This window comes from Eptatretus burgeri, chromosome 13 (genome assembly GCF_056783735.1).
Source record: "Eptatretus burgeri isolate ZD-2024b chromosome 13, Ebu_testis_v1, whole genome shotgun sequence".
Taxonomy (NCBI): domain Eukaryota; kingdom Metazoa; phylum Chordata; class Myxini; order Myxiniformes; family Myxinidae; genus Eptatretus; species Eptatretus burgeri.
The window spans coordinates 6,357,322-6,429,410 of NC_140973.1; the positions used below are offsets into that span (position 1 = coordinate 6,357,322).

General features: G+C 40.8%; 4 protein-coding genes across 18 annotated transcripts in view; 1 reads left to right on the forward strand and 3 right to left on the reverse strand.

Annotated features, from left to right (window-relative positions):
• Positions 1–11,897, reverse strand: part of SIL1 (SIL1 nucleotide exchange factor) — a 34,691-nt gene extending 22,794 nt beyond the window's left edge. For 2 of the 9 annotated variants that reach the window (XM_085850943.1, XM_085850936.1), the window contains exons 1-3: positions 11,683–11,892; positions 9,070–9,160; positions 8,694–8,778 (exon numbers count right to left, since the gene is read on the reverse strand). In XM_085850943.1, the coding sequence (XP_085707069.1) occupies positions 8,694–8,777 (84 nt within the window). In that variant the 5' untranslated portion in view covers position 8,778; positions 9,070–9,160; positions 11,683–11,892. Of the gene's footprint in view, positions 1–8,682; positions 8,785–9,069; positions 9,161–11,128; positions 11,181–11,244; positions 11,455–11,682 lie in introns of those variants that run through there. The other 7 variants (XM_085850940.1, XM_085850938.1, XM_085850939.1 and 4 more) reach the window with 7 other exon arrangements.
• An 8,367-nt stretch (positions 11,898–20,264) lies between these two features.
• Positions 20,265–55,622, reverse strand: LOC147013751 (ATP-binding cassette sub-family C member 2-like). Of its 5 annotated transcripts, none has more exons than XM_085850931.1 (33): positions 55,160–55,622; positions 54,747–54,871; positions 52,411–52,587; positions 51,766–51,894; positions 48,932–49,069; positions 46,065–46,193; positions 45,081–45,142; positions 44,742–44,910; positions 44,507–44,640; positions 44,213–44,390; positions 43,112–43,366; positions 42,691–42,756; positions 42,136–42,273; positions 41,675–41,821; positions 40,648–40,732; positions 39,445–39,511; positions 37,650–37,776; positions 36,338–36,514; positions 35,962–36,129; positions 28,429–28,612; positions 28,108–28,183; positions 27,896–28,013; positions 27,450–27,648; positions 27,082–27,236; positions 26,799–26,954; positions 26,256–26,455; positions 25,997–26,123; positions 25,684–25,785; positions 25,356–25,499; positions 24,839–24,997; positions 24,328–24,494; positions 23,883–24,077; positions 20,265–20,891 (listed from the first exon to the last, which is right to left on the reverse strand). In XM_085850931.1, exons 2-33 carry the CDS (start codon positions 54,774–54,776, stop codon positions 20,774–20,776), a joined length of 4,476 nt encoding a protein of 1,491 aa, XP_085707057.1. In that variant the 5' UTR covers positions 54,777–54,871; positions 55,160–55,622; the 3' UTR covers positions 20,265–20,773. The 5 variants fall into 5 exon arrangements, with proteins under 5 accessions (XP_085707057.1, XP_085707061.1, XP_085707059.1 ...); XM_085850935.1 differs by lacking the exon at positions 55,160–55,622 and adding an exon at positions 55,059–55,114; XM_085850933.1 differs by lacking the exon at positions 55,160–55,622 and adding an exon at positions 55,056–55,112.
• A 3,548-nt stretch (positions 55,623–59,170) lies between these two features.
• Positions 59,171–71,284, reverse strand: LHPP (phospholysine phosphohistidine inorganic pyrophosphate phosphatase). 2 transcript variants are annotated; one of them, XM_085850946.1, is made up of 7 exons: positions 71,089–71,284; positions 61,981–62,168; positions 61,584–61,737; positions 61,426–61,489; positions 59,663–59,755; positions 59,465–59,556; positions 59,171–59,326 (listed from the first exon to the last, which is right to left on the reverse strand). In XM_085850946.1, exons 1-7 carry the CDS (start codon positions 71,274–71,276, stop codon positions 59,239–59,241), a joined length of 867 nt encoding a protein of 288 aa, XP_085707072.1. In that variant the 5' UTR covers positions 71,277–71,284; the 3' UTR covers positions 59,171–59,238. The 2 variants fall into 2 exon arrangements, with proteins under 2 accessions (XP_085707072.1, XP_085707071.1); XM_085850945.1 differs by having other exon boundaries at positions 59,465–59,571.
• Positions 71,285–71,636: 352 nt separating this feature from the next.
• LOC147013753 (uncharacterized) overlaps positions 71,637–72,089 on the forward strand; it is a 6,105-nt gene continuing 5,652 nt past the window's right edge. Inside the window, exon 1 of one of the 2 annotated variants that reach the window (XM_085850948.1) lies at positions 71,637–71,819. In XM_085850948.1, the coding sequence (XP_085707074.1) occupies positions 71,735–71,819 (85 nt within the window). In that variant the 5' untranslated portion in view covers positions 71,637–71,734. The remainder of the gene's footprint in view (positions 71,820–72,089) is intronic. The other variant, XM_085850947.1, reaches the window with a different exon arrangement.

Consider the following 72,089-nt stretch of genomic DNA (forward strand, 5'->3'; position numbering starts at 1 on the left):
TTCTACTGTGGGAACTGTGGAAACATCTTTCATTTTTTCTTGGGAAGTTTTTAAAAGTGGTTTAAAAAAATTTCTCTTGTTTTCTTTCAAATACTTCTTCGCCTGTTAGTTTCTGTCTGCGTTTCTTCTTTATGTCTTCCTGCTGTTTTACAACTTTTGAAACCAACTCTTGATGTTCCTTAAATCTTCTTGCTCTTTCTTTTGTATCCATTTATTTATTGTAAAATATCATTGAATGAATTGTAAAGATTAACAGGGAAATTTTCCTTTTCTTCATCATTCAAGTAGATGTGTTCAAATAAATCCTTTTCTTTAAATATTTCATCAAATTCTTTATTAACATTAATGCGAGTTGTAATTTCTTCTTCACTAATCCTTGCATCTCTGCTTTTCATACGTTTGCGTTGAATTTCTTCATCAACATCAAAACCGAATGATAAAATCTTCACCCCGCTCAGATATTTAATAATTTGTCTCGTTCCTTCTGGATTAGTTTCTAATATCCCAACACCACCAGATTTTAGTTTCCTTAACTCACTCTTACAATGTGAATATTTTGTTGTACCAAGAGAAACCTCCTCAAATATTTGTCCTTCATTCCTCAATCGCATATGTTCCTCCACTGAAATATAGTGATAATCTTCACCTTTTATTTCTCCAGGTCTTATTGCTCTAGTTGTTGTTGATACAATGCGTATCACGGGGTGTTTTTTAAGTAAATTTACAATATTCTCATTTGTACTACACAAGAACCTTGATTTATGAAAGTTTTTTCCAGAAGCAGATTTACCCACAAGATTTATAATAATAGTTGTCATTTATATATGTAATTGTTTATAAAACAAAAAATATATCCCTTAATATCTCATCTTGTTTCACAACAATATATTTATATTTTTCAGTCGTGTGCTTCATGTAATCCTCAAATTTCTTTTTACTACATAATGTAGAACAATTATCTCTCCAAAAATTATTGATATCTATTGAATTTAACTTGAATAAAATAAAAGTATTAGCATTGTTTCTGATGGAACGACGAGGAAGTTGAAAGTACGATTGACTAAGATAAATACAATTACAAGAAGAATGTCTCCCTCTTGTGTAGTAGCTGTCCATTACCGTTTGGTTTCTCTCATTAACACAATCATCAAAGATAACGAGGTTCTCTTTTGATTTATCCAAATCTTGGGGAGACGGTATAATCATCAGTATTATCACTAAGAATACAAGTTATAGGATTTGATTTCTTTTTACATCTCTGTGTATCACAAAATAGTTGAATTATATCTTCAATGTTATAATCATTTAGGTTTTTTTGACGTTTAAATAAACCGATTATATCTTCTTTTTGAAGACCAGCATTAAAACCTTGTGATAGTTGATACTCTGGTTGAAAACTCGACTTTGTGAAAATTATTAAATTATCATAATCTAAAAAGTTGGGAGTGAGGAGCATTTTTAAAAGTAAGCAGGTTTTTCCACATCCACTTGAACCAACTATGAGACATCTTAATGAATTTGGGAGATTTTTATGGTTGTTAAATTTTATCTTATTTTCCCAAATAGGTAAAAAATCATTCATTTATATATTTAGAAAACAAGTTATTTAATTTATTATTGGCTTTTTTAGAAACTCTATATTTTATCCTAAGTTCAGGTTTAATTTCAAGATAATCCATTATTTTATTTATACAATATCTTGTGTTGATATTTCCCTGAAAATTACATCCATGAATAATATATAACAACAATCCTTTGAACATTTCTCTTATACGTTCAGTTTCTTCCCTTGTAAGGAAAGGTGTGTTATCACCCTCATACTTTACATTCATTTCTCTAATCAATCTTGTAAAGTAATTCATTTTTGGTGTAAATCTAAAAGAATTATTTTCCTTTTTATATTTTTTATTATCATTAATTAGAAGATAATCACAGAATATACATTGTTTATAGGCTTTTGACTCTGTGTTTAATCCCCCTCTTTCACACGCAGGACAATTCTCAAATTTGTCATATGAAGAATCAGGAAAGTCTAGCATATTTATAAAGTAAAACTTTACTTAAACTGAAATTCATCTATACTTTCAGTTGTATATTACCATCGATATCGATATACTTTTTTCATTATCAGATTCAACGACAACATTTTTTATATTAAAGGTAATTTTAAAATTATCGTTAACTACTATTGAACGAAATGTCATTTCACCTGATATATTAACATCCTTTATTTCATCAGGATTTACATCTTTAGGGTTGTTGAAAAAAATACAAATTTCTCCTTGCATATTACAGATGGTCTTATCTTTTCTTTCTAAAGCTTCATCCATAAGGTTTTTGTTCTTTGATACTTTTTCTTGTTTCATTGCTTTTTCTAGTTTTGAATATATTACTAGAAGGAGAGGAGAAACTTTTGTTAGAGATACTTTAATTGATGTTCTACCAGGTATACTAAAAGCCCTTCCACTGAAGGAAATTGAAGAACTCATATTATTTACCATAATAGTTTTTATCCAATAGTTGTTATATTTATCTTTGTTCAATTTTACATCCTTGACATATTTCTCAGTATCTTTAACAGATGAAGAGATTGATTGAAACTTGTCTTTTGTGTCTTGAAACATTGTATTTATTAAGTGAAAAAGTTGGAGGATAAAATGTTTTTAAGCACAGATTCACCTATAAATTAAACGAAATTTTCATCAAGAAAATTTTAGTTTAAGCAAAGTTTTATTCTATAAATATGGTGAATACAACGTACTGCGATGTTTGTAATCACGAATATAAACATTATAGAAAACACCTCCGAACCAACAAACACACATTTAATCTATTTCATCAAATATCTCCTCTTGAGTTGGAAAGAAAACATTGTGATATCTGTTCAAAGGATGTTTTGAAGAGTAGTTATAATAAACATCTTCAATCACAAAAACACAAGAAAAATGAGTTTAAAGTAAAGGGAGACTATTATATTAAAAACACTGATGGGGCATTTAAAGGGCATATAAAAATAAGGATTTTTCAATTTGGAGAACCCGGTCCATCATCAATAGCTGAATCAATTGAAATAGTGAAACCCGATGTTGAAAAATTTATTAAAAAGACATTAAAAGAAATGAAAACTTTAAAGTTTTATATGGGAGTGAAAATGAATATGAAAAGACAAGATGAAGAACATACTCCTTATATGAGAACAGGTCTTCATTTTATAACATCATTTCAAGATTTTTTGAATAGTGGGGTTTATGAAGAACTATCAAGACAAGAGGAGGATGTTGATAATACAGTGGTAGGAAGTGGATTCAATATTAAAAAAATCATCTTTTTAGATATACACATTCTAAAATCAAACCCTCTTAAAGCTTCTTCTTATATTGAATTACCAAAAGAAATAAAACTAAAGAAGGCAGTTGTTAATATTAAGAACAATGATAATAAATGTTTTCTCTGGTCTGTTCTTGCTCACTTTCATCCACCAAAATGTAATTCAGAAAGAGTAAAACAATATATGAAATATGAGAATACCTTGGACATTAAAGATTTTAAATTCCCAATGCCACTAACAGATATTCCTAAATTTGAGAAAAAGAATAATCTTTCTATTAATGTATATGGATTAACGGATACAAACAAAGTTCAAATATTAAAAATTTCAAACAACTATAAAAATGAAGAAACACACATTGACCTTTTATATTTTAGTGTTGGAAAGAATTCACATTACACATACATCAATAATTTATCAAGATTAATCTCTTCTCAGGTATTCAGAACAGCAAACAAAATATATCCTTGTAAGCGATGTCTTAATTCATTTCATACAAAAGAACGATTAGAACAACATTCAAAATATTGTAGTAATCATAAATCAGCTGTAATTACAATGCTTAAACCTGGTGAAAAGATTTCTTTTGAAGATTATAATAAATCTATCATGCACCCATTTGTGATATACGCTGATTTTGAATGTATCCTTAAAAAGATAAATACTGCTTCTCCTAATCCAAAAGAACCATATACAAATAAATATCAAAAACATATTCCTTGTGGTTTCTGTTATTATATCAAATCATCTGTTGGAGAAAAGTATAACAAACTTGAACATTATCGTGGAAAAAATGCTTCACAAGAGTTTGTAAAACGATTAGAAAAGGATTGTATAAGACTCACTAAATTAATGAAAGAAACAAATGAACCGATGAAATTAACCAAAGAAGAAAAATTAGAATTTAGAATGAACAATATCTGTCATATTTGTGAGGGGGAAATTAAGGAGTCTAAAGTTAGAGACCATTGTCATCTTACTGGTAAATATAGAGGTCCCGCTCATTCCTGTTGTAATCTTAATTATAAATTACCTTCTTTTATTCCAGTCTTTCTTCACAACAGCGCCAACTATGATACACATCTATTTATAAATGAACTTTCAAAAACACCAGGGAATATTTCTGCCATAACAAACACAAGTCAAAAGTATATTTCATTTTCAAAAATGATATTCACAAAACCTTTAACTCGTATTAGGTTTCTAGATTCTTACAAGTTTATGGGAACACCACTAGCCTACCTCGCATCAAATCTAAGCTCCACGGACTCTTTTCCAAATCTTAATTCATTCTTTCCAAAAGAGGAAATTCTCACTAAAAAGGAAATTCAGATTAAAGAGAGAATTCAAAGTAAAGAGGAAACTCTAATTAATGAAGAAATTCTAACTGAAGATGAAATTCTAATTATAAAGAAAATTCGAACAATGAATGAAATTCTAACTAAAGAGGAAATTCAGATTAAAGATGAAATTCTGATTAAAGAAGGAATTCTTACGAGAGAGGAAATTCAAACAAGGAATGAAATTCAAAGTAAAGAGAAAATTCTTACAAGTAAGGGAATTTATCCTTATGATTATATGGATTCATTTATGAGATTTAAAGAAACACAACTTCCTTCAAAAGAAAGTTTCTATAATAACCTTTATGAAGAAGAGATAAGTGATAAGGAATATAAACACGCACAAGAAATATGGAAAATATTTAAGATAAAGAACCTTGGAGAATATCATGATTTATATCTAAAAACAGATGTTTTATTGTTAGCTGATGTGTTTGAGGCTTTTAGAACACTCTGTCATAATAAAAATTGTTATGGATTAGATCCTGCCCACTATTTCACAGCTCCTGGTTTAGCTTGGAGTGCAATGTTGAAAATGACAAAACAAGATATAGATTTAATCAGTGATGTTGATATGCTTTTGATGATTGAGAAGTCCAAGAGAGGTGGAATATCACAAGTATGTTCAAAAAGATATGCGAAAGCAAATAATAAATATCTCCCAAATTATGATAGTGAAAAAGATAGTAATTATTTGATGTATTTTGATGCTAATAATTTGTATGGATGGGCAATGTCTCAATCTCTGCCTTATGGTAAATTAGAGTGGGTGGAAGAAAAGGATTATGAAAAGGCTTTGATGAATATTGTTATTTCTTCTCAAGAGGAATTGAATGACGAAGAAGAAGGTTATTATTTTGAAGTTGATTTGAGGTACCCGAGTGTTCTTCATAATAAGCATAAAGACCTTCCTTTTGCATGTGAGAAAGAAACCCCAAAGAAAGAATGGTTCAGTGGTTATCATAAAAGTTTTAATATTAAAGGCAAATCAACAGAAAAGTTATTAACAACATTCTATGATAAAGAGGGATATGTTTTACATCAGAGAAGCTTAAAACAGTTTTTGAGAGAAGGATTGAGAGTAGCTAAAATTCATAGAGTTTTAAAATTTAAACAAAGTCCTTGGGTGAAAAAGTATATTCAATTCAATACAGATATGAGAGCAAATACAAAAGTAAAATTTGAAGGGGACTTTTATAAATTAATGAATAATGCTGTATTTGGAAAGACTATGGAAAATGTTAGAAACAGGCAAAACATTAGATTTGCAACATCTTGGAAAGAAGCTTCGAGATTGATAAATAAACCAAGTTTTGAGAGAGAAGAGGTTTTTTCAGAGAAATTTTCTGCAATTCATATGAAAAAGGAAAGTATTGTAATGGATAAACCAATTTATATTGGAACAGCAGTTCTTGATTTATCAAAGATATTGATGTATGATTATTTGTATAATGACTTAAAGAAAGAGTATGGTGAAAATGTTTCATTGTTGTATATGGACACTGATAGTTTTATCCTAGATATAAAAACTGATGATGTTTATGAAGATATGAAGAAAAATATTGGAGTATATGATACAAGTAATTTCAGCAAGAAGAGTGAGTTATTTTCCAAAAAGAATGAAAAGGTTATTGGTAAGTTTAAGGATGAGTTGGGTGGAAAAGTAATGAGTGAGTTTATTGGATTGAGAGCAAAGGCATATGCTTATAAGTATGGTGAACAGATTGATAAGAGGTTAAAGGGAATAAAGAAATATGTAATAAAGAAATCAATAACTTTTAGAAATTATTATAATTGTTTGATGAATAAGAAAGAAGAATATAGGAAAATGAATACAATAAGAAGTTATAAACATAACATATATATATAGTGAAGAAGTAAATAAAAAGGCATTAGGAGCCTTTGATGATAAGAGATTTATTTTAGATAATGGAATAGATTGTGTTCCATATGGATATTGTATGATAGAGTAAATAGAATAGATTGTGTTTTAACGATGGGAAGATGGGTTAGGGTTTTTTAAGGGCTACCGCCGCGTTTTTTCACAATATATAAATGGTTAAACCAAGTATTAATCAAACTAAAGAGTGGAGAAAATCTCAGTCTTGGTATATAAATGGAAAACATAATGAATGTGAAAAATATCAAATAAGTCTTATTGAAAAAATAACTAAAACAAAGGTAAATAAAACAAATAAGCGAATCAATTTAAAAACTAGTAAGTTAGAGGATGTAAAGAAAAAATGAATATCCTTGAATGGACTGAAAACTTTGATGGTTATCAATTGAACAATGAAAAAACAATTTACTATAATCTCAAAATGATATGTGGCTCAGGAGGTGGCCAGATGAGAGCATTAAGAGAAGTTTATCATTTCGTAATGGCACAAAAGGGGTATCTTCAAAAATATAAAGATTCAAATGTTTTGTTTGTCAATATTTTAGATGGGGATTATTGTGCAAAGAAAATTAAACTATTGAAGGAATTTGAGAATGAACAAATCTTTATAGGTTCAATGAGTGAGCTGTTCAACCCCCAGGTGTTCAATTCAATGAGGTTCAACCTCCAGGTTAAAAGGGGAGACAAATAAATATACCTTGGGATAAAAAGGGGGTTTATTTTTAGGGAAAAAAAAGGGAATCGCTGAAAATCCCCCATTCATTTACATGGGGAAAAGTGAGCCAGAATCAGTATTCTTACCCTACTCACCCCCATCTAATGTCATTCAGTTTTTACAAGTTTATCGTCTGTTGTGGTTCGCAACGTCACCCGGATTGCATAACAAGCCAAGGTCTGGATGCACTTAGAGTGGTGATAAAGCAGCAAACATAGTGCGTTTACTTGACCTTTATATCCCTTGTACTAGACACAAATGTTGATCTGAATTGTAGTCCCATGGAATACCGTAGCATCATGGAGTATTCCATCCATCTATCCATTGGGACCATACTCTGTGCAGAGTGTTGGTGCTGCCAAAGCAGTCTCCTGGGCTATTGGACACAATCCTGGACGGGTCGCCATTCCGACGCAGGATACCAGCAAGCTGGCACTCGTTTTGCTGACCTCGGAAAAATGACGGGCAGAGTCAACCCCACCTGGTATTAATTCAACAGAAAAGTGGGATTTGAACTCAGGATCCTTGGATCCCAAGCCCACCACCCTAACCATTAAGCCAACACCAGGCATATGGAGTATTACTATACTCCATATTATGCATATCAAAGTTAATAAAACAGGACACCTTTTATTACTTACAAAAAATTGCAGAAAGAAGAAAAGAAAACATTTTTTAAAAATGTAAAAACACAGAGGAATGAAATCTCAAAAAAAAAAAAAAAATAACAACGTATGAATGCCACCACATTACGACGCCACAATACGACACCACAATCCTATTTTGGATTACCATCATGACATCTTTTGACATTTTACTTTTGTTGTGGGATTGTGATGGATGAAGAAGAATGAAGGATAATAATAAGCGGCTGGGTCTGGGAAGTCTGGGGGTGGATGGTGGTCTGGGAGAGTGGGGGTCTCGGTGCGGGGTGATGGTTCGGGACAGGGTGAATGTTCTGCTAGCCATTTGTAACCCAATATGAACAGAGGATCGGTACTTTAATTGTGTACAATGAACGAAGGTACTAATATGAACCGAGGATCAGTACTTTCTCTGTGTAAAATGAACCAATATACAAATATGAACTGAGGACGTGCTGCAATATCTTTGCTGTTAAGAAATACGATTTAGTTTTTTTCAATTTTTGAGGTCTTTCAGCTCATGAAAAAATAAGAGGCTTCTTTTAAAAAAATTTTTTTCCCCTTTCTGTCATGGTATTTTTTTACCATGGGCTTCCAGCTTGTAGTGTATTAAATGCAATGGTGACACTCGGAAATACGAGCAGGCAATGAAATTAAATTCCACACAAGAAAGGATAATGAGAAATGATGTTCAAAATAACGATGACCCCGAGTACAATGTACTGCAAACGGTCAGCCTTTCCCTGCCACCTTACCCCAGGTGTACCTGTGAATGGTCCACAGCTTCAAGCTTCGTACTGCAGACACACAGCCCCAGTGCGAGGGCCATAAACAACCTCATTGATCTCATCCTTTCAGGGAAATGAAAATAAATAAAAACTTCAACAAACGAAGCAAAATAAAGTACAAAAGGATTAAAAAAAACCAAAAAAAAAACCACTTTTGCATGCAAAGTTACATGACTGAAAACAATTCATTCCATCAACCAATAAGTCCTGTTAAATGGAAGATAGGACTAGAACGACTTTGTTATTTCCTGTACTGAACCAGTAAAAGAGCCTTTTAAATATTTGGTTGTTATAACGTTTAAGTAATAAAATTAGTAATTCAACAAAAACTATCGAGTTCATAGAACACCTCACCCCACAGCCTTGAGAAAAAGGACTTGAGATTTTATTGGAACTTGGACATTGGCCTCGATTGGAAGAAGATGAATCTCAAAGTTCCCCAGCCCTGAGAGTACAATTAGTGGCAAAATTGATTGGTTGAAATGGCAGACAATTTATCCCAAGAACAGCACTATTAAACAGAAGGTTTTTTGGAAGTGCCAACAAGGCTGTTTGTGTTCTACAGTGTTAAAATGTTTATTGAAACTTAAATAAAATAAATATTTTAAAGGCTGTAGAAAACAAACTGGAGAGTTCATAGAACACCTTATCCCGTGCAGTCTTGAGCAACAAGGACATGCTCAGGGTCTACGGGCAGCGAATTTGATTGGTCGTGATGACGATTATAAAATGCCGGAATATTTTGTTCAAGTACTGCTAACGGGAAGGGTTTTGAAAGTGCCAAAAAGGCGATTTGTGTTCTACAATGTTAAAATATGTAATTCAATTGAAATAAAATAAAGATTTTAAAGGTTGGAGGAAAAAAAAAAAAACTTCGGACGTTTACCGCAGTTTGTGTAGTGTCTTTTACACCACCTTTTCTAACACGTTACTTGAGTTATCCATGCCTGTATGTGTCCTTTATGACATCCTTAAAACCAGCAAGTTTTCTGTTTGTAATGATTTTAAATTTTGTTTCACTGCAAGACAGGCAGAGCCAAACATTATCTCACTTCTGTGTGCGTATGTGCGTTCCGGACAATATTCCAGAAAATTTGCCAAATTCACAGCCAAAGTACTGCTAAAGTGCAGGTTCATGTTCCGATTCGTATTCAGAATAAGAAATTATATTGGAACTAAGTGGTTCCCAGATCATAGACCGACGTCTGTCAGACAGATCAAGTGAACCTATTGCTCTCCCTCGCTTTGTACGTGCCGCGGGGTAACCAAGTAAATGAGCGATGGGAAGAAGAATCAGCTCGGATTGAAAGCACCTCACGTTCAATTTGCTCTTAAACACGAAAGGAATGACATTGATAACAATGGTTTACCATTTTCCCCATTTAATAGGTTATATTGTAATAGGATAATCCATCCATCCATTGGGACCATACTCTGTGTAGAGCGTTGGTGCTCCCTAAACAGTCTCCTTGGCTATGGGGCACAATCTTGGACGGGTCACCACTCAGACACAAGATACCAGCAAGCTGGCACTCATTTTGCAGACCTCGGAAAGATGACAGGCAGAGTCAACCCCACCTGGTATTAATTTAACAACCAAGTGGGATTTGAACTCGGGATCCTGGGATCCCAAGCCCACCACCCTAAAACCATTAAGCCAACACCAGGCATAATAGTATAATGGCGTTACCGAATTTCCCATTAATTACCAAATAACGTTAATCACACTTGATGGAACTACGATTATTACCTCCGTCACCCCAGGGGTACGAGGTCATGTTTTCACCCGTTTGTTACTTGGCGATAAAAAATTTCACCAAGGATATCGGTCTGTCGTGTTTGTCTGACCGTCACACAATTTTTTTCCCACATTTTTCAAGCAATGGTTCTGAATTTTTTTGTGAATATAGATGGCCGGCAAAGGACAACAACATATAGTTTTGATAAAGATCCGAATCCAGATCTGGATGCGAGAATTTTTAACCGTCTCTTCACCATTGAGAGACGGGGGCTAAAAACGATATTACACGTCATCTCAAAAAAGTTGTGGACGGATTCGGATGAAATTTTGTGGATACGTTGGGTGCGTGAAAAGGACTATTCGATTCCATTTTGGTGAAGATCTGAATCTGGATTCGAGATTTTTTTTAAAAGAGTACGGGCCCGTACGTGCGTGGCTTGCATGCAAAAAAAACAAACAAAAAAAACCTTTCAAACCGCGTGCCAGAAACAACCACACTCTCGCGTGTCCGTACGTGCAAAAAAAAAGAAAAAGAATTGTGATGTCAATTGTGACGTCATAGCACCGTGTCCTGTCATTGGTTTGGTAAATAAATGGCTATAACTTGGGAACCACTTGTCCGATTAATATCAAACCTAGAAAAGGCACATCCACAGGGCCCCAGCAATATACCTGGCAAGTTTCAATTAGATCGGACCAGTGGTTGTCGAGAAACAGCAGTCGCAGACAGACAGACAGACAGACAGACAGACAGACACTGCTGGAATTATAGATAGAAGATTCTTCACCATTGAGAGATAGGGTGAAAAAACGATATCCAGCACAATACTACAAAAGTTGGGGACACGTTATGGTAAAACGTGGTGGACGAGTCGGTTGAGTGACGAGAACAAGCCGATTCGATTTAGGTTCAGGTCCGAGTCCAGATCCGAGTATCCAGTGGGATACGAAACGTGAACTGTTTATCCTGGCGGAAGGAGATAGGCCGCACGAACGAGTGTGCCGTTCCTAATAATATTGCTTACGTCTTTTTTGCTTTTTCTATTTTTAACGTTCTTGCGACTTCCGAAATTGATGTTTTAACAGCAAAAACCGATTTTAATGGAAATCGACCCCCCAAAAAAAAAAACCTCTCGCGAAATTTCAATTAAAACAACAACAGCGAATCGAATCGAATAAGTCACGTGACTTCGTTTCCAGGGCCAACAGGGAACATGTTCACTCACCGCCACAGACGCACGGACTTTCGAACCAGTTTCCTTGTTATTCGTCTGAGGTACACGACGATTCAATCCGAAACGTTTTAATCAAACACCGATAACCCAAGTCAACAGCGTGTGCACAAACGAACACGAAGAAAATCTGGTGAAACAACACAATATAATTTAAAAAATAAAAAACACACACACACAAACAGGCGTTTCTAAACTTGCGCTTCGTTGCAAGCTTCTGATTGGCTGGCAAAGTGACTTCCGCCTCGTTGCAAGCTTCTGATTGGCTTGCGAAGGGACTTCCGCCTCTTCCAATCCCAAGAATATAAATTATTCAAACGTAGTACGTAATTATGGGTTATCGAGCTTGTTGCCGTATGCACCACATGTACGGATAAAGCATCTTCACACGTATACAAAAATCGAGTCAGCGTCACTGCCACCGATTACTGTGCCATGGCCATCAAACATTGGACAAGACAGGAAGGAATCTCTCGTGGTTGGGAAAACGAATGCGGGACGGATTAATCGGCGCAAAAACCGAGAATATAATAATATGCTTTTTAAAAGTTTTTTTTTTTTTTTACAAGTTAGTAATGGTGTCTTCAATATGCCTCCAAGTTTTAAATCGGAGGAGACACGTCGATCCAAGGTGATTAAATCTAAGACAACAATTTTTTTTTCTTTTTTGATAAATAACCCTGCACTTTTCAATGCTTTATAAGGTACAAACTGTTGATGAGCAATAAATTTTAAACGAGCAGAAAACAAGTGAATAATTATTATATACTGGCAAATACAACCCGTCGAGAGGAGGAAAGAGCGAGGGTGGAGGAGAACTATTTTTTATTCCAAACCAAAGCAGAATTCCGAGTCTCGCGAGATCAACGCGATTCAGATCAAGCCGCAGGAACTACTTCACGTGACGCCTCTCCTTCAGAATGAAAATAAATAAATGAAAATAAATTTTAAAGATTGGATTTCTCTTACAATCAACAAATGACCAATTTATATTATGAACACACATAGTAGTAATAATAATAATAATAATAATAATAATAACAAGCTCAAATGAGCTAAGATCCTCGTCCTCGTTAATGATGACGTCATAAAAACGAATATGACGTCATTGTGATGTATCAGGTTTGCGTTAAATTTTGTGCGCTAATGCCCGGCTTGATTCCCGCAAACAACATTCAAACAGCTTGCCTAGTTTCGGAGATCATGGTATAGGCCATTGTAATGAATGCGAGGGAAGAACCTTCAGAGTGTAGGCTTTATTTCACTTGATTGAAGCCGCTTCTACAGACACATCAGGGAATACATGTGCAGCAAGGAGTACATGTGCAGCAAGGAGTACATGTGCAGCAAGGTATACACGTGCAGTAGATCACCGCAAAATAAATCAGCAATTAGCACGGAGTCCGGTATACTCTCAATTCTGACCATTGAACGAGCACCAAGTGAACCACCGCCGTAAATGACAATGCCCCAGGGACAATCCCACCGACCGCGCGGAATCTCAGTTTTATCTGTCCCGTGCGCGAGCCGCGCGACATGTGATCACGCGTCACGTCCTTCAATTCATCACAGCCATTTCCATTAGCGGCGATATTTTGACGTCATAACTTTTTTTCTTGGAGGAATGTTCAAAATCGGAGATCGTTACTGTCTGCACGGGGTATTTTTACATATATATGCCAAGTTTCAGGAAGTTTAGATAAAAACTGGAGGTTGTGAAACAAAAAAGTCCACAAGAACAACAACGTGAGTTAGACTTAGAGATCCTCCATGAAGATCTAAAACTAAGAACAAACCCACAAGCACACAAACACACACAAACAATCAAACATTCAGTTTGTCCGCCATAGGAACAGGCTCGCAGAGCTGTTCATCCAGCACAAGAGTGGGGGAGGGGGCAAAAGAGATGTATGAGAAGGGGAAGGGGAAAAGGAGAAACATTGCAGTGATCACCATTGCTGGTACGAGAAGGGGAGGAAGTATCATTGTGTTCATCATCGTCCGAGTTTCCCATCTCTGGCTCGTACACGTAGCCAGTGTGGATCAGGTCCAACAGAAGTTGTAACTCTTGTCAAGTCTGTTCCTGCAGCTGGACATCCCTCTCCTTGGTGATGGAGATCAAGTCTGACATGGAAACCTGCTCCACATTGACTTTGTGTCCCGACAACTGGTGAGTCTGATAAGCACGAGATGGTGTATCTGGTCGCTGCACGTCTTTGACACTTTCATACACGACCTCGAGATCATACCACTGCAGACAGAAGAGGTTTTTTTGAAAACTTCTTGAAGTGGCTTGTGATCTGTAAATACAGTCACTGCCTTGCCAAATATGTAGCAGTGGAATTTCATTCAGGCATGGAGGATCGCAAGCATTTCTTTTTCAATCTGAGCATACCGTTGTTCCACCTCCGAGAGGGATCGCGAAGTGTATGCAACCGGCTTCCCCTCCTGCCACAACTCTCGGACCTTTCCGCACACGGCGCAGGTCGGCTCTGAAGTATCGGCGTTAACAGACATCTCAACACGACCGTCCAAACAAACGTTGTACTTCCCTCCGACAGCCACAATGGAGTGCTTGACCGTCTTTGCGACGCAATCGATGCCGTGCCTGGTGTATTGTCGAGGAGCACGGCCCCTTCCAGTTGGTGGTGGTTGCTGAATCCCAACTCTACCTGAACTGGCCAGACAAGGTAGTTGAGTTCGCCGAGAAAGTTTTCGGAAGTAATTAGAATTTGATGGAACTCATCCTGAATGACAAGGCATCCTCTTTCTCCGGTGATGGAGATGACTGGTGCATAGGATATACCTCAGGTGAATATACCTTAGGATATACCTTTTTTAGCTTGGCGAAAGCAAAGCGTTGGCTTGGCTGCTGTCTCCAATTTCTTTAGCTTCGCTATTAAATCGGGCCGCAAGATTGAATTTCCGAGCAATGGTAATGCCTTGTGTCTTCCATTGCTGCTGCGATGTAACCAACTCGGATAGCTCGAATTGTATGTTTCAGTGGTACAAGTCAGACCGCTATTGTCTCACGATGCCTACATTCATCTCAAAATGGTGTTCTGTATGTACACTGGGGCACCTGGCTCGCTCTGCAATAGCCATGGAATGCCATACTCTGTTGCACCCTAAAGTGTAACAAAGTAGCATAGGAGGGGTCTAGTCCAGAGGAGGTTTATCTGGTGTTTGGTCCAGAACCCCCATCATTGATGGAGGAGATGAAGAGAGAGCGTGTCGGATGGTGCTGCTCTGTGTTAGCCAGAGGCAGAGCGAGGATGGGACAGAGAGAGGCGGGTGGAGGGGAGTTAGCAGAGAGAAAATGTTATGTTTTATGAACAACACACAGAGTTGGTGCTTGGCTGATATTGGCAGAGAGAGAGAGAGTCAGTATAAAATCCAAAAACCTCGAGTAACTTTCACCCTTGTTTTGGGGGAATTTCAATCAACAAATTACAAAAACAACGTTGCATCATAGATGTTTCAGGGAGATGTGCATAAACATTAATCTTTATAAACAGCTGCCAATCATGCAACAGGTGGGAAAAAAAAATTGGCTCAGCAATTTAGAAAACACGTCAATACCAGTGTGACCACTCCTCATTTTCATAAATGCCAAGGTGAGCCAATGAAAAAAAGCCAAGAATTCACAAGGTTTCGGAAAAAGCGATGATAGAAAACCAAGACGCCAAAGTGAACAACGAATAGCCAAGATCTTGTGAAAAAAGCCAAGGAGTGGTCACACTTTCAATATGGCAAATGGCTGGGAAATCAGGGGGGGTTATCAAAAATATATTTTGCTTTGAAACTCACAAAGAAAAACCATATAAAACCTTTGTAAATCATGTACCTTTACCTTGTAGCAACTGTACATGATGATCGGAACACAAACTGTACCGCGATGGACTGTAGAGCGCTTGGCAACTGGCTTGAACACTCCAATTAAATCATATCAGGATCCCTCTAACTTTATAGTCAGTCTTTACCCTGCCTGCGGCAATAAAATGAATTTGTTCAAATCATGACTTTATCCACAAAAGAGTGGCTATTTAACGTCGAACAACCCTGGAGACGTCGAAAAGTTTAAATCACCTGTGAAATAAACACTGCAGATAATTCAGCACGTATCACGTGGTCCGTGCAAACATTATAACCATTTCTAAACGTCCGTTTTTCAGCAGATTTGCCTCGATTCCTTGCAGAGCACCTCACAAAACCTCCGAAAAATAGATCTGACAGACGCTATGGATAATAAAGCAGTCCCTCAGGGGGGACAGGGGTGATGTCAAGCAGTGAACGCATTAAATCATTTTGCTCAATGAAGTTGGTTAATTTTGGCACATTCTTAAATCTTTTGTTTACTCGATATAATTCTCCAGAGTAGAAAAAGATAAGTTGAATGCTTTGGACATTTTACATTTTCTTGTGTATATATGGAGAAGGGACCATGGCCTTGTTTGCTTGAAGTAAATAAGCATTATCTTACTATAATTCACCGTCTGTGTCTGTCTGTTCCCAAGTACCGCAAAAAACGGCTCAACTGATCGCAACCATTTTTGGGGTGTGTAATCCTGGGAGCCCTTGGAGTAAGACATCAGTATAATAACATGACCCCTTTGACGGCTTCCGTAATGAGCGGGTGCTTCTAGTAGGCTTAATTACAAGACTCATTTGTTTAAGTTATCAGATTTCAACACTTATTTAATCCAGACAATATCCAATCCTCAAAACTAAAATATGTTGATGACATACTTCAATGGCTGCTTCAGACCCCAGTGAGGTGACTTGGGATATAATGTCTTAATTAAAACATCCCTTTTGAAGATAATTAAGCCAAACACTCAATCTTCAACCATGCATTCCTTGGAGTTTTCTTAATATGCATGCAAAGTTTCAGGCTGCAAGGTTTCATGGTTTTGGAGTTATAGAGACACTGACACAATTAGTAAAGATAAATTGAACACTGTAGACCACAAAGGCTTTTTGGCACTTTCAAAAGCCTGGAGTATAGCAGGACTTGGACGAAATATTACAGCATTTTACATGAGTTTGTGGTTTGTGGACAGCACCTCTGTCCGTTTCTCAAGACAGCATGGGGTAAGGTGTTCTATGAACTCGATAAGCAGAGTCAGGCCCCCAAATTTTGGCCACTGGTTCCATCTTATGGAAATAATGCTGTAACTTGGCAAAGCACAGACTCCGATTGCAGTGTTGCCACTTTTTATTTTTCCAATATCCTTTTGGAACCCCATCTCAAAATAAACCTCACACAGACCAAGAAAACCTCAAACCAGTGGTTCTCATTATAGACTGGAGATACATTTTTATCATGATGGGTTTGAAGGTGATGAAATAAATAAATTGATAGTTAAAACTTGGTATTAAAATGAAATATTAAACCTGAAATAAAATGTTCTCAAATATGATACAATTCTTTAAGTATGTATCCATGTGGAATTAACATAATTATATTTCTCCTTTGTATGGAAAGATCACCTGTCCAGTATGTTAAAAGTGTAAATCGGTCGAACTTTACCAGGAAGTTGAATGTAAGAATTGCCTATCATTTCATAATTATCTGAAGGAATTTCTTAGAAAAGACACAAACAAGTTGGAACGTGGATTTAAGGTATCCAGACGGATTTACTAAGCTCGAGTTGCTTCAAGATAATATATCTTCCCAGTTTCTGGATGGAAACTGTTTAATGACCATGAGTTGGCATTTGACATCATTCGAGCATTCTGTGCGTTTTTGTATTAAGAAAGGCTTAACATGTCTGGATTTGAAATATATGCTACAACCATTCAACCAGGTCAAGCTGGGCTGCATGGAGACCCAAGGATGAGCTTCGCCTGGAAGATGTCAAGACCAGACAGGCTGGCACCAGTGCCAGAGATTAAAAAACTAAAATGAAAGACCAAGATTTTCCATTTGTATTTGAGAGATCTGGAATGTATTTGTCCGTTCAGAACTTCCTATGCAAGCAAATTAAATGTCTTGTATGTGAATAAATGTTCTAAATTGTACTGAAGTTGTGCAACTATTTACAAGGCCATATCCTTGACAATCATTAAGCATGTAGTTGAGAAAACAAAAGCCTCTCATTCATTTCAGGCACTGAGCACAGTAGCTATACAAGGCAGGGGGAAAATAATAAAAAACAAAAACAAACCTAACAAGAAGTTTCATGAATGCTGTAAAAGTTTTGTGCATCTCAACAAATGGTTACCATGGATTTGAAACTTAAGATTTTATACAGGAATTATAAAAAAAAGTGTGAAACCGTTAGCTCTACCCCATACTGGAAAACTAAAACTCAAGTGTTTGTTTTTCTTGCTTGTTCTACACAGTACTTCGATGAAAAACAAATTTAGGGAGTATGGTTAATGCAGATGAGAACATTTATTTCAAATTGCAAGATGTTAAATGAGTTGAAAAATTTATCCAGAAATACATTTTTTGGAAAATGTCCAGCAAAATTATACTCTTTTTAGTAAATATGAAGTTGAAGATCTCACAAGATTACTCAATGAAAAAAAAATTCATAACAGTAGCTCAGAGGCCAATTATTTCTGATATGGGAAGCACCCTGCAACCCATGCAGACAGACTTTGGAATGTTGGCTGCATTTTTCATCCAATAATAATGATGCAACGGTTTACAAATTCTCCAATGTCAAGTTGTCAATCGCTCAAGTGGTTGTGGAGAAAATGATTAAAGGTGAAAAAAAAATAAAAAAAAATAAAGAGGACAGGGGTAAGAAAAAAGGCCTTCACCAATGTTCCATATGGTTGTGGATACATAGTATGGTTATGAAAAATGACTGAAAGTCAAATGCGAGAGATTATATCACCTCCATTCAAAATCTTGGGTGAGGAAGACATCGAGGGGAGAAATGTAACAAAAATGCCATTTAAAGTAATTTCAGGATTTTGGCTGGCCAACGATGAATGAGGAACAGCACCACGAGCAATACAAAATTAAAGGGATGCAAGGAAAACCAAGTATAACGCAAGGGTTAAAAAAAACGAAGGCAACACGTCACCAACTCGGAATGCAAAGCTGCCCTGCAGGGCAAGGCAGGTTCAGATAGTCCTTGCTGAAATCAACCAGGCCTGCATCCGAGAATCGAACCGTGCATCGATGAACTCTACTTGGACAAAGCATTAGTGCTGCTGAAGCAATATCTTGGCATGCATTAGTTATGCTGGGTGGTTTGACATTGCCTTCCAGCAGTCAGGACAGGAATTTCGATTTTGTTCAGGGCATCTGCAATAACTCACCTACTCTTGAAAGACATGGTGGGATCCTCGATGGCCAATTAATGCTGGAAGACATCACTTAATAGCCATTCGAGGGACGGTACACGATGCCTCGCCCTGCCTGTGAAACACTAAGGTGACAGTTTATAGCTGCTTCTAAATTCAAACTCAAGCTGGAGAACTGCATACCTCGACGTTATCCTGCTTATGGTGCCCTTCACCTCGACATCTGTTCAGATTAGTCACCTTTGCTTATTTTACAAAATTATGCAAAGCAATAAAAATTGTTTTGTTTTTGCATCTAAAAGCAATTGCCTCAATTTTCAGGAAAAAAATAAGCCATTTCAAGTATTTTTGTTGGTTATTGAATGTTATCAGGGAATTATTCGCAAAGTTTTATTTTTGCCAATGATATATTGAGAAAAACCTACCTATGGGATTACATAGTTGCCCCAACATACCATTCCATACAGAGCTACAAGCTTCTTGTTGTACTTCTGAAAACATGAGCAGACCAAGATGAGTTATCCATTCTACGTTGGTTGATTACACCCTCGGTTAATGTATCAGATATTGGAAGGTTATCTAATTGAATGGGGTATGCCAACCACTCCCAATCTAATGTAGCCGATCCAAGGACAAATCTTCCACATTGCTCAAACTCCATGAAATGTCAGTTCGAGTGCCATTCCAATCAAGGGGGGGGGGGGGTCTTGTCAGAGAGTTTAGTTCAAGCATGTCAATCTACTCAAAGACAAAAGAATAGTTTGTACATGGATCAATTTTTTTCACATTTCCAAAACGATTTCAGTGCTCAATTCATGCACAAATTTCATCCTGCCATTTTTGATGCAAAGAATCCAGGCCATTATAAAAAGGGTGGGGGGATTGAAAACTAAAGGAACACCTTTAGTCTGAAACAATGGTACCTATTATTATATGGGATCATGTGAATGGTTTAAACAGAACAGGTCAGATGTGAGATTATTTATATAATATATATATATATATATATATATCTTACTATAATTCACCGTCTCCCCATCTGTTCCCAGGTATCGCAAAAATGGCTGAACCGATCACAACCATTTTTTGGGTGTGTAATCCTGGGACCCCTTGGAGAAAAATAGGCATAAATACAACATGACCCCCCTTGTATATCCAAACTGTTTCCCCATTTTCAGGTCACTCACCTGCATTTGATTTTATTTACATTTTCATTTATGGATGTTGTCCGACAATTGTGTTTTTTTTTCCCAGGTGAATCTGCTTCGATGTCCATCGGCACACAGAATTTCAGCTTTCTAAATCACCCAGAAGGTACCGATCTTTAATATTCGTCAGAGTGACCCAGTAGTTGGAAAGCTTTATACATGTATGAAAATAACCACGATAAAATGTTTGTGAAAAATTATTTACTTTCACAAAGTGCAACAAGAGAAGCAGCACAGCTTGCAACTCAATTGTGGATCAAACCAGAATGGTTTTTTTTTTTGGACCTCGATATAATTTACTAAGAAATATAAACATTCAAAAAGGCATTTTTAAACCTCAGTGGATAATACATTTTATATACACAGACCATATCCCCCCTTCACCGACCAATGGTGAAAGCTTTGCAAGAAAAAAAAAAATAGCAATTTAAATATCAATACTGAAAAACTACAACTTGAGTGAAACCAATCATGGACATGTGCAAACACCACTTAAAATGGCACCCTCTTGTGGGAGGAGGACAATTGCATCAAAATAAACAATCGGCACCTTGAATGCTTATAAACTACACAAACAGTTCGTTACATAATGGAACAAAGGTGAACTGGACTCATGGTGTCACAACGATGCCAGCATCTTGTGCCAGGCAATAAAAAAGGCCTCGTTTCTTCATCAGTTTACGAGGAGAGTCAAACTCCACAATCCTCCCTTGATCCAACACCATGATTCTGGGGTGGACAACACTTGGCACTGTCATGTTGGCTGTTGTGGCATCAGATAACATTCAAATCATGGTTGCACAGAGGTGAGTACAAGTCTTGAAAACACAAACAGATTTGAAATTTCCAAACTTACCTTTTATCAATTTCAGTGAAACAGTGAAGTGTGGGGGTTGGGGTATTATGTTTTGACCAATGGTGTTTTAACTAGAAAAGCTTCTAATTTGAAGAATCTCAACCATGCAAGTATCCATTAAATCAAAACCCCAACAAAATTTCAGTTTTGGCCACAAATGATCTTTTTGGGGGGAATTTCCGATAAACAAGGCATTAGAACAAATACTAGCTTATTATTTTAAAATGAAACTCAAGAAATGCACACCTTATTGCACCCCTGAAGTTTGCACACTCCATTCAATGATCAATCTCATGTTGGTACTGATGAAGGAAATATCTGCCATATTCAATGTCTGGAACTTCATGCAAAATCTGACAGTAACAAGATTCTGGTCAAGATGGGGGTGGGGGGGGGGCGTCTAACCTCTCCCCCATCCACATACTAGTGAGCAACAAGGAGATTGGGACCATACTCTGTGCAGAGCATTGGTGCTGGTTAAGCAGTCTCCTTGGCTATCGAGCACAAACCTGGACGTGTCGCCACTCCGACAGTTTCCCAGCATGCTGGCACTCATTTTGCTGATCTCAGAAGGATGACAAGCCGAGTTAACCCCACCTGGTATTAATTCAACAGCTGAGCGGGATTTAAACTTCAGACCCTAGGATCCAAAGCCCACCACCGGAACCATGAAGCAAACACCAGGCATAAAAATATTTCAAAGACGTATGGGGCCAGATATGTTCTTGTGGATCAGACATTACAGGGGGATGATGCCCTTCTAATTCTCAGTTTTCTATTCGAGTTCAATGCACTCTGAGTGCCCTTCATAACATCGTTACAAACACAAGTTTCCTGTTTGGAATGATTTTCAATTGTTGGACTACCAGGCAGTATGTAATATATATAAAAATATAATATTATATACAAAGTCAAAAGTTTTAGAACACCCCCATTTTTCCAGTTTTTACTGAAATTTGAGAAGTTTTATGTTTCAATGTACTCTGAAATTAAAGCAGAGAACAAATAAACTATTGCAGATTAAAAAAAAAATAATAACAAATAAAATATCATGGAATAGTTTTGTTGAACAAAATTTAATCTAAATTTTTGACTCAAAGTAGCCACCTTTTGCAGATATAACAGCTGAAACATACTCGTGGTATTCTTTCTACAATGGAAATCAAATATTGTTCGGAAAGTTCTTCCCAACACTTGCACTTGTAGGTTGCTTTGCTTTCACCCTTCTGTCCAGTTCATCCCAAACCAGCTCGATGGGGTTTAAGTCTGGAGACTGTGCTGGCCATTCCATGACTTGAAGCCTACCGTCTTGTTCTTTTCTTCTAAGGTAGTTCTGACATAACCTGGAGGTATGTTTTGGGTCCTTATCTTGCTGTAGGATGAACCCCTGACCAACTTGGCATAAACCAGAGGGTATTGCATGGTGCTGCAAAATGCTGTGGTCGCCTTTTTGGTTCAGGGTGCCAGTCACTCTGTGCAAGTCACCGACTCTGGATCCTACAAAAGAGCCCCAGATCATCACACTTCCTCCTCCATGTTTGACAGTTGGTGTCACACAGTGAGGAACCATCCTTTCGCCGACTCGACGGCATACAAAAACCCTGCATGATGAACCAAAGATTTCAAATTTTGATTCATCGGTCCATAAGACCTTCTTCCAGTTTTCAGTAGTCCACTGGCGGTGCTTCATGGCCCAGGCAAGCCTCTCTTAGTTCGCCATCTCAGCAATGGCTTTCTTTCTGCCACTCGACCTGTCCAACCTGCAGCTCGAAGTCTTCTCTTCACAGTTGAAACTGAGACTTCCTTCGACCAGTGTTAAGCTGTGCTTGAAGCTGCTGTCCTGTGAGCCGCCGATCACGCAAGCTGTTGACCCTCAGAAAGTCTTCTGATTGCGTTGTGGATTTGGGGCTGCCAGACCTCTTCCTGTCAGAGTTTCCTCCAGTTTCCAAGTGCCTTTTGATGGTGTAGGAAACTGTACTCACTGATGCCTTGGCTTACTTCGAAATTTCTCTAAAGAAAAGACCTACACTTTTAAAGAGTTAAAATGGTCTGTCTGTTTTCCTTTGTTAATTGTCTTTTTCTCACCATGATAGCAATATACTACTTCCTGCAGTGCAATATTGTCCAAATAATGCTTCAGTGGTAGCAACAGTCTGTTCCAACACTGCTTTTATACAGACAGAGGGTTTGTAACTAATCAAAAGTTGGGACACCTGTAGGAATTGTTTGCATCAACTTTCAAGGCTTAATTTACTTCCATTGCTGCAGAACAGCTGCAGTTACTAACCCATTACTTGTTATCTGAAAAGGGCCTTTTTGAACAACTCTGAACTTCACATTATTTTTCAGTTTTTGGTAACCTAAACGTTTTTTTTTTTTTAACCTCTGGCAGTTTACCGCTTAGCTTTGTACCATTTCAGGTTATTCACTGGACTTCAAACTGCTTAAATTTCAGTAAAAACTGAAAAACGGGGGTGTTCTAAAACTTTTGACCAAATGCATGTATATACAAAATAAGGATTTCAAGCGAGTTGTATTAATCCTATTCAAATCCATATTTTCTATCCTCAACTCACCTATTCCACGTTTCAAGGCGATCGAGTCTCCCCCTAATTATCTTGTGATTGTGTTCCTATATCCAGCTCCATCCCCCTCCCCACCCCAAAATAGTCTACTTCACCCTCAGTGTCTTTTCCCCCTTCCCAAAGTATGTTCTGTTGACCTCTTCCACAATACTAATACATCTATATAAAAACAGGTAATGTATTCGTCCAACTGATGAACACTCCACAATCAAATATGTATCCGATAATGGAAAAAAACAGAGATGAGCTGAAAGTTGAGGGGACAGAAGAATTGGTCACCGAGAGTAGTCGAGCACGGTGTGCAGGCGGTGAGCAACAGTGATGACCGTGCTGGTCACAAACTCCCTGCGGATCGTTTCTTGGATGAGCCGGTCGGTTTCCAGGTCCACAGCAGCCGTTGCCTCGTCCAAAACCAGTATTCTACTCCTCCGCAACAACGCCCGTGCAAAGCAAAGAAGCTGTTTCTGTCCCACACTGCAAGCACCATTCCATTAGCTCCAAACCAATTTATCATTTTTGTACACCAATCTCAGGTTTACAGTTGTGCCTTTGCACAAAACATGCAGGTCAGTAGACTATGTGCTTTTACACAAATTACAAGGAGACATTGTAATTGACAAATGGGATTTTAATGTGGGTTCAGATGAGAATGCCAAACAGACCAACCCAAATAATTCCAATGCTTCATGGTGCCTGGAATCTCCTCCATCTCAGACTACAGTACCTGAGATTGTCACCCCCTTCAGAGATAGGGTGATCAAGCCCTCCAGGCATCTCTTGCACTTGCTGGTGCAGATGCGCCAGCTCCAGTGCATGCCACAACTCAACACTGGAGTGTTGGCCTCGTGGGTCCAAGTTTAGTCGCAAAGAACCAGAGAAGAGCACTGGCTCCTGTTTACATAAAAAAACGACATCATTAAAATTGGTTTTAACCAAATAATTAAAAAAAAAAAAAAAAACACATTTCCCTTTAATCCTCAGACGGGATGTTTGCATGGCTAATTACTCTGGTGGAGCCTTGCTTTGCTGCATAACTGGAAATATATAAATATATATGTACATTATATTTCACATTTATACAGAGGTACATTTACAAAGTGTTATTTACTCCCTGATGTACAGAGGAAGTGAAATTAGGCAATGGTTCAACTTTTTATCATTATGAACTGGATGAACAAGTGAGCAAAAACTATGTTCCTATACTTGCTGAACAAGTGGTAAGGTGTGCAGGTAACCTGTGGGATGATTGTGAGCTGGTTGCGGAGATCATGTAGTCCAATGGATGAAATGTCAATGCCATCAATCAAGATTCTTCCTTCAGCAGCCTCCAACACACGAAACAGTCCATTTATCAAAGACGACTTCCCAGAACCTGAACGGCCAACCACACCCACCTGCAATCCATGCACCACATCCTCAAATTAAACATTTTATAAACATGAAAATAATTGTGGGTGGGGTTGGGGGGGGGATATTTGTTCAATCATAACAGAAGAGCGACATCAAATTTAACTTGTTCAGGCAGCAAAAGCAAATCTAATTTATAAATGTCACTGGTATGGAAAGCAATCAATCCAATCAGATACATTTACCCATGGACAACTCATTCTATGGTTGGTAAAAGGACAACCCATGGCCACTTGCTGCAACCACATCTGTGCAAGCAGACATGGATGTTCAACGATGTGATCATGACATTAAAGTCCAGTGGGTCAGTTTTAGATATTTTGGGGGTTACAGAGTACATTTTACCTTCTCCGCTGGGTGCATGCTGCAGGTGATGTCCTCAAGAACCAGCTCGAGGTCTGGTTGGTACCGCAGTGAATAGTTCTCAAAAACGATGTTCCCATACTGAGGCCATTCAGGAGGTGGCCGTTGTTCAAGCACCCATTGGGCCTACAAAAAAACAAAAAAAAAGTTTATTACAACATTAAATAATCCTCAAGTTCAAAAGCCGATGCAGTTCACTTGGTTTCCTCAAGTATCAGTCCCTGGGTCATCCCAACACGCTCAGACAATAGGTAGCGATAAACCTCTCCCATAAATTTGTCCCTTGGGAATGCAAAAATCAAGAACCTACTTCAGTTTCAGCATGACTGTACTCATCCACACGTTCCACAGCGATGACGTTTGTCTCCAGCTCTGAAGTTTGTCGCACCAGCCAGTTTAACGTCTGCGTCACCTGCACAACGACAATCGGTCTACAACTCAATCCATACCCTTCGTCTATCCAATTTGATTTATTTTTATTTTTATAAGACTCAGATGATCCTGAAGTTTTACATGACCACTGTGATAATAAATAAATAAATAAAATCCCCAACGCACGGCAACAGACCATTTTAGTCACCAACTTATCGTTATAAAACGCTAGGTGCCTCTTTCCACCGTACGTTGAGGGCATATGTTATGGAGACTCCAACGACGCCAGCAAGCAGTTGTCCCCGAGATAAAACTGCAAACAGCGCTGCAAAGAACACGACCAACGTACCCACCAGATCCAGCCGTATTGCCAGCCACCTGCCAAAGTCATGCACCCACAATTACCATGAAACACCTTTTCAATTCACCTGTAGACGATGTAAATACATGTTCTCAAAAAATTAAAAAAAAAAAAAGGGGAAACTAGCCCACTTCAGCTTCACACCACACCTGTTTGAGATTATCCACATGTAAATGCTCAGCATGTTTTCATTTAAAATGTCAAAATTCTGTTGAAGGAACCGGTGTGAATGGCCAGAGGCCCGGATGACTGGCAACCCGGAGAGAGTCTCCCCAAAGTGAGAGTAGATTGGTGAACGGGAAACGGAGTCCAACCGTCGCAGCTGCCGCAAGGAAGCCACGTAGACACGCTGGGGGGTGATCGATAATAAATCCAATGTGAAAACATTTCCAAACCGTGCATGTGTATCTGGAATCAAAGTTCGATTACACCTTTTTATCTGTATCGTCAATGCTTGTGGAAGAGCTTGTGCACTGAATAGATCAGGGTGCGATCGGCCAAAAGGAATAGCCGAGAGAATAAAAGCAGCTTCTCGGAAAGGAAGGGAAAAAAATATATATATATAAATAAATAAATAAAGGAAGATTTTATTTATTTTTCACATTTCAAACAAAAGTCAGTTTAAATAATATAGACTTTTAGAATTAGGTTTATATTTCTTGAAAGTCAGTTAATATTGTGGATGCAATCACCTGCACAAAGTGGTAGAAAACGCCAAGGGGCAACACGACGACACTGAACAGTGGTGTGGCTAAAGTCACAGCGAACACCGTCACAACCACACTGAATAAGCAGACGAGCCACAGACGGACCGCAGTGGGGATGGCTTCATCAATTATATCTATATCCTGAAAAAAAAGAGAAAAAAGATTAAAACAAAAACAAACATTTAAAAACCCACAAGGATAAGGGTTGGCTGTGGAAATCACGGGGCAGGATGATGCAGAGACAACGCAACTGCTTGTACAAACACACGTTTGAGAATCGGTTGGCGATGCGGCCAGCAGGGGTCGTGTCGAAAAACAACAAAGGCAATCGCATCACGTTGTGTAGCAGCCGATCGTGCAGGGTCGCAGCGGCTCGGATGCCAGCACAACCCAGCAACATGGCACTCAACAGCACCAAAATACCTGCAAGCAGAATTGAAACAACCTCACAGGATGCTCAGATTTAGAAAACAATTTTTGGACCACCATTTGGTGTAAAATTTAAATCAAATCGTTGACGTAAAAGCTTCAAGTATGGGGAAAATGTTTTTTTTTTTTTTTTGCTGCACAAAGGTACAACAGGCCCTTTGACAACTCCCAGCCCATTTCATGTACATGCAGTTGCTTTGGCAGCACCTTGTGCCAGGCCCAAAGCTGCATAAACTCCGAGGAGGAGACCAACGTCGATGTGACCCGACACATCGTGGGTCCATTCACTGAGCCACATCCTTTGGCCCAGCACGACCATGTTTTGGCCGAGCATGCAGACGGTAGTCAGAAGCGTCAGTGCATATCCCATTGCTTGGATATAATTCCTGTACACACTCCACTTCACCTGCAAAAAAAAAAACAGTGCATGATCCAACCACCACACAGGAAATATTATACACGTGGTAATAACCATTAATGTACAATATTTAACTTGGTAATAATCTTCAGGCTCACAGGTTCAGTGCATTGAATAATTTGTCTTTTTTGGGAGGGGGGGAGGGAGGGTAGTGAAGTACACGACACTATTTTAATCCAGTCATGATCCCAAGTTTCCACCCCAACTCCCCCTCCCTCCCAGTTCCACAAACTACCTGTCCAACTTCAACAAATTCCCTCTGGATCAGCGTCCCTCCGATTGAAGAGTCAAGAGCCTCTTCATGTGAACATTCCTTTCCTGACCAGCTGTACGAGCCACTCAGGTTGCTCAACCTAAATTCCAAGAACCAGGATGAAAGCAAATTCAGGAAAACAAATTTGGTGCAGGTGTGAGCATCGCACGGTCGCAATTCTGGTTGGGGCTCACCTACGACCTTGCAGATGTGCACTCATGGACCCTCCATTGTCAGGACATACAGGCACCCGAGTTTTAAACAACGATCCTGCAATGTCATCGAACAAAGTTCAGAATAACAGGTTAACAATCACAAAAAAAAAACAAAAAAAAAAAAACACAAGTTTTGGGGAATTAGCTTCCAATGTAAAAACCACAAAAGCTTTTGGTGCACAAGTGAGAATTTGCCTTGAACAGGTTGCAACTCCACAAGGTGAATGCCAACGGTGGAAATTCAAAAGCCAATTGTGCAGTTCTTCGTTTTGGACTAAAGTTTGCTCAGATTGTTCTTACCGAAACAATTGAAGCTCTTAACATTACTGCTGGCCTCTGGGCTGCAGCAGGCCCGGAGGAGGTCTTTATCCTTCAGGAGGAGTTGCTCATATGTTCCGACATCTGAAAGCCGCCCATCTTTCAACACTGCAACTTGGTTAGCAAGTGGCAGAAAGCTGACGTCGTGGGTCACAACCACACGAGTCTTGTTGAGGCCAAAAGGTGTTAACGTACAAGGGGAGGGAGAGGGGGAGAGAGAGAAAATTGACAAGTAAATATGGTTTCCAATTAAAACAAGTGATTTAAACAAAAATAAAATTACCTTCATGGATAGCAATCTTGGATCAGGTAACAATGAACTTGGATACAAATTGTACAATAGAGGAGACAACTCAAACACCTTATGAAGCACAATTACCCCACATACTAATACATTAAGGGATAAAGCAAAGGAAAGGACCATTTACGACTACAGTGAAGTCAATGGAATCACAAGTCCCCACACTTCCGACCGAAAGTAAAGTTAAAAAAGACAGCATAATGTTCCACCAGGAATTTGTCAATATCAAATGTTGAGCCAATTCCTCCCACATCCCTGTTTTGACCGCACCCCTGGGTCTTGAAACAGGGTTCAAATTTCAAATCCCTCCCCCCCCCAAAATACGGTTAAATATTTAATGAGTCTCTCAACAATGTTTATTGCAGAAAGTTTCATTTTAAAATGTCCACAATTGCATTTTTTTTTTGGTGGGGGGAGGGGAGGGGGGAATTTGATGTCTCAACCCTGCCCCAAACAAACTGCTCTTGCACCTTCTGGCCATGTGGTACAAACTACAAAGTTTGGAGGATTTCCATGGAACCATTTGGCAGATGACAAACAGGAGCAGATTACAATGTGCTCCATTTTTGTGCGTGTCCAATGTGCTTTTTGTGGAAAGCCCAGTGCCAAATCCCTGCTACAGGTGTGTAGTTGTGATGTACAGGAGCTTGCACCTCCTGGGTGTCGCTTGAGGGTACAAATCCTTTCGACCGGGGCCTCCATGGATTCATGGACCGTGGCAAGCCGGTGCATGGTGCAGTGCCCCCCCCCCCAACCGCTGACATGCTGGGGTCTCTGGAGTCAGGTTGCTTAGAAATGCAGCCGAAAGTGGGTGGTAAACTCCATCCAAGTTTAAATATGTGCACAAGGCTGATAGCTAACAAGTACCATGAGGGAAAGATCAAAAGAACCCTGAAGAGTTAGAGTTCGAAAAACCATTGCGAGGTAAATGGGTGGGATCCACAGGGTCCGCCCAAAGAAGTCAGCCATGGTGTTGACCACCCGTTGTGGGTGTCACGGTACCTGCCCCAACGTTGCATCACCCCTAACCTTCACTGTGATGAATCACTGATAGGTGTGATGCATGCGCTTCAATGATCCTTGGCAACGTGCGGTCAAGCCTTGCCCTGCGGGGGACATGGTTGCCGCCTGGTAATTTCTCCAAACGCACTTGGGTTTTGACGGAAAGCTTGGAAATTTGTCGAGGTGGGGCTGATGACCACTCCACACTTGCATCGGAGGACCTGGCAAGAGCATTCACTCACCCCGCTGACCAAGAGAAACGGGATGGAAATAGAAGTCCGACTCCACGCTACACACCAGCATGGCTTGTGAAAACAAGCTTGTTGATGGCAGATGCAGCATGAAGCACTGTTGCATACAAAGGATGCCTGGCTAAGTGCCCTCGGCATGCTCGGACGAGGGTGTGATCATCATGCAAGGAGCCGTTGGGATACGTGGACAGCCGTGTTGTGGTGTTCAACCATCTGGAAGAGCCCTCCCACAGCAATCTTCATTCCGCAAAACCCATAAAAGCAAAAAATAAAAATAAAAATAAAAATAAAATAAAATCCACTCCGTGGGAGTACTTCCTGTGCTGCTGACCTTCGCAGGGTAGCTCACGAGATGGCGGGATTGGAACAAAGCCTTCAGGGCCCCAATTCCTTGATTGGAGCAGATTGTGGCAGGGTGGTGCCGAGGTGTCATCCACTAGACAGCAGTCCTTTGGGTGGGTGCCTGGAATGCCAATCCATCAAAGATCCATCTGAGCTATAGCATTTGAACATCTGTATTGCAGACCAGATAGTGGCAAGATCATGGTGGGTGGTTAATGGTTATACTTATTGTCTCTTCACTTTGATGGTTACCATTACCAAGGAGTTGCTGAAGCTGTGTCCAATAAGCCGACTCCCAGGATAATCGAGGTCACACACTGGTCAACGAGCATGAGACAGGATAAGTCACTTCTTGGGTGTCGTTTCCCTGCGTGTCTGTATATGCTCTGACTGAGGCGAGTGATCTCACTGTGGAGGCATTTTATGACGAGTGATCACTTGAGTCCTATTGATCAGTGCTCCAGGTGAGATACTCTTCCAGCTTTGGGGGATTTCAATGCATCAACTAGCACTGATAGGGATGGTTATGAGACATGTTGGTTCCCTTGGGTCTGGAAGTGTGAACCAGAATCACACCAAGTTCCTTGACTTTGCAAGCAGTCATGGACTTCAGATGGCTGGTTCATTGTTTGTGCCCACAGGCTCATCGCTGGACTTTGTATTCCAATGCTAGTGGTGCGGCAAAGGAGATCGACCATGTGCTCGGTGGTCATTTTTTTTTTTTTTTTTGTATACCTTGGTCGAGGCTCGTATGAGAGCTAACACAACTCACAGCAAGGAGGCATGAGACAAGAGGGGCGGGAGTGGAAGGGACAAAAGTGGGGAACAGACACATTAGGTGAACTGTGGAAAGGAGAGGGATGGGGATGGGACGGGGAACATGGCGAAGAGAAGATGGACATTTCAGGGACTTTCAGGAAGGAAAGCAGGAGAAATGAAGGAAGTGGGCTTGGGTGGATTATCGGGGGTAGAAAAGATCGAGGATTTGGATGGGGGAAGATAGGAGGTGGTGGTGAACAGCTGTTTTGAAAGCCTGGAGGGAAGAATGGGAAAGAATAGAGTGAGGAAGTTTATTCCAAAGGCGGGAAAAAAGAGGAATGAAAGAGTGAAGATGAGCAGTGATTCGTGATTTTGGTAGTTTTACCAGAAGGGGGTTGTTGGCGGACCTTGAGCGCCCTGTGGAAATGTGGTGGGGACAAATCGCAGAGAGAGCAGGGGGGGGGGGGGCAAGGCTGGAGAGGAGTCGGTAGAAGACAGAAAGACTACCGACCAACCTGCGGTGATTGAGTGAGAGGTCCAAAGACTCAGCTTCATTGCGGGAGATGCCGATGATCTTAAATGCCCTGGTTTCGACAGCGTGAAGTCGAGAAAGGTGGGAGGCAGGAGCACCAGCCCAGAGGGGAGAGCAGTACTCCATCAGGCTACGGACAAAAGCTTTGTAAGTGGTCAGGAGCTCAAGAGGGCCGCGGAAGGACTGAGCACGACGGAGGATTCCCAGTCGGCGACTGGCTTTTGAGGCGAGGTTGGAAATGTGACTTTCCCAGGAAAGGTCATGGCAGATAGTGAGACCTAGAAGCTTGAAAGAAAAGACTTCTTCCAGAGGATTGTTGAGAAAGTGGATGGGGGGGTTTTGTAAACGGTCCTTTCGAAGAGACATAGTGAGAGTGTGAGATTTGTCTGTATTGAAAGACATGTTCCACGTGTTGGACCAGTTTGTGATTTTATCCAGATCTGCAGTGAGCGAAGAAGCTGCTGCTTGCCGGTCTGAGGGATGACAGATGGTACGGCAGAGGGTGGAGTCGTCGGCAAAGAGAAATAGAGGATTTTCCAGAGAGTCCGAGAGATCATTGATGAAAACCAGAAAAAGAACAGGGCCCAGAACGCTACCTTGAGGAACTCCAGCCTGCACAGGAAGAGGGGATGAAAGAACTCCATTTAGGGCCACACGTTGACTGCGACAGGAGAGGAAGTCTGCGAGCCACGAGTGGAGATGGCCTTGAATACCATGGGAATTGAATACCATACGTTCTGGATCATTGTAGGATGATCCAGAACTGCAGAGTCTACGGAAGTGCCGAGTTCTTAAATACTGACCATAGGTTTGTGGTAGCATCTCTGAAGTTGCAGCTTGCATCTGGGACAATGGTACCATCCCAGCCGAGGCTGGATGTTGGCAAGCTCAGGGATGAGAGGGTAGTCAAGGAGTTTGCCAACAGGCTGAATGAGGATTTGGGAGTCTGGGTGCTTTGGGGAATCCCGAGTTGTGGAGTGCCTTTAAGACTACCATTCTTGATGTTGCCGGTGGATGTCCTGTAACCCACTGTCAGGCGAAGAATAATTTTGTCTCAAGGGACACTGGATACTATTGACCAGAGTTGCAGGGCCAGTCTTAATGGCAGAATTGAAGCTTAAAACTGTACATGCACCGAGGGTGGACAAGGAGACCAATGTGAGGAATCTGAGTGGGGTAGATCATCATCCGTGTTCAAGTGATTCTCATCCTGCTTACAGAATTCGCGCATTGTGTTCCACCAAGCTCATCCCTCGGTGTTCTGCAGTTAGAGCAGAGGGTGGTGGGCTCTTGACAGAGGAGTCCAAAGTGAAGGCCTGCTGGGGCCGATTTCTTTGAGTGGTTGTACCAGGTTGACCCACCTTCGGTTGAATTAAATGTCAGGGGTGTTACTATCCCTATTGCTGACTCTCCAATCAACTTTGATCCTCCTTAGTTTGGGGAAACGGGTTGCGGAGAAACAGGGTAAAGCTCCTGGGATCTGTGGCATCCACACTGAACCTCAAGGCTGGTGGAAATGCTGTATTCATTTTGTTGCATGCAGTTCTGTGCTCTGCATGGAACATAGGCATCATCCTAACTGACTGGAAGAGGGCCATCAATGATCTGACTCGAAAATCCTCCATCTCTTTGCTGAATCCTCCACCCTCTGCCATCTCTGATTGGCAAGCAGCAGCCTCACTCTGCAGATCTGGATTAAAAAAAAATAAACAAATCAATCACAAGCTGGTTCAACATGTGGAACACCTTTCAACCCTGACAAATCTCTCACCATCTGGAAAACCCACTCACACCATCTACTTTCTCAACAATCCTCTTCAAGTACTTTCATTCAAACTTCTGGATCTCATCTGCCATGATCTTTCCGAAGAAAGCCACATTTCCAAGCTGGCCTCCAAAGCCAGTCGCTGATGGCCTCAAAAGCCAGATCGCCCGGAATTTAGATCGTACCTTTTCGGAAAACTCCGGAAAAGTAACGGGTCCCTTATCGGACCGTGAAGCGTCAATATTTCTGCCACATGGTACAGGGTTATTTGACAATTTTCAAACTACCTATAGCTCCACCGAGTCTCCACACCCTCGACGGCACCCGCATGGAACGAGCCGCTTAGCATACTCGAACCGTGTGTGACCCGAGCGGTTTATCGTGAGATCCGTCGATCCAATTGTCCCGTTACAGTGGCAACAGCCTGGCTAGTTTTCCAACATGCAGCACGCGAAGCCAATGGAGGAAGGGACACGAACGAGCGGATACATTTCACAAATGGGGCTGTATTTAACAATAGGCAGGGAGGGCAACACAAAAGAGCAGAGTTATCCAAATATTAATAAGCACCTATTTACAGCAAGGCACGTAATTCATTACTTACTATACTGGCGCCACAAACACACACCCAAAATAATCGGACCAAAAGCAGTCTTTATTCAGACCTCCAGCCCGGAGGACAGTCGGGTTGGAGGTGAGCGTTTGACCTTTCCGCCTCGTGTGGTCTTCAAGGACCAGGTCCTCGGGGCAGAACTGGACCCCCAGCATGATCGACACCCGCACGACTGGGCTCCAGGCGAACGGAAGTCGGCAGGGCAAAGGCTGGAAGGAGAAGACCCTCCGTTGCACCGACGCTTTCCCACTCAACCACCTTTTGCACGCAGATGCTTACTTCCCAGAAAGAAAAGAAAAAAAACAAACAAACAGACAATGCCCATAATTATACCCCCTCCTCTTCAGAGGGGGGGGGTGCCTCCTCGCGACCCTCCCCTGGCTGGTTTCGGCATGCAAATCGCTCGTAGTCTCTCCCACTGGCTAAAACGGGCGGCAAACTCCTTAATTGGCCCGGGGACGTGGTGACATCACGTGGACCGCCCCCTCACACAGTTGGGGAAGTCTGATTGGCCGGGCGACGGTCACCTCACTCGTTGCACGCTGATTGGTCGAGGGCCGCCGCGTGGCTCCTCCTTGAACTCCGCCCACCATGACGGCAGCCAGAGCGAGGTTAAGGAAGCGAGGTGAAGGCGAGGGTGATGCGGTGTTGTCAATGTAAAAAGAAAAGAAAAACCCTAACTATCAAAATAACGATACAGAGCATTTACATTTAATCACCCATTAGACAAGGGCCAGGAAGCTATCTATCCACATTTACTTATCGATACAACAGCTATTGGACCTGTATGTTGTGTGCTCATGGCTTCCAGATTCGCAACAATAAATCACTGAGGCTCTGGAAGATAAAGTACAACTGAATAGTCTCCAAAAAGGTAGCTTGTGTGAAAGTCAATTCTCATGCATTTGTAAATTAATTATATATATATATATATATATATATATATATATATATATATATATATATATATATATATATACATATATACACACACACACGAGATACATAATGCATTGTAGGGACTGTACAAGAAACAAGCGATGTCATATATATATATATATATATATATATATATATATATATATATATATATATATATATATATACATATATATATATATGTATATATATATATATATATATATACATACACATACACATACACATATATACATATACATATACATATACATATATATATATATACATACATACACACCTTTTTGGAGACTATTCAGTTGTACTTAACCTTCCAGAGCCCCTCAGTGATGCATCACGACGTTCAGTTGAGGAGGCAAACCCCTGATGAGTCAGAAAGAAAAACTCATTTCCCAACCTTTTTTTTGTTGTTGTTGGGACCCGAACCTTATATATATATATATATATATATATATATATATATATATATATATATATATATATATATATATATATACATACATATAGCCACATGCAGCTCAATGAACGTTCAAACCCAAAAAAAAAAAAAAAAATTCAAGCAGAGTTGATTCCCCTTCAGTCTTTTATGAAGACTTGTAATCATGGTGTCCACCAGAGGGTGCTGCACAATACGTGCAGAGAGAATTGGGGTCTCTCTCCACCCTCCCCCCACTATGAACACATTTACCTGTTCAATTTTCCCATGCACCTTTATTAAAACCACAGGTTTGATTCCATCTAGGAATACAAAAATCAGACAGTACAATAACTTCCACCCTTATATGATGGCCAAATTAAACTTTAGAAGGGAAGCAAAATTAATAAATAAAAACCACCCTCCCCCCCCCCCCCACTTCAAATTCCATCATCTTCACTCGTTAATCTATCACACGTTTCCCTTGTTTGTTCCACACCGCCTTGGGGCGATTTTTGGGCCAAGTGGTTGAGTGGCATTTCTAAACGTCGATGATAATTTTAAGACACTTCAACTTTATTTCAAACTCCTCTGACCTTGTCTTTGAGAAGACCTCGAGGGCCCAATGCCTGCTGGAGAATGTGCAGTCCGACATGAGAATCCACAGCAGATAAAGGATTGTCCAACAAAAAGATGTCAGCCTGGCTGTAGATTGCACGTGCCAAACTGACACGTTGCTTCTGTCCTCCAGACAAATTCACTCCCTGAAAGCATGCATTGAAATCTCAAGGTGTACAAGTTTACACAACAAACAACAGGCCTCTTAAACAAAAGCATATAAAGTGATGCATTATGCATTGCAGGTACTGTACAATAAACCAGGGATGTCAATTTCAAAAACAAGGAAAACGTTTTGCACAAATTTAATCCAAACAATGGAAGTTATTCTTCAATGCGATAGAAGTCCAGCACCTTCTCTCCAATCTCCGTTAGGTCCCTGGCCGGCAGGGCGTCGAGGTCCAGGAGCAAGGCACACGCTTCAAGCACATGCCAATAGAGTTTCGGTTCAAAGATTCTTCCAAAAAGCACATTATTCCTGAGGCTTGCATTCTGGATCCATGCCTGCTGTGGCACGTAAGCAATGGAGCCCTGAATGTGGAAATGTGTTCATTCTGAGATTGAAGACCCAAAATCAGTCCATTTGCACTCATCACATTTAATGCTCCAACTAAAACCACATTTCAACGAGAGAGAGAGGGTGAGAGCGAGTGAAACCTTCTTGAGGAACAGACATGGGCAGGGGTCTACGAACAGCAAATTTGATTGGTCATGACAAAAACAAAACCCTCAATATTTTGTCCAGTACCGCGAAACAGAAGCATTTTGAAGGTGATGACTTCTATTCTACATTATTCAAGTATATGATTAAATTTAAATTACAATATTTTACAGGTTGTAGGAAGGGGGGGGGGGACAAACAAAAAACAAGGACAAATGTGTCCAAGAGCCACGTCCTAAAAGGCAATAACAACTTCCGATATTTCGTCACGTGCCTTGGAGCCAATAGCGAGACCCGTCATGGAGGCTCCTGTTCATGACGAGAAAATAGTGTATTTACGAAATTACAACACATTAAATGGAATAATCCTTGAAATAGTAACGTGAACTTTTCGAAACTTTAAAGCAAATATCGGAATATATTTAAAAGTTGATGATAGACGCTCTCAAAAGGCACCCTCAATGTGAGGATGTGTACAGGTGTTTAGTATTTAACGAGATCCGGATCCTGTATATAAAAGAGCCGAAACCTAAAGGTTTTGTCTTCACAAGAACAACAACGCGGAGCGCTCTTACAGCAGCGTTCGCTACGCGAGACGCTGCTAGAAACCAGAAGTTTACCACCATTGATGAGGCATCTCTTTCACCACCCTATCTAACGTTATGCTAGTTCTTCATTCTCGTTTGTCATTTATAACTCTTAAAAAAACAGCAATTTTCCTGTTTAGAATGATTTTCAATTTTGTCAGACAATAAACAATTCACTCTCTCCATGCATGTGTGATCAAGACGAATTCGGAGTCGAAGTCCTGCCTGATAAACTAAAAGTTGGTTTTGATTAGTGTTCGAAATAAAGTTGTTAACCAAACTGATGTTTGTAGACAGAACAGACGTGACCCAATTGGTTACACACACATATCGCTTCCTGTGCACGGGGTAACGAAGGGTTGAAGCACTATTTGATTTGCTTAAGCAATCAAAACGACAATCAGCAAACATTACTCACGCAGATGTCCACACTTCCATGCAACCGCTCCATTTCTCCCAACAAAGCAAGAAGCAGTGAAGACTTCCCAGCACCGACCTTCCCAACCACAGCAACGAGGGAGCCGGTCTTCACTTTCAAGTCCAACCTACAACATAATTTTTAATCACCCTGTGAAAGAGCAGAGCCGCTAATGGCGGTCTGAAAAGGGATCTCGTGAAAGAGAATCCCAAATTGACTGCTTGCCAAAGGAACAATCCTCCCCCATCAAGCATTTAAAATATTGTTACGGATCTGGAAACCATTTGTATCCAACATACAGGTCCCAAAAGTCAGTTATTCCGTTAAGTACGTGCGAGACAGGTCTCTTCCTTTTGTTTAGTGGGAGATTTAAATGTGTACACTGCGACGGCTTAGTTAGGTTAATAAATCGCTTCCTTTTATTTTTACATCCCCCATTGCAATCCACGGTACCATCGCACTTGCGCCCTCAGTTCGTGGGCCACAGCGCACCTTTGCCTGAGACGGATTCCCGAGGATGTTCGAGGCAGCTTCACCACCATCCACGTTCCACACGCAATCATGGCTTCACCACCATCCACCTTCCTCAAACACGCGTGGAGGGGAGGGCGACTTTCTCCGGGCATGGCCGAAACCCCGCCCAGGAAGGCTGTGCCCATAGGATCCTGGCCAATTAGAGGTGAACAGCGAGGTGTGTTGACCAAGGCCCCTCCACACTGAGAGAGGTCCATAAATTCCCGAGCACTCTGAGGTGTGGTTGGTGGGTTGCAAGAGAGTTATTGTGTGGTTACGAGAGAGTTTTCACGGTGGCAGAGGAGCGGCCGAGTTTGTTTGCGGTAGCTGTTGAGGAGTTCTGTTGACCCCGACTATTCGCCATACAAGCCCTGCTATGAGCCACAAGTCTTGCACGAACTCCCGGACCGTGCCCCGACGACCTTTAGCAGGTGCCGCATTACAGAGACTCCCTTCTTTCCACGACCAGGTACCCACGAACTCTGACCCCAAGCTTGTCTCTTCATGTCTGCGAGGGTCAAATAAAGATTCTGGGGTTTTTCTTTTTGTGTGTGCGTCTGGGCCCGTCTTAAAGTAGAACTGAGCAAGTGTTTTTGCTCATTGTAAATATTTCCCTGCTTGCATATTCGCGCCAAGTCTTGCCTTTTTTACTGTAAATAAACCTTTATTAGAAATGTTCGCAGTTCGTTTGTCCCTTTACATTGGTCCAGCATGGTCCGGGTCCGAGTATAAGCAGGGTTTCATCCCCGGTAATCGGTCTATCATAGCCGGGACATCCTGGGCAGGCCCCGCTCGACTGCAACAAGCCGGAAAAGTAGGTGGCAAAGCGGTAGTCGGTAGTGTGAATTTACCGCTGCCGGAAGAGTAAATCCGGTTCGACCAGGCATCGAGGGCGTGGATCCCCAGTCGACGAGATTGCGTGGATACTTAGGTACTTTGGCTCTGGACAAATAACCCTACGCCACGCGATCAAGATATTGGCGACCACGGTCGGTTCTGCGACCCGCGGCTCACAGAATTATCTGGAGCGACGGCCTACAATTCCGGGGAGTCTGGTAGAGACGCAATTTTCCCCACCTAATGGTCGTTCTCGCCACCGACCCCCAGCCCGAAACTATGTTTCAGAAGATCAATCAAACCATAAGATTTGACCAAAAGGCCAGCAGTCTGTTCTACCAACTGGATGAGAAACCACCAAGATGCTAACATCCACCCTCATTAAAAATATGCTACAAGGGGATAGATTGCTCCATCTTCAAACCCACCCCTTCAAAACACATACCTTTCCAAGTTTGGCTGATCATCACCACCCCAACAGAATGAGGCTTCACTGAAGTCAATAGACAATCCTAGGAATAGCACAAAGTGATGCAGCGAGCAATTTCTTCCACCAATAAGAATCTTATTCAAATGCATTAAAAAAAAAAAAAAAAAATTATATATATATATATATATATATATATATATATATATATATATATATATATATATATATATATATATATATAATCATGATAATAAAAATATGACTGCACATCCTGAAGCTCACCTGGATCAAAAGCAAGTCACTCAAACCCCCCAAAGATCCTCTTTAGACCCTGAACAAATTTTGGTACATCAGTGATGCAGGTTGTGGTCAAGTTTCATCGAATCATGTGTAGTTTCAATGAGCAAATCCCTATTTTTTTTTGGGGGGGGGGAGGGTGGAGGTCAAACCTCCCCTCTCCCATGAGCAGATTTTGATGTGGTCAATAAACCTTTGTGAGGCATCAGATATGAAGCTTGTGACCAAGATTAATCAAAATACTGCGTTTGCTTCAAGTAATGACTGAAGTGTTGACAGACCCACTGACACTGCTCAATCGTATACGCTCACCTGACTAAAATCCAGATGAGCTAAAAAGAAGAAATTTAAATGTTAAATTTAAAATTTGCAACAGTTCAATCCAAGCATTTGGCCAAAGTGTTGGACAAGATGGAGTGTCAGCTACATGAAAACTTCCACTTGGAGCAATGTTTAATCCTTAAAAGCGCTTCCATTGGTATCAAGTGGCATTTAATGGCCACCATTTTACCACCAAACCTATAACAACTGGACATATCCATAATGACAGTCTCACTTGAGTTTCTGATGAATTCTAACAGCACTCTGGAGAGCACCTACCTCCACCAGAATGAAGTTTACATTTTGCATCCCACAGATAGGCCAGATCGGCTGGCCTGCACCAAATCATATCAGCTTAGTGTCACCCACCCAACTCATCCACCGAGTTTTGTCCGAATCCATCAAAAACTTTGATATATTGTGCTCACAAACGGGTGAAAACAATCTCAGTTCACCTTCAGTTGCGGAGCTAATAAATAAATAAAAAGCAATGAAATGACATTGGATAGCTGGCCAACTTGTTTTTTGTTGTCCATTAAAATTGCACCAAACTAGTTACAATGAGTTTGCACATCAGTGCAGCATGAACACTGCCCTCACCTTCACTTGGTGCACTTCCAACACCAGAAGGGTCCAACTCTGAGCATGCCAAGAACTCCTCCACACGTTGGAGAGAAATATTAGCCTGGAGTTGGGAATATTCAAACAAGGCTGGTGATCAATGTAAAACTAGACTTGTATCAAATGACAGCTTGAGGATGCAAATTGAGGACAACCCAAAACATATCAAGGTAAGGTATTTTGATGTTTATACCAAAGATGGCACTGGAAGAAAAAAAAAAATTATATTCACTTGTTGCTTTTAATTGAACACAGTATAAAATAAGATGTTACTTTGTACTGGAGATGTTACTATGTTACTTTGTAAAATTTCCCTTTTCCTGACAGTCTTTTGACCTCCATAGTAATATACAGGGTGTCCCACAGAAAACCAGGAAATTTGGTAGTTTATTTAAAACAAAACAAGAGCAAACTTAGATGGAGTGTAAAACAAATATACACTTTATTATATGTTAGTTTATTGATATGGTAAAATATGGCAAAAATAAACCTCAAATTTCCTGGTTTTCTGTGGGGCACCCTGAAGATGAAGTTCCAAGTAAAGTAGAAATGTATCTTGCTAATCATTGTGCTGTATCTCAATGAAATGCAAATAACCAAGACTGGAATCACCAATGTTTAAATGAAACTGCCCAGCTGCTAGCTCTGTCTAGCTCTAGCAGAAAGTAATCCACCCAGTCTGTGCTTTGTCCAAACCATTATCACCCTCTCAAGGCTCAACTGGTGTTCACACCACTTCATCCGAGTCAGCCCTCCCCTTCATTTACACTTGCCAGATGTCTAACCCTCCCATCTTTTTCTGTCCAAAACAGTATAAAAAGGGGATTGCTATGTGCATTTTGAGCAGAAAGAGGATCGTGTTTGATATTGCTCGTCCTGCATTTCCTTCTTCCCCATGCACATGTTTATTTGTTGTTGATGTTAATAAATGGTCTCACACTCCAACAGAAAACTAAATTTCTTCCACAGCACCAACAGTCGATGCACCATTTAAAATTAAACAAACCTGGATGAGGCTGGACACGAGAAGAGGCAACCTTCCCATGGGAAAGCGCAGAATATTGAAGAGAGCGATGGATGTGAAAACCTGCTGAGCATTGAGGAAGTGACTCTTGTCCACAAGGACACGAACACCAAAGCTGGCCATTGATAACTGTCGACAAGAAAACCACAATTATTGCATCAATCACATACATCAATCAAGCCAAAGAGGTTTAATAGTCTTTTTTTAAAGTCCACCAAAACAAGTGCAACCAAACATTAAAGAGTTTCTTTACAATTTATGAATAGCCCTTCAGGTAAGCTGTCAAAGAAATGGGCATAAAGTTCTCAATCAATAAGTACTGCAGAGCCATCTCTGTACAAGTGGAGGAAGGTAAAGAAAGATCAGAAAAAAAAAATTCCAATTAATCTTTTCGGCAACTCGATGCTGTAATAGAGATAAGTGCTTGTGGTTGGAATAATTACAAGGAACGGCGAACAAGCAAATATGATGATGGAGATGGAGCAAAGGTCGGCAGAGGTCACCATTGCAGTCATCTCCTGTGTACGGATGTCGCTCACACGTTGGAAAAACGCCGACTCCCAAGCATACAGCTTCAGTGTCTGCACCAGCAGGTATTAGCATTAAGCTTCATGGCAATATATTTGCACCAAAGCACAAGAGAAGGCCCAAGGCACAATCAGTCACATCCCAACAATAATCTTTAACCAGTAACATTTGATGAAATATCTCAATGTGGTTTACATGGAATTAATTGTGAAGGAATAGCGGGGGGGGGGGGGGGGGGATAAATAAATATTAATAAAAAGAAAAAGTGCAATTTATGGTTTTGTCTTCATTTGAAACAAATCTAAACAGACGTAAATAAAGCATGAGCACACCAGACTACATGACTAATCAGACATACACGAAGAACGAACGAACTCATTCAAGTCAATTGAGACTTGTGCTCAAGAGTCAAGGTCATGTCTCAATTTCAAGGACAAGTGAAGCTTTCCCGCTTCTGATAAGGAAATTACCTTTATCCCATTCAGAATATCATTCATCATCTTCAGGCGCTTGTCTTTTAGATCAATGTTCTTCATCTAGGAAGGAGGGAGGGTGTATAAAACATTGTACCAAAATCAATTTAAATCTCACCCGTCCCCTTCCATCGCGTGCATGTATGCCAATATCCAGACGAGAAGACTCACTAAAACCCATCAACCTTGTGTGGACAAAAGCCGTTCAATTTCCAATGCAAAAAGCCATTTCAAAAGTGCAAAAGTTGGGAAATTCAAATCAAATCTACAACTTTAAACAGGGGGGGGGGGGAAAAAAAAAAAAAACCGACCCATTACAAACATGTTTCAACAAATTAAAACCTTTTTAATTGCCATAACTTGCACTAACATTTCCAAAAATCAAAGCTTGATCACCATAGTGCTGCAAGGGTCTCACCTGATAGATACGAGACTTCGATGCGAGTATGGCATTGACGGGCAAGAGCAAAACAATAGCGGCCAAGCCTGCCAGGACTGCAGGCCCAAGTTCAATCCAAAGGAAGACCAGTGAAAGCACAATTTGCAATGGGGAAGACCAAAAGAGGTGGATGTAGGTTGGGACGTCCATGAACCGCTGCATGTCCGTTGACACAAGGTTAATGACTTCACCCACTGTGGAGGCCCGTCGTGCTGCATTGGACATCACCAAGGACTGCCAAGAAACAACTTCGTTAAAAATTGAAATGCTCGAGTCCATAAAAAAAAAAATATATATAATTATAATTATTATTATTATTATTATTACGAGTGCATGCCCGTATGTGCATGCCCATACATGCAAAAAAAAAAAAAGTGACGTCATAGCACTGTCACTGAAAAAAAAAATATAACTTTCAAACCGAGTGCCAGAAACTACCACACAGGCTGTTCCTTTGCTCTCACGTGCCCGGCTACAAGTGCAGGCCCATGTGTGCACGTACATGCAACCCCCCCCAAAAAAAATCAAACCACGTGCCAGAAACAAATACACAGGCCGTTCCTTCGCTCTCGCAGGCCCGTAGGTGCATGGCCGTACGTGTAAAAAAAAAAATAATAATAAATAAAAAAAAGAATTGTTAAGTCATAGCACCGTGTCCTGTCATTGGTTGGTAAATAAATGCCCATAACTTGGGAAGCACTTGTCCGATTAATATCAAACCTTGAAAAGGCACATCCTCAGGGCCCCAGCAATATACCTGGCAAGTTTCAATTAGATCGGACCAGCGGTTGTCGAGAAACAGCGGTCACAGACACACACACACAGATTGCTGGAATTATAGATTAACAAAAAAAGATGCTATTTGATCAACTTCTTAAAAAACATAAAATAAAAATAAAACAAGCGTGGGAGACTTGTTAGCCGAGTTGTGCAAAATGTGAATACTGATGTAATGCGTGAAGAGGAGGGAAATGAAGGTTATGCACTTCCTCCCAAACTTCCATTCAATAGAAGAAATTATTTTTTTTCCAAATTTTACACAGATGCACAATAACTCTGCCTCATGGCCAGAGGCCTCACCTTGCTGTAGAGTGCCCCAATAATAGTTGTACGAACGTCCATGCCAAGTGCAGTACAGCGAAGAAAATAGCGCTGCAACAATATGGTTTGAAAAATTCCCGTGCCGATGAGCATGAAGGAGTACAGGAAGCCACGCCACTGCGGAATGCTCGGCACCTCACTAAAGGCAATCATCAGTCTAATGGTGAAGGGGATGGTTTGGGGTGGGTGATGGGGAACAAGTTTATAAGCACTACATTTCAAAATTTTGCAGTCAATGGTCGAAACACAAATGCATTCATTGAAAAGTCATACTTTAGTAGTTGAGGGCTGACAAAGAGTAGCAGGTCGTAGAAGAGCTTGTACACTCCCGATTCGAGCAACGTGCCCCGGTGGGTTCGCAGCAACACACACAGAAGGCTAGGAAGGTGCTTGGCCTTGTTTTGTCCCTGTACCACAAGCATCTCACCACAGTTAAAGTTGATATTAACATCTTACTACAGATAACCTCTAGCATCATTGCTCGTCTTGCTCAATAGAATATTTTCACCTGGGAAAAGCCCTTTCCTTCGACACAAAGCTGAGACGCAGTCATCCCCTCGGAACTGAATCTCATGTTCCGCTCGAAAGTGTCATAAAGCACTTCAGCACGATGCTTCTTCCGTAGTGGCCACAGGTCATGCTTTTTTAGTGGTTTTCTGTATCCCAGGAACACCAAGCTACATGGAAGGATTAACTTCAGCATCAAGAAAACCACCTTTATAAAAAAAAGGTGCTGTCTCCACCAATAGTATAAACGCAATTACACAAAAGCGACAAAGCAACGTTTGGAGAAAAATTAAATTAACTGTTCCCTTAATGAGGTACTCAAGACAAAGCCTGGTAATACCTATCAAACCAATAAAAGACGAGCTGATTGAGGAAGGATGCGTTCACTTCTGGACTCTTTTTCTGGAAATACAAAACAAACAAAAATTCAGAATCATTTGTGCCAGTTTCCATGCATGCATGCACAAGCCATGGTTCACCAAATGGCTGCTTTCCAGGCTGCACAATCCCTTGCTAAGCCCTCGTTAAGCCTTCAACTCTAAGATGGTCTCAGAAACACATCTCACGTTTTCCTTTTGACGGCCTCCAGCTTTCCTTCCATGCACATACACCTCTTCAAAGTTGCGCGCACCCATCCTTTCCACATGTCCGAACCATCAACCTACCCCTACACATCTCACTAATGCTTTCTATACCTGACCTCCCTCTTAACTCCACATTACACATCCACCTCTCCATTCTCATTTTATTTGTCACACCTCTGTTAATCCTCCTTTTTGATCACCCATTTAAAATGAGCCAGTTTTCTAAAAGGTTAAATGACTTTTTTTTTTTTCTTCTTCTTGGAAACAAAGGGAGTAAAATGAAATGGTTAACCAACATTCCCCATTCTGAACATAGATCTCGACACACACACACACACACACACACACACACACACATACACACACACACACACACACACACACACACACACACACACACACACACACACACATACACACACACACAATGTCCTCACCTCGATTTGTTTGTCTATTTATTGCCAACCAAACCCCAACTTCAAACCTTAATCACCCCCCCCAAAATGGGGGTACAGATGGAGGAAACTTTGCCTATACCGTCCAATTCAACCATTCCACAAAACATTTCAACACCTACTTCAAAAATAAATGCATCACACTGTAGTTACTGTATACCTTAAAAAAAAAAAAGTTGGTAATCAAACATTTCAACTCTAAAACAAATAAATAAACCCTTTATCGATATCCACTGAACAAACAAGAAAAATTCGTTTTAAATGTTGAGCAGACAAAGCACATACTTCTTTCTCAGAAGGCTGTCCATCAAGGTCACATGGGACATCCGAAAAGGCAGAAATAAGGAGCATGATTAGCGAGATTGAAAATGAAGTCAACGAAAGGAAAGAAGGCGCCAGGTCACGAATCTTCACCTGCAGACAAAAATGATCAATACCATCTTCAACTACAACAATCCAAATTAAAAGGTAGAAATGGAAGCTTTCAACTTGGCAAGATACACACCAATTACATTGATGAGGGTCTGCATCTCCAACACCACAGATTGCAACGTAAAGTCGGTGCTCATACCTTTGAGATGCCCCATAAAGTGCAAGACAGACTTGATCCATCTCAAACGCATTGCATCCAAGAATGTCTGGACAGCAAGAAGCTGTAGTGTGAATGCCCCAATTGATTTTAGACTCATTTCAAGGAAATTGGCAGGGAAAGTTTTGGTTCTTGTGACACTGGCCTAACTCTGTCTCAAAAGCATGGCAGGTTTGAGGGAGGAGATTGACAAAAATCTGGATGAAGTGGGCTGGATAGAGGAAGAATCGTAGAGAGCAAAGTAGGAGGAAACAAGGCAGACAGAGGTAGAGATGCGAGTGGAGAGTGGGCCAAGGACAGGGAAGTGGAGTAGAGTGGACAATGCAAAGGTGGAAGCTTGATACTGCTGAACCTCACCCCTGATAAAGGGAAAAGGAGAAGCAGAGAGCATATTTATCTTAGCATGACAAGTTAAGGGAGGCTGCCATTTAGAATGGTTGCTTTCATCAAAACCAATCTTCCCCTGCAGAGTGCACAACCCCACACAAGGTTTTGCTGCATACTTTACACCAGCCATATTAGTAAAAAAAATAGCACTGCAAAGCGGGCGTAAACCCGCAGCCCTTTGACGCAAACCAATTTCAAGATAGTGGCCATATTGAAAATCGCAGCACGCCCATTTTCAAAAGGAACCTTCCTCTACTCAACCCCACACCCAGCAAAAATGGATTTAATCAGACAAGGCGTTCTCAAAATTGACGGAAACCAATTTCAAGATGGCTGCCGTGGCGGCCACAGTGAAAATCGCAGCACTCCCATTTTGGAAATGAACCTTCCTCGACTCAACCCCATTATACCTCGCCAGAATAAAATCAACGTGTGAAGGCGTTCAAGTTATTGTCTGGAAACCAAATTCAAGATGGCTGCTCGAGCCGCCATATTGGATATCGAAAGGAACCTTCCTCGAACCACCCCCATTATAATAAAATCAATGTGTGAAGCCGTTCAAGTTATTGTCCAGAAACCAAATTCAAGATGGCTGCGCTAGCCGCCATATTGGATATCGGATTGTGCTGCATATCGAAAGGAACCTTCCTCGAACCACCCCCATTATAATAAAATCAATGTGTGAAGCCGTTCAAGTTATTGTCCGGAAACCAAATTCAGGATGGCTGCCCTAGCTGCCATATTGGATATCGCATCGCACTGATTATCGAAACGAACCTTCCTCTACCCAGCCCCAACAGACACTGCAAAAACGGATTTAATCGGACAAGGCGTTCTCCTCGAAATCGACGGAAACCAATTTCAAGATGGCTGCCATGGAGGCCACAGTGAAAATCTCAGCGCGCCTATTATCGAAAGGAACCTTCCTCTACTCAACCCCAACATACCCTGCAAAAATGGATTTAATTGGACAAGGTGTTCTCCTCGAAATGGACGGAAGCCAAAAGTTGACAGACGCCCGGAAAATTCAACATGGCTGCCCTAGCCGCCATATTGGATATCGGATTGTGCTGTATATCGAAAAGAACCTTCCTCTAACCACCCCCATGAAAATAAAATCAATCTGTCAAGCCATTCAAGTTATTGTCCAGAAACCAAATTCAAGATGGCTGCCCTAGCTGTCATATTGGATATCGCATCGCACTGATTATATTATCGGAAGGAACCTTCCTCTACCCAGCCCCAACACACTGCAAAAATGGATTTAATCGGACAAGGCGTTATCCTCAAAATTGAAGGAAACCAAAAGTTGACAGACGGACGGACGCCCGGACAATGCCTTTAACGACAATACCCCTTAGCCAATTCAGGCTGAGGGGTAAAAAACACAAAATCAATGTACCATACTGATTACAGAGCATCGGTGCTGCTGGAAAAACAAAAACAAGTGGTGCCAGGCACAACAAATCACACCCATTTAAGGCATAAAGTTATTTTGGGGATCAAATTTAAATTTGATACATCCTTAACCCCGATCTTCACAAATATGCATTTTTCACTATAGGATCGTTAGGATTATAAGTGACAAATAGAATAAAGTTCACTATAAGCTTAGTTTGAAGTAAATCAGATCATTTTGACGAAGTTATGAGCGAAAAACGATTTTGATCTTTTCGTGACCTTGACCTTTGACCCAAAAGTTAATGGGGTCGTCCAAGGTTCATTGCCCACCTGTGGATTAAATTTGATAGTGTTCGCTGAAGCAGTTTTGCCGTAAAGTTGTTAACAGACAGACAAACAAAGACAGACAGACAAACAAACCGGACGATTACAATATCCCGCTCTCTCCGGGAGGGAGCGGGATAAAAAACCTGGGTGGTTTTTCCATTGCCTTCCCAGGTCAGTCCAGGAAGGAATTTGTAATTTGAAATAGGTGCCAGTAATAGCTCTCATACTCTGCAAGAAGGACTGTGGGTCTTTAACGGACAGGATATCTGGCTCAATTTCATCAAGTGGGACATCAGTGCTTATAAAGCTGCAGGACGGCAGTTTATAGCTAAACTGGTGAGATGACCCAGGAGTACACATACCTTCAGACTATCCTCAGAGCCCATGAGCATATCCCACTTCAACCCAGTGTACCAATTAATCACTCTCAAAGCCATGCATAGTTTACCAAGTGCATCGTTTTGTTGATCAGGGTCCAACAGGGGGAAATGCCCAATAGGAATGAAAAGAGCCAAAAGTTGAAGAGAACACCCGAGGTCTTCATTCCAGCACGACGGCCAACCTCATGGATCACCAACAGCAGCACCTGTAAAAGCATTGAAACCAACCAAGAGCAAGGAAAGAAGAAAAAAAAAAATATATATATATATATATTAAAATCTTCCTTTTCATTGCAGATGAGAAAATATGTTGAAAAATATGAAATATATAATATGAAAAAAATATATAATATGTAAAAAATATATTAAAAAAAAAAAAATATATATAATTTTTCATATACAATATGAAAAAAAAATACAACAGATGTTCAGTTGTCTTACCCTTCCTCCCGCCCTTGGTTTACTGAAGCTTGTGGCGAGGCAGTTGTCCTGAAACAACTTGCCTTTGCCTCATGGAAAGCAAACCCAACTGAGAGCAATCTCAGTTCTTTCCACAAAGCTCGGAACAAGTGTGTATCTACCCTCAGGAGAGCCAGAAAACAACATCTTTCTCATCTCAAGTCTGAACTCTCAAACCTCTCTCCCTCCTCAAAATCCTGGTGGCGTTTAATCAAATCTGTTTCTGGTGTATGTTCCCCCTCCATCCCCTCCCTTACCTCAAATGGCTGCACTGCTGATTCCACACGTGATAAAGCTGAATGTCTAAACTCGGTGTTTGCAGCTAAATCTTGTGTCCTAAACCCATCACTATCTCTACCCACCTTACCCAGTCGCACCCAACTGTCCCTGGACTCTGTATCCTTTTCTCCTGACAAGGTGGAGAGCTTGCTTTCAAACCTCGAGTCAGATTCTGCAACCGGTCCAGACGGCATCAGCCCACGTGTCCTCAAAGCCTGCTCTTCTGCTCTTGCTCACCCTCTCTCTGTTCTATTCACCCTCTCATTTTCCCAAGGTCATCTGCCATCTGCTTGGAAATCTGCTAACATCACTGCCCTGCATAAAAAAGGTGCAAAAACAGATCCCTGTAACTACAGACCAATCAGCCTTCTCCCAATCATCAGCAAGGTGATGGAATCCATCATCGTTTCAGACATGAAATCCTTCCTCTTCTCCAATGGCTTGATTTCCAATCATCAATTTGGTTTCAGACCAGGTCACTCTACCCTGGATATGCTGCTACTGCTCTCCCATCAATGGATGGAGGTCCTCAATGCCAGACAGGAAATCCGAGCCGTATCCCTGGACATATCACGTGCTTTTGACACAGTCTGGCACCCTGCCCTACTCACCAAACTCTTCCCATGGTATTCAAGGCCATCTCCACTCATGGCTCGCAGACTTCCTCTCCTGTCGCAGTCAACGTGTGGCCCTAAATGGAGTTCTTTCATCCCCTCTTCCTGTGCAGGCTGGAGTTCCTCAAGGTAGCGTTCTGGGCCCTGTTCTTTTTCTGGTTTTCATCAATGATCTCTCGGACTCTGGAAAATCCTCTATTTCTCTTTGCCGACGACGCCACCCTCTGCCGTACCATCTGTCATCCCTCAGACCGGCAAGCAGCAGCTTCTTCACTCACTGCAGATCTGGATAAAATCACAAACTGGTCCAACACGTGGAACATGTCTTTCAATCCAGACAAATCTCACACTCTCACTATGTCTCTTCGAAAGGACCGTTTACAAAACCCCCCCATCCACTTTCTCAACAATCCTCTGGAAGAAGTCTTTTCTTTCAAGCTTCTAGGTCTCACTATCTGCCATGACCTTTCCTGGGAAAGTCACATTTCCAACCTTGCCTCAAAAGCCAGTCGCCGACTGGGAATCCTCCGTCGTGCAAAGTCCTTCCTCGGCCCTCTTGAGCTCCTGACCACTTACAAAGCTTTTGTCCGTAGCCTGATGGAGTACTGCTCTCCCCTCTGGGCTGGTGCTCCTGCCTCCCACCTTTCTCGACTTCACGCTGTCGAAACCAGGGCTTTTAAGATCATTGGCATCTCCCGCAATGAAGCTGAGTCTTTGGGCCTCTCACTCAATCACCGCAGGTTGGTCGGTGGTCTTTCTGTCTTCTACCGACTCCTCTCCAGCCTTGCCCCCCCTGCTCTCTCTGCGATTTGTCCCAACCACATTTCCACAGGGCGCTCAAGGTCCGCCAACAACCCCCTTCTGGTAAAACTACCAAAATCACGAATCACTGCTCATCTTCACTCTTTCATTCCTCTTTTTTCCCGCCTTTGGAATAAACTTCCTCACTCTATTCTTTCCCATTCTTCCCTCCAGGCTTTCAAAACAGCTGTTCACCACCACCTCTTATCTTCCCCCATCTACCCTCGATCTTTTCTACCCCCGATAATCCACCCAAGCCCACTTCCTTCAATTCTCCTGCTTTCCTTCCTGAAAGTCCCTGTAATGTCCATCTTCTCCTCGCCATGTTCCCCGTCCCATCCCCATCCCTCTCCCTTCCACAGTTCACCTGTGTCTGTTCCCCAATGTTTTGTCCCTTCCACTCCCGCCCCTCTTGTCTCATGCCTCCTTGCTGTGAGTTGTGTGTTAGCTCTCATACGAGCCTCGACCAAGGTATACAAAAAAAAAAAAAAAAAAAAAAAAATACCTAGGAATTATTCCACAGCAGCTTACATTCAATATTTCTAAAATTAATTAACTTTGAATCAATATTGTCAGAACATGCAATTATTTAATGCAAGAAAAAAATAAAATAAAAACAAAACAAACAAAAAAAAACTGTTGAAGTTCATCATACAGATCAGTGCTCGTGCTTTGACGAACCCCATTTTGATTCACAAAGAAAATGCATCCCACAACATTCAAACAGCAAGACAGGTGAACCCACATACCCACGTCACAGTGTACAAAGCTGGGTTGATGTACAAGAGAGGTGGTAAGATGGTTTCTGTTTCAACATCCCATAAAACCGCAATAACAAGTACAGTCACAGAAAGCATCAGGAGAACGAATGTGAGGATCTGTGGGGAGGATCACAGGGCAGGACAAATCAGGGAAGAGGAAGAAAACCACGAGGAAGCTACAGCTCCTCAGACGTGAGCGGTAGAATACAAAACAATTGGTATGTCAAAAGTCCAATGGACAAGGACACCAAGACTTGCAGTCTTGTATTACAATTTTAATATTTAGCAAATGTGTCTACACCAGACAAATCTAGAAACAGGTTACATCAACACATTTCATGGAAGTCATTAATCTGTAGGATGTGGGCAAGGGAAGGTAAAATAAAAATTGAATCATTTGATCAGCAAATAAAAACTTCCAAAGTGCTTAAAATAAAGCACAAAATATGACTTACTGCCTTGGCAGAGTGTAGCAGGTTTTATCCACAAACCAAAGTGCGAGATTTACAAATAAATCCACATTAATCCAAATAACTTGGAAAAATAAATAAATGTCTTACAAAAGGAACACCCTCCCTCCCCACCCCCTCAACAGATCCTTGCCCATCTTAACAGTACACAGCACCTGCTCACCTGCCGCAACATGTAGTGGACAGAAAAGCAGTCATTAGAACGTGACATGCGACGAGCGAGACTTGTGATCAGGAAAGGTGAGCACAACCACAGGAAGGCAATGGGAGGCCAGGTGAGAACAGTTTGCTCGAAGCATATAGTCAATGCTGGATTGGGCCTGTCCCATTGTGAACCATTCTGGGAAATACAGGTTACATTTCTGAGAGTCAAACACAATCTTAACCATTACCACAATCCACTTTATATAGGGGTGGAGAAGCAACATGGGCCCCAGGGCAAGCATCCTCACCGACCCTCTCCTAAAACCCCGGAATTAGGAGAGCAATAAATTCATAAACAAAGCAAAATCACAACACCTGTTTATAACTCAAACCCAGTTAAAAATAAATAAAAACAAGTATATATATATATATATATATATATATATATATATATAATTACTAAAAAGTTAATACAATAAAAATAAAAGTAAAAACAAACCTCGATTTAGGAGTTTAATCATTCTCAATGGATCAAATCGATCACACATTTCTTCTTTGTCTTGCCACAATGGAGCAAATCAAACGTGGATGTCACCAAAACTCCAAAATTTAAAAGTGTTGCAAATAGCGCCATCTTTGTTGACAACTGATATTACAAATGTTCCTTTATCTTGTATGGAGTGTATGCAATCAATAATGAGCCTGGTGTGACTCAGTGGTTAAGGCGGTGGCTTGGGATCCTTAGTTCGAGCCCCGCTGGCCGCAGAGTTAGCATCAGGGGGGTTGACCCAGCCTGTCATCCTTCTGAAGGTCAGCGGAATGAGCACCAGTATACTGGTAATTATCCCTGCAGGGTCGAAGGCGACTAAAGGGTTGGCGTCAGGAAGGGCATCCGGCCGTAAAAACATTGCCACAAGAAAGGGTACCATGATTGGAGCGCGCAAAAAGCTGACCCCTGCTCAGGGATAAAGGCTTTCAAATAGTGTGATATGCAATCAACAAAAATTTTCAAAACTTAAAGTGCAGTTCAATGATCGCTGTAGCACATTGCCCAACAAAGGTTGGCGAGGGTGCCCGAGTGAAAATTGGAAAAATAAATAAAAACACCCCAACCTGTTATGATCAAACGAAGCTCGAGCACAAAGGTGCTTTGGGCGAGGAAACGGTTCAAAAACAAACTCCAATTTCCTTGCTAGAGGCGTACCATGCAACAATGAAGTGAGGCCGAGGATTTTCGCTTGACTCTTAAAAATAGGATAAAGTGGGATTTGGAGAGGGGAAATAAATAAATAAATAAAAATAGGAGCTTGGGTGCAGGATTCTCGACATACCCCACGAGCCCCAAAGATGCAACTCCTCCCTCATGGGTCGTGAGTTAATCATAAGAGCTAACAAAGATTTGCAAATATGGAAAGGAACAAAAATAGGCAAACTCACCAAATATAATTGATTAAAAAAAAAAAAAAAAATTCTTTTGTCCCTACTTCCAAACATAGATGGCGCCAATCCTCCAAATACCTGCACCATACGGCCAATTTTTAGGGAAAATGTATTTATATGATTACATACCTAGAAAAAACCGGACTAAAAAAAAGAAATAAAAAATTAAATAGAAGATGTTGGGAAAATGTATTACGTACTTAGAAAAAAAAAACGGAACAAAAAGTAAATAAAAAAATAGATGTTGGGAAAATGTATTTATTACGTACTAAGAAAAAAAACGGACAAAAAATAAATGAAAAATAGATGTTGGGAAAATGTATTTATTACATACTTCGAAAAAAAAAAAAGACCAAAAAATACATAAAAAATTAAATAGATGTTGGGAAAATGTATTACATCGAAAAAACGGAGCAAAAAAAATACATAAGAAATTAAATAGATGTTGGGAAAATGTATTTATTACGTCGTTCGAAAAAAACGGAACAAAAAATAAATAAAAAATAGATGTTGGGAAAATGTATTTATTACGTACTTAGAAAAAAGGGACCAAAAAATAAAGATGTTGGAAAAATTTATTACGTACTTCGAAAAAAAGACAAAAAATAAATAAAAATTAAAAATAGAAGATGGTGGGAAAATGTATTACGTACTTAAAAAAACGGACCAAAAAAAAATTAAATATAAGTTGGGAAAATGTATTTATTACATATTTAGAAAAAAACGGACCAAAAAGAATTAATTAAACAGAAGTTGGGAAAATGTATTTATTACGTACTTAGAAAAAAACGGACCAAAAAAAAAAAAATTAAAAATAGATGAACATGTTAATTATGTACGTAATAATTGTACGTCACATGTTCAGCCAGGTTCACATTCAAAGTGCTCCGATGGCGCGAGACATCCAAAACTCACCCAGAAAGGGGAACCACACAGACGGTCCATGGTCGACCCCGAACAGACTCCAAAAAAAAATAATCAGTAAACGTTGATCGTCATGAGGACAACATCGGAGGAGAGACCACGGCGGTCGTGAGGAGCTAAAGGAGGAACAAAAAGTTACATTTTTAACCTTTACGAACATTTAAACGATAGCTTTCATGAGACTCGACCGAACATTAAAATCCATCGGTGCAGCAAGAACAATTTAAAACTTGCTATTAATTACAAACAACGTCACAACAAAGTTAAAAACAACAAATGACCAGATGTTACCAAGGTTACCACCGAAATGCGCTTCAAGGAGAAGAAAGAAACCAAAGCTCACGCGCGATACCGAACGAACACAACGGAACACTATATAATACATTTAATTAATTATTCCTCACCTGTACGAACGGCACACCTGTGATGTTCGCCACGCCAAGTTCCCACGAGCCGGACTTCTTCTTCTTCTTCTTCTTCACTCGATCTGAATCCCAATCACAAATTTGTGCTCGTGACGTCGTTTAACCTCTCAACTCAAACGTCAGCGCGTACGAGAACGACGGCTGTTTGCATCACCGCGAATCAGAAACATCGAGTAAAAGTCCAAAAAGAACGAAGTTCGACAGGAAACTCGCAAAAACAATTCCGGGCGGTGTAAGGTGAACCTCAGGTTAACCTGCTCTGGTTTGTTCAAGTCGGCGATTAATCCCTCAGCAAACGAGATCACAAACCGAGATGGCGATGAATATCCGTAAGAATGGAGCTAAAATACAGAGTGCAATGTGGCTTACACTAATATACACGAGAATATTAGATCCGTCGCTTCGCTGAGGGAAATATACCAATCTTTGCTGTGGTGGCGAATCAATGGGGAAGAAGAAGAAGAAGAAGTAGTAATAGAAGAAGAAGAAGATTCCTGAGAGTGCGAGGAGAACCAGAGTCACAGGTTCGTGTTTGCAGTTTCGCCACGTGTGCCCCAGTACCGATAAAATAAATAAATAAATAAATAAAAAAATTCGTCACAAACCTTCCCAGGAGTTCCCCGAATCCACCATCGTTGGGTTTATTTAAATCCGTTAATGGGGTCTCAAGTTATAACACGACAGACAAACAGACAGGGCTCCATATATATATATATATATATATATATATATATATATATATATATATATATATGTATATGTATATATATATATATATATATATATACATATATACATATATATATATATATGTATATGTATATATATATATATGTATATATGTATATATATATATATATATATATATATATATCTATTATATATATATATATATATATATATATCTATTATATATATATATATATCTATATATATATATCTATTATATATATATATATCTATATATATATATATATCTATTATATATATATATATATATATATATATATATATATATATATATATATATATATATATATATATATATATATATATATATATATATATATATATATATATGTACAGCACATCCCACAGATGCTCAATCGGATTGAGATCTTGGGAATTTGGAGGCCAGGGCAACACCATGAACACTTCATCATGTTCCTCAAACCATTCCAGAACAATGGGTGCAGTGTGGCAGGGCGCATTATCCTGCTGAAAGAGGCCACTGCCATCAGGGAATACCATTGCCATGAAGGGGTGTATCTGGTCTGCAACGATGTTTCGGTAGGTGACACGTGTAAAATTGACGTCCACTTGAATGGCTGGACCCTGGGTTTCCCATCAGAACATTGCCCAGAGCATCACATCCTTCCACCGGTTTGTCGTCTGCCCACAGTGCATCCTGGTGCCATCACTTCCCCAGGTAAACGGCACACACGTACACGTCCATTCATGTGATCTAAAAGAAACCTGGACTCATCGGACCAGGCCACCTTCCACTGCTCCAAGGTCCAGTTCCAACGCTCACGTGCCCATTGTAGGCACTTTCGACGGTGCACAGAGGTCATCATGGGCACTCTGACTGGTCTGTGGCTACGCAGCCCCATACGCAGCAGGGTGCGATGCACTGTGGACTGTGATACATTCCTCCCGTAACCACCATGAAAAATTTTCTGTGACTTGTGCCACAGTCGACCTTCTGTTGGTTCGGACCGGACAGGATAGCCTTCGTTGCCTTCATGCATCGATGAGCCTTGGGCGCCAAACACCCTGTCGCTGGTTTGTGGTTTGTCCCTTCTCGGACCACTGTTGGTAGGTATTCACCACTGCTGACCAGGAGCACCCCACAAGCCTTGCCGTTTCAGAGATACTTTGACCCAGTTGTCTGGCCATAACAATTTGGTCCTTGTCAAAGTCGCTCAGGTCTTTACTCCTGCCAATTTTCTCCTGCATCCAACACATCAACTTCAAGAACTGACTGTTCAATTGCTGCCTCATATATCCCACCCCTTGACAGGTGCCACTGTAACAAGATAATCAGTTATTCACTTCACCTGTCAGTGGTCATAATATTTTGACTCATCAGTGTATAGGGCTTGCATTCGTGTAGGTTTTTTGGGAATTTCATTGCTATATCTTCTTCCAAATGTGCACGTACGTATTTGTATTAAAGATTCTACTTTGTGTGCTGAACCATGGTGGAAATTGAGTTCTTTTCCACCACAACCACCCTGGCCTAATATTGTAACCCAAATTTGGAAGCATTCTAACTGGTGGGTCTGGAGAAGAAAATTTTTTGAGAAGGTAACCTTCCCGGGTCAGATTGTGGTGGTGTGTGTCAGGGTGATGTTGAGGTGTCGTCCACCAGACGGCGGTCTCCTTGGGTTAACCTGAGATGGTCCCTTTGGGTGAGTGCCTTGAATGTCCTATCCCGAAGAGAGGATGATCACTTGTCTCTGTTATCAAGCTCAAGCGTTTGGACATTGATATTGCAGCACTCTCTGAGGTTAGGAGACCGGAGTGACCGAGATGATGGTGGGCGGTTACACATACTATTGGTCTGGTCGCTCTGATGATTACCATGCCCAAGGAGTTGCTGCAGCTGTGTCCAATAAGCTGACTCCAATGATAATTGAGGTAACACCGGTCAACGAGCATATTATGAGACGAAGGAGTCGTCACCCGTTGGGTGTCATTTCCCGGGTCTCTGTTTATGCTCCGACTGAGGCGAGTGATCTCACCGTGAAGGACGATTTCAATGCCATGCTCGAGTCTGTGGTTGATCAGTGGCCCAGGCTCGATACTCTTCTCGTCTTGGGGGATTTCAATGCATCGACTGGAACTGATAGGGATGGTTATGAGACGTGTGTTGGTCCCCATGGGTCTGGCACTGATCGGAATGGTTATTACCTCCGCCACCGAAGGTGAAGGAGGTTATGTTTTCACCCCTTTCTGTCTGTTTGTTTGTTTGTCCGTCTGTTTATGTGCAGGATATCTCAAAAACCTGTGAACGGATTCGGATGAAATTTTGTGGACAAGTTGGGTGTGTGACACGGACAAATTGATTAGATTTTGGTGAAGATCCGGATCCGGATCCGACGACTGGAATTTAAGTGATTCTTTACCATTGAGAGATTGGGCTCAAAAACGAAATATAGCATGACGTTTCAAAAACGTATTGGGCCCGATACGTTCTCGTGGATCAAAACTGTATTGGATGGAGGTACGTGCTCTAACGAGTGCCCTTCTCGTTTCTATATCGTTTTCTAATCTTGGGAGAATCCCAGAAAATATGACCTCATGACCCTTTTCTTTCAGCCGCTTACCCAATACCTCCGAGGTGTACCACAACCAACTTCTTCCTTCTATGACCCGATACGATATCGTTTACCCTTCCTTCAATGTCGCTGACAACTGCTCCTTCAAAACTGCACAAAATTCTATGTCTCTGATCCTTCCTGAAGAATCAACACATTGTCATCTCTTCACTCACAAAGACCGTCTCCCATACCTCATTTCTACCAATGTCTATTGCTGGACCTTCACCACTGCGTAAACTGTTCAGCCTGGCTGCGGTGTGTGCTCCACTGAGTTCTGTTCCAGTTGGAAATGTGATCATAATCACAAGAATCCACTTTTTGCATGTAAAATTTTTGAGATTCAATGCCGTGGATATGAACAAGAAATAAAGATCTACCCCAGGACCAAACCCCTTTTTTTTTTTTAATTTATTTATTTATTTTTTTTTTTAAAGAGTTAATTGCTCACACATCTCACCTCGAGAAAAGGTTTGCAAATTACAATTCCCTGGCAGATACTGCAAGAAGTACAGTTGTTTTTGGGGGAGGGGGGGGAGTGCAGTCAATGGAAATACAAATGCAATAAAGAGACTCGTAAGGGGTTTTTTTTTTTTTCCTCTTACAAGTATAATTTTTGCCGTAAACATGTTATATATGATGCGATCTTCACAGCAATAGTCATAAATTGTGAATATTTAGTTCTTTATTGTTAAATCTCTGCATCTCCCAAACAAAAAACAAATAAATAAACTTTCATTCTTCAAGGATAAGGGAAACTGCAGCATTGAGATCATCAACCACTGTGTGTGGTGTTACGCCGGGGTGGTGCTCATCTTCCGGGCTGAGTGGTCATGGTGGGGGGGTGACAAAACAAGACAAGAAGATGAAATCAAGGACCTCTGACAATCGCACATTGTGATGGAGAAGCATTTTGTTGCTTGATAATCACAATTTCATGAATGTTAAATGTGAAATGTACCGGAATTTTCCTGTTCTCACAAGTATCCCCAAGAGGCCACAGTTCTGGGCTCCGCCGACATCACTCACGAGATCGTCACCGATCATGGCAACCTGGGGGAGCACATTCTTCGTTGGGGGGGGAAAAATTTTAAATAAATCAACATTCAAGCCATTAAACAAAAACCTCGTCAAGAAAAACTTCGACATATTTATATACCTGGCAGGGCTCGAGCTGCAGTTCCTGAACAGCAGCCGTGAAGAATGCTGGTGACGGTTTACCCACAACTTCAGCTTTAATGTTACAGGCATACTGCTCACATCGCACACAGGAAAATCCACCACAGCATCAAATAAACCTCATTCTCAGCAAATCAATTTCTTCGAATCCACCGTGCTGCAGTCGACATCTTTGATTGTCTTGAATGAACATCACGCGCTCTTCCTGCTTGTAATTTACCCATAGCTACACACACCAAAGCGAAGCCCTTCTGACCCGAAAAATGCAACACAGCATTAAAGGCGTGTGCGTATGCACACCGCTTCGCCTCCTGCCTGGATGGCTTCAGAAGGGCATACTCGAGTCCGTTTTAAAACCGAGTCCGGGTGTATTTAAAGTCCACAAAGCTCAGATTAGTTTTGAGAAAGATGATTTTTCTCTGCCTCGTCAGATGAAAGACAGTTTCTTTTGTCGTCATCTGCTGCACAAGCAGCACTGAACAATCTTTCGCTCGGTACACCGACGGGAAGGGGGCGACGAATATCTCTGTGAGCTTCGGGAATCTTGCGGCATTACATTTCCACCAGTCAAGTGGATCATTTCAGCGATGGATCGTCGATTCACTGATGTAGACACAAATATATATATATATATATATTTTTTTTTGACAAAAGTGCATTTGCATGCGGCTATGAAGGAGGTACAATCGGTTACAACTTTTAACCTCAGCAGCATAGGAGCGATCGAGTTTTCCTTTGTCCTCATGGCTGTTTCAAAAGCAATTGGTCATTTTATATGAACAAGGTATGTTTCAGAATGGTTATCTTGCTTCTCTGAGTTTCAAAGTAAAATAAACTTGATTACATCCAATTTCCGAGCCATTTGCTGTATTTGAAACGTCTATAACGCAATTTTTTTTATTTTTTTTTAAGTTTATTGATTGAAATTTGCCCGAAACAAGGGTGAATGCTACTTGGGGTTTTTGGGTTGTATACAGTACTGTAATTGGTAATCGGCACTCACACTCTGTTCTGTTCTTGCGTATAGCAGCTATCTATCATTTCTTGGAATTGTGGCTGTGCCATTCATTGTGCCCCTCTACCAGTACTCTGGTACTCATTTTGCCGACCTCGGAAGGATGGCAGGCTGAGTCAACCCCACCTGGTGTCAATTCAGCAGCCAACGGGGCTCAAACTCAGGACCCGAGGATCCTAAGCCAGACACCCTCGCTGCAAAGCCAATATCAGGCTGGCACTTACACCGACTCCAATCGGCTTATACCGATTACCGAAAAATTGACGATATTGGCCCACGACTAAGGTGTGTGCGTACGTGCGTGCATGCATGCAAAATAGCGCCACTATTGGTGATAACAGGTATTATAGATAATCTTCCTTTATCTCCATAATATAATAATGGAACCTTCTCAAAATTACAACACGGAGTACGTACGATACGTTGTGATCAATAAAATTTCTTTCAAAAGTAACAAATATTATAAAGTGCATTTCGAAGAATGTGCCGCAGCACATTGCCCACCTAAAGTGGGCCGAGAAGGGCACTCCTGCCTGGCGAGCAGGAGTGCCCGCAAGTCAACACAATCCAGATGCACTCACAGTTATCAACAATTGAATGTAAACCTGTGGATGGCGTTACCTGGGTTGATAATGGCTCAATGTGCACAACTGACTCGTATGTTGGTGGATTCTATCTGATGAGAATTGTAATTGGCACTGTTGTAACAGACACAAACAATGACCCACCTCGAGGGCACAAGTGAATGCTCCAACGTCAAGCTTCAGTCCATCCGTTTCCTTGTAATACTTCCTACGGGGTTGTTTACGATGGTGCAGAACTGAGTAATCCAAGAGTAACTCGGGTAACTTTAGAAGAAAAACATGAAGGGAAGAATCGGACTGACCCGTTTCCAAGAGAGAAAAGCAGTGGCCGTGGTAGGTTGATGAGAAGCTGAAACGCCTCATTGAGTCGGTCGTAGGTGAAGTACTTGGCAGCATCACCGATGACCACACAGTTTGGGTCTCTCAGATCGATGCCATGGTACTCTGGCAGGGCATCTGCGAGAGGTCAACCATGTGCGTAAACACATTTGAATAGTAGAAATAGACTGCACAACCAATTATTCAACAACTACAAGCCGTTAATGCACATTGGTGATTGTTGGTACGAGATAAATTAACACTTATCGGAATGATAGATGGTCTACGTTAAGGAACCTTGTGGTGCATAACTGCTCGTCTGGTCATTGGAATTATTTTCCACATTTATTTGTGCATTTCACCCAAAGTAAGACAAGGCACCTGGGTAGACCAGTAGGTGAGGACGAAGATTTCGCTCACGAAGAATCCGACAAACAGCAGGGGCAGGAGACAGGATGTCTTCTGAGCAAATGTCAAAGCCCAGGCCCTGCAGTTTGGTAGCAAGTATTACTCGGGTCGTCTGGGACTCGTTTGTGCAAAAGCGCAATGGTAGTCCTGCCTCACGAACTCTGGAAAGTCAACACATTTAAATTTATCAAAGACATCATTCAACATCGAGAACAAGCCAACTTCAAGGTTAATCATGAGAACAATACAGTCTTTGGGATAAGAGGTAGTGTGAGAGAAGGTACAAGTTCCCATCGTGTACTGCCTTTTTGGCTGCTGGTTGCATCATTGGTTAGGGGGTGCGGCTATGCCGCTGATGCAGTGCCCCCATTACCAGTACACTGGTGCGCATTTCAACGACCTCGGAAGGATGACAGGCTAAGTCAACCAACAGGGCTCGAACTCAGGACGCTAGGATCCCAAGGCACTACCCTAACCGCTAAGCCAACACCAGGCTAAGGTACAAGTCAAAGGGAGTAACAGAAAGAAAAAAATTTTGCAAAGAATGTGTGGCTTAACCACGTTGAGCGACAGCCATCTTGGACAACACATTCTGTAGTGATTATGGTACCTGGTACTGTCTCTCTCAACTCCAAGTGTAATATTGACAACCGAACATCATAACTATCATAACGAGAACTGTACTCGGTGGAGTGCATTCCTCCAACAGGTTGAACAGTTTACATTTTGTATCCCACGGATAGGTCGAATCTGCATGTTCTTGTCATCATCCGTCAACGGATTCGGAATCATCCGAATCAGTCAACAACTTTTTGAAATAACATGCTATACATAGTTTTTGGTTGTATCTTTCAATGGTGAAGAACCACCCAAAAAATAAATAAACAATTAAATAAATAAATAAATAAATAGGGATCTGGATTTTCTCCAAAATCGAATGAAATGGTCTTTTTCACACACCCAACCTGTCCACCAAATGTCATATGAATCCGTCCATAACTTTTTCAGACATCTTGCTCACAGATAGACAGGGGTGAAAACAACCTCCGTCCACCTTCGGTGGCAGAGGTAACAATGGACCGCTCAATTGGAGAGGCACCTCAGCAGTCCCAACGTGGCTCTGGAAATTTTCATGCAAAGCTCTGAAGACAGCAGCGAAATATTAACATACAATGGAGATCTACTTTTTGAAGAAGGTTAAAGCAATAAAAGCTGTTGAGTTCAAATTACATTGCTGAAGTTCAGCAAATAAGGACTTGAGCTTGTGGGATTGACCAGAACTGTGAAAACTTGCCAGGCAGAATGTTCCAGTGCTACAGCCAAAAGTTACACAGATTGACAAGCTTTTAAATTATTCAGCCATCATCTGCAAGTTCCACTCTGACATCAACTATTAATTAGCAATTAGGAATTCAGCACCCATGTTAATAAAGGCCTTGCCCCAAATGGAATGCAGGCTGTTATAGCAGAGGAGGCAGTATAAAACATATGCCAGGTTTATCATAAGAGGTGGTCAGAGGTGCCGACTCGTCTGCGATAGGAAATCGCAAGGCCTGTTGTTTTCACACCAGTTCGTCCTCGTCACACATCCAACCTGTCCACCAAATTCCATCCAGATCTGTGCACAACGTTTTAAGATATCCTGCACACAAACAAGCAAACAAACAAAGACAGCAGGGGGTGAAACCATAACCTCCTTCACCTTCGGTGGTTTAAAAAAAAAAAAAAAAAAAAAAAAAACTTAAATTCATCAGGAAAATATCATTATCGTTTTCATTGTGCATAAAAGTTTGCGTTAAAATATAGAAATTTAAGGTTAAAACAAAATGCGCTTTATGACTGGAAGGAGTTATGTCCGGTAACCATACCGTCTCGCTTTGATACAACTCCGCTTTGATCGGACACCTGACCTATGACGGCATCTTTCTTAAATCAAATTCAGAATGGGAAGTCGATCACATCTTTAAAGTTTTGCATTCATCGGATAAGGTTTTTTTTTTTTTAATTCAATGTGGCTGCGAGACCATTTGACCAATGATGTTGAAATATTAAACCAATACTCCCCATGCCGAGTCGATCATATTATAAAAAAAAAAAAATTCTCTGAAATAGCTCAACCTACCCATGCAATACTTTATGAATACGATTCATTACCCTTGGTACATATATTTTGATCATGATGATGTCATCAGTGAAATGGTGTGACAGCCACATTGGTTAAAAGCATTGGTCCCCAACCTGTGGCCCGAGGGCCGCATGCGGCCCGCGGAGCCTAATACTGCTGCCCGCGAGGACTTTCCAATCAAAACACATTTCCATGTAGCAATTTTAAAGGGGTTTACACAATGCCACTGCCGGCCGGCGCCGTGACCTGAAAAGCCTTACACAATGCCGCTGCCGGCCCCTGCCGCTTAACCGCCGGGAGGAATCAAATCAATTTGCATCAATAAAACTCAATAAAATGAATAAATTTTTTTCTGGCTCCCAACATCCTTGGGAGTAGTGAATGCGGCCCATGGGATCAAAAGGTTCGGGACCACTGGTTTAAAGGAAAAGATCTATATTTTTTTTATATTTCTTCTCTGAAACCGATTAACCGATCAATTTGACACTTTACATATATGATCTACTGTCCTTGATGCATATATCTTATTAATAACAACTTCATCAGTCACATTGGTTTTAAGGAGATATTAAAAAAAAATTATTGGAAACTGCTGAAGTTATCTACGCGAGACTTTAAGTGTTATGATCATGGTTATGACGTTTCTTGTTGATTGGAGGTTAGTTTTTCTATCCAACATGGCTGCCAAACCACGTGACCAATGACGTCATCATTTTCACACAAGATGCAGCAATGGTGTTGGGTGATATGTGGAAAATTCTGCATTGATAGGGTAAGCGGTTTCAGAGAAATAATTTAAAAAAATATTTTCCTTCAATCCAATATGGCTGCCACACCATGTGACCAACGACGTCACAATTACAAATTTATTCGCCATGGATAGTCAATCATGTGTGTGGAGTTTCACTTCGATCTCAAAAGCGGTTATGGAGAAGAAAAATTTTAAAGGGTTTATTCCTCAAAAAAAAATAAAAAACGGCTGTCAATCCTCATGATGGACGATGTCATAAATTTAATATTTCAATACAATTGGTCATAGATTATGAGTGTGAAGTTTGATTTTTGGATAAGGATTTCGATTAAAACAATTATGGCTGGCCTACCACTTCACCAATGACATCAGCAAGCTTTATTCCCCATTGGGAGTCGGTGACTATTTTTGTGCCAAGTTTCTATTTTTATTTTTCGTTCAGCGGTTTCAGAGAAATCATTTTAATATCTGTGTTTAATCCAAGATGGCTGCCATATCACATGACCTATGATGTCACAAATATTGTTAAAAATTATGCATGGGGGGGGGAAATCATTCCTACCCTGAAAATTGGATGAATGTGACAAGTAGTTGGTGTGAAACACGAATTTAAGAAAATATTAGAGAAAAAAAAAAACTGGAACAACTAGAACGGGCATTCAGTAGAGCGCATACCTTCGCCAACGCTACATTCCACCCCGCCCCCCCCACCAGAAACCGTTGATTGTGAGGGTATTTAATCCCATACCACATCTGCAGTCTCATATGTGTTATGATGTCTTAAAAACATTAAATTTCCTGCTGTTTGACACTGATTCACATACATTGTACAATTTCTGTATGAACTCCCTGACCTTTTTGGGTGTTGGTGTCAAGTCAATCTGATGACAACTGGTCACATTACAAGATATTATTTTCTGGCATTTTAGGGGCATTTAGCACACACGAGTTTCTGTTTTTCTAAATAAGTTATTTATTGCGAACAAACAAACATTCATTCATTGTACAAAAAAAGACGATTTTGACCTTTTCATGACCTCGACCTTGACCTTTGTACTCTTAATTTTGTAATTGGTATTAGAGTGTGGGGAACAGAACAGTCAACATTTTGGTGTTGGTTTCATGCAAATCGGATAAGAATTGACCGTGTTATGACTAAAACCGCACATTTTGCAATGTCGTGACCCCCCCTGACATTTGACTCCCAACCGCTAATAAGGGTTATTACGTCATTGTGTCATGTCACATATCACAAGATGGGGCATTGAATTCTGAACATTTTGGCATTAGTTGTATGAAAATTGGATACAAATTGACCGCGTTATGGTAAAAAGACGATTTTGACCTTTTCATGACCTTGACCTTTGACCCGATCGCTCCCAAAATCTAATCAAATGGTCCTCGGATAATAACCAATCATCCCACCAAATTTGCTGCGATTCAGTTCAATACTTTTGGAGTTATGCGAATAACAAACAAACAAACAAACACACATATTCACAAATAAATAAATAAACCAATGTCACCCGCAGGGTGACCCTATCTTGCCAAAAGGTGACCACATGTGACTTCTTTAAGGTCACACTGAGGTGAACCAAGCTGATATTTTATTGATGCAAACAGGAGCGACTCCTTGAGGAATATCTGCCTACGAGAGATTCCGATGAGAATCGTTCTACAGAGTAACCATGAAAAATATGCTTTTGCCTCATATCGTCAACAAATGACGTCATAATGTCTCAAGCTTGACATATCTGGAAAGCACTCATCGAGGTGTTCAATTTGAGGTACGACACAATATGATTCCTAAAACTTGAAAATTTGACCTTGGGGTCAAATATGTTTGACCTTAGGCACTAACCATGAAAGTCAAGGCCAATCGCCACCAAAAATTAATCAGCTGAGCACCAGACCAGATGAACTATATTCCCATCAAGTTTGAAGACGATCCGATCAAAATTACTCAAAAAAATAAGGGTTTTGTCGACCCCCCTGATTTGCGAAAAAGTGACCTTGACCTTTGACCTGGACCATCAAAATTTTTATGTGCTGAAAGGGACCTCTATAGGCCTCTGATATGCGAAGTTACAAAAATTTCCAATGATAACTGTGCTCTGCAGAGTGATTTATACGTGATTACAGACCAAAAAAAAAACAAAAAACATATGAAGGTCAAGGCCAATCGCCACCAAAAATTAATCAGCTGAGCGCCAGACCATAAACTATATTCCCATGAAGTTTGAAGACGATCCGATCAAAATTACTCAAAAAATAAGGGTTTCGTCGACTCCCCTGATTTGCGACAAAGTGACCTTGACCTTTGACCTTCAAAATTTTGTGCACTGAAAGGGACCTCCTATGGGCCTCTGATATGCGAAGTTACAAAATTATCCAATGATAACTGTGCTCTGCAGAATTTTTTAGACGTGATTATAGACAAACAAACAAACAAACAAAAAAAAAACAACATACAAGCTGACTAACATATCTTGCAAAAACTTCGTTTTGGCAAGATAATAAATAAATACACAGCGATCAAAACATAACCTTCGCAACAAAGTTTGCGAAGGTAATAATAACCAGAGAGTTGTTGTCAAAGCCACCCAATGCTCGCCTGTTTATACATTTATCGTTTTTAAAAGACGAGTCTAATAATATTTTTTATAAAGCATTGCAGTGAAGTCTGATCCAAATAATTTTAAAGCAATATATGTATTTGTATATTGTAATCAGTAAAAAAAAACAGTGATAGATAAAAACATTAGAAAGGAAATAACTTGCACCAAAAACGTTAACATTTTCATGCTGACGCTGACGCTCACGCCGGGGGTATCGCTATAGCTCTCTGTTCTTCGAACAGGTGAGCTAAAAACCATTAATAATAATCTGAACAAAAACAATAGGGTATTAGCCTGGAAGGCTTTGGTCATAGAATTATCTCCACCAACTAGACTGCGTGCTCCCCATTCAATGTATACAAATCAGATGGCCACATTAAAAAGCTTCTCCACCCTCACTTTTTTCAGTGTCACATGTGTTTACATTCTCTGTTAAAAGGTCCAGTATAGTACACAGTAGTGGGAATGAAGGAAAGTTTGTAAATTATTAATTACCTCCACTACCGAAGGAGGAAGGAAGTTGTTTTCACCCGTCTGTCTGTCTGTTTGTTTGTAACCCTGTAGCAGCCACACCGTTTCAGCAATCATGACCAAACTGGGTACAGACGTCGGCCATGGTCCAACTTAGACACTTGTCGTTTTTGGTGAGTCGAGGTCAAAGGTCAAGGTCAAGGTCACCGGAAAACCGAAATTCTTATTTTCGCAACAATGTCCGCTAAAATGGTCGTATAGACCAAACCAAATCCAAAATGTGCATCTTCCAATTCTGCATCCATCCATATGTCTCATTGGGGTGTCACGCAAACACCCTTCTTAGCGGTTGGGGGTCGAATGTCAGGGGGTCGGGTCAAAACTTTGAAATTGCGATAAAAATGCCATTTCAAGTCCGATTCACTTCCAAGTTATGATCATGACCAAACGAAGTGCTACAGCTCATTAAACACTTTCGACTTGTAAGAACCAAATTGATTTCCAGGCTTTTGTTTTTTCAGAGATCATGGAGATACGACAAAGTTATTCCGGCAATCCCTTGCTCAACGAGCAATTTCATTATCTTGCCAAAACGAAGGTTTTGCAAGATATGTTAGTCAGCTTGTACATTTTTTTTTTTTGTCTGTAATCACGTATAAAAAATTCTGCAGAGCACAGTTTTCATCGGAAATTTTTGTAACTTCGCACATCAGAGGCCTATAGAGGTCCCTTTCAGTGCACAAAATTTTGAAGGTCAAGGTCAAAGGTCAAGGTCACTGTCGCAAATCAGGGGGGGTCAACGAAACCCTTATTTTTTGAGTAATTTTGATCAGATCGTCTTCAAACTTCATGGGAATATAGTTCATTGTCTGGCGCTCAGCTGATTAATTTTTGGTGGCGATTGGCCTTGACCTTCATGGTTAGCGCCTTAGGTCAAACATATTTGACCCCAAGGTCAAATTTTCAAGTTTTAGGAATCATATCGTGTAGTACCTCAAATTGAACACCTCGATGAGTGCTTTCTAGATATGTCAAGCTTGAGACATTATGACGTCATTTGGTGATGTTATGAGGCAAACGCATATTTCTCATGGTTACTCTGTAGAACGATTCTCATCGGAATCTCTCGTAGGCAGATATTCCTCAAGGAGTCGCTCCTGGTGGATAGCAGCTGTGTTCACCTCAGTGTGACCTTAAAGAAGTCACACGTGGTCACCTTTTGGCATGATACGGGTCACCCTGCGGGTGACATTGGTTATCGTTTGACATTATGTACAGAGCAGCCACAAAGTCCCGATGCATAATAATGTTTCCTCTGTTACTTATTTGTTTTCCAGGTATGGCGTCAGCATGACGGACACCAGTGAGTGCACGATAGAAGAGAGACCGATTACTTGTGTTTGGGTTCACGACCGCGCGTGACATGGAGCAAGTTTTGAAGACACAAGGACAAGATTTTCACAGAAGTTCGACAAGTCAGCTCCTACACGTGACGTGATGTGGGCATGGGAGAAAAACGCTTTCAACAGGGAGTGTCCTCCATTGAAAGCATTCTGGTCGTCCAGCATCACGTCAATGCCATGTGGACATTAATGAAGCGTCATGCTCAAGATCACCTCTGAAATCATCTCGAGGACTGTGCCATTTACCTCAGCAATCTATCCAGGAATGTATATTTTTGGTGCAAAGAAAATCCTCATTTTTATGAGGAAATTGAACAGCATCCTCCTCGTGTCATGATGTGGGCAGCGATTTCAGAAGATAACTTGATCGGTCCATATGTTTTCCGATACAAGTGTCAATCACACTGCTTATTTGAACATGCTTCAGACGTGGTTTGGAGAAACAGAGACACAGAGACACAGAGACACAGAGACACAGAGACACAGAGACACAGAGACACAGAGAGAGAGACATCTTGAGACAACAGCTGTCCTGCAACAAGATGCTGCACCAGCGCATTGTGCTCTCGCAGGTCAAGAATATCTGAACGACGAATTCAGTGGACGACGGATCGGACATGGATCCGAGATAGCGTGACCGCCTCGAAGTCCTGACTTCATGACATGTGAAACTCGCTTTGGAGCATTGTGAAAGAGGAAATTTCTTATCTCCGTCTAACAACAGTTGAAGACCTCAAAACAGCCGCCAGGGGCTGCTTTTGACCTCCAACCCTCAACAGTTGAAGACGTCCAGAAGAACATGGAGAAAAATTCAAATTTGTGCAGAGAATGGAGGGAAGCGTACAGATAAATTCGAACTACATTCTAATTGCATGCTTACAGTAGGGACTTTGTGACCACTCCGTCCTCTACCATACTCACTTATGAAAGGAAAGTGCACCGTTTCTCCTCCTCCGGTTGGTGCAACAGTAGTAAGCGCAGCTTCCCGGCATCTTTCAACGACTACAGGTGAAATTTTGCTCAGACTGATGATGGCGGACAAGCTTTATAATGTGGCCCCGATTTCATCTAACTACGTCCTCTCGTGGTTGAAATGCAACTCCATGGCTTTGATACCCCAAATTACAAAATTTCTGGAGGAGGGAAAAGGGGAGTGGGGGAGGGGGAAGGTGTGGGGGAAGAAGTGTGGACACGCCCCTCCCTCTCATGACGTATCCTTACCCTCCCAATGCTTTATCTTCTCAATGTTGGTAACCATGTATTCAGCATAGAAATGTAAACTGATTGAAGGTTCCATTACCGAGGTTTTCTACACTCTGATTGCTCGAAATGACCAGAACAACATGAGATAATTGCTTTGCAATACTGGAGACCCCCCCACACTTGGACCCCATGTGATCGAAGTCCAAAAAGGGTACAAGTCTGTGAAAAATTGACGAAACGTCCTGAAACTCGAACTTGTTCTGTAACTTATCATAATCAAACCATGTACCAAGTTTCAGTTGAATATGTTAAAGGGTACGGGGGGGGGGGATTTGAAAAAAAAAAAAATCACAGGCGCGACGGACGGACGCACGCACGCACGCACGGACGGACGCACGCACGCACGCACGGCAAACCTCCAGTCCGTTCCGGTGACACAGGTAGGGGATCATGAAACCCGTCACCTGCAATGACAAACATTAGATAATGATGGTGACGAACCAAGCACACCTCCGGACTGCGTCCACGGAACCCGGAATCGCGACAGGTCCCGACGATCCCCCTTCGTACAGAACACCCGAGACATCAAACAGCAAACCCCGAATTCCACGAAACGCCATAACACCAGTAGTCCGCCCACGTGACCGGCAAGTTACTCGGGGAGATCTCACATCGTCCCACCAAAATGAATACGTCATATATAATTATATAAACACGCCTTCTCGTGTCATCAATCATTAATTAGAATGGATAGGATTAAACCACTAAGGATGAAAAGAATTCAACATAAAAGACGTAAATTCAATAAATTGCCAATTCCCTTAACATTGGGACTAACTACATCATCATGGCTGCAATATACTGCACATGTGCATAAAGTTAAAAAAAAAACTACAAGTATATGAAAAAAATTCCACACATTTCGGTGTGTTTTGTATTAGCAAACATTGTGCGTACGTTAAGGGAAAAGGAGAACGAGAATAAGGGAAAGTAATACAATAAATCTATTAGTAGGAGTGCCATTTGGATTCTCGTAGATCTATACGCACGACGGTACCGGTTGCGCGGACGTGATTGGTGGTGGCGTCACACGTGATTTGTGACGCACGTAGCAATGGAGGAGTCTCGTCGTTAAACCGCAAGTGGTTGATCAGAAATGGCATCGAGGCACGGAGATCCGTTGCTTGTTAAGCCGATCTGGGATGTGGATCGAGAGATTCTGCTTATAAACTTCTTCCAGGGTGAGGGGACACAACGAATTGGCGATTGTTATTTATTTATATATCAGGGACTTATATATATATATTTATATTATATGACCGTCACCGGATATCCAATTGAAACTTCCAAGTACCTCAGTGATTAAAAATAAAAAATAAGACATTCATTGATTCTGTGGATTTTAACGACAAGATAATTTAAAATTCCTGTTGGAGTAAATATTGAACCGATTTGGATGGATTTTAATCGCCAAATGTAAAACCGAACGTTTAATATCGCTTCAGGGGTTG

Bases quoted from the DNA above. Each gene is read 5' to 3' on its own strand.
- LOC147013751 (XM_085850931.1), bottom strand. From the start codon at position 54,776: ATGGACCGTCTGTGTGGTTCCCCTTTCTGG. The intron at 43,367-44,212 runs GTGAGGCCTCTG...GTTTCTTGGCAG, and splicing joins TTGGGGCACTCTACAGCAAG to TCCTTGGTGATGTCCAATGC. The intron at 26,955-27,081 runs GTGTGTTTGTAC...CTTTTTTTTCAG, and splicing joins TCGCCAACCGATTCTCAAAC to GATATAGATATAATTGATGA.
- LHPP (XM_085850945.1), bottom strand. From the start codon at position 71,276: ATGACGTATTCATTTTGGTGGGACGATGTGAGATCTCCCCGAGTAACT. The intron at 61,490-61,583 runs GTCAGTCCGATT...ACAACCCCGTAG, and splicing joins CTTTTCTCTCTTGGAAACGG to GAAGTATTACAAGGAAACGG. The intron at 59,327-59,464 runs GTACATTTCACA...ATGACCACTCAG, and splicing joins GTGAGAACAGGAAAATTCCG to CCCGGAAGATGAGCACCACC.